A 70,590-nucleotide genomic window follows, 5' to 3' on the forward strand; every position below is an offset into this window, starting at 1 on the left:
CCAGGTAACAGTGCTTTGTATTCAGTAAACACAGAAGCTATTCTAAATTAGGCCCATTCTATCACGAAAGCTTTTAATTCCTCACCAAACTTAACCCTGGGGAGGAACAGGTGTGAAATCACAGCAATGTTTCAGTGGTCCTGACGTCAAACACAAGCCTCTGATAAAACCACATTAATGCTAATATCTCCACCTAGTGGTGGAATAAGGGCATACAACTTTAGGCTGTCATTTCCTGTGTAAGACTAAACCAGTTAAAAAGACTATCTGCCCCCATGTAGTCATGCTGCTGTACTGTATCACCGATGTGCACATTTCTTATCTTTCAGCAGATAAATATCTGGCTATATAATGAGTGCTATGGGATAATGAGGGTATGTTTTCCTCAGGGTAACACACAGTCCGTAAAGACACCGGCTTGTGCCTGTATGATGTCTGCAAATGGCCGGAGATGCACCATGAGCTTTTAAATCCCAATTTGGAAATGGAAATTCTCAGCAAGGGGGTGGCATGGTGTTGCAGTGGTTCACACCTGTGGGGGTTCGAGTATCTGCCTGGGTTCTGTGTGTGGAGTTTGCATGTTCTCCTTGTGTCATTGTGGGGTTTCCTCCAGGTACCCCCCCCCCACAGTCCAAGAACATGCAGAGGCTTACTAGAGTTCCTAATCTGTGATTGGTGTGTGAGTGCACTCTGTGATGGGCTGGTGCCCCATTTTGGGTTGTTCCCTGCCTTACGCCCATAGGCAACAGACCCCCCACAACCCTGACTAGGATACGTGGCTTTAGAAAACGGATGGAAATCCTCAGCAAGAATATCCTGTATCCTGCCTTGCAGCTGTCCCAGTGCCTTCCTGCCACAGTGTGGTGTTGTGTAACATAACAGCGTCATCTGTCCATTTTGCCAAACCCCTTTTTTAATTGCAGACATCTCAGTATCATTTAACATATTAAAATATACACTTCTAATTTTAAAAATAAACTTCAATGATGTGAAATTGTTAAGAGAACAGAGGAGGCTTCGTTACAGTAACGCACAAAGTAACACACTGGACAGAGACGCTCCTCTGATACTTGACCACTGCACACTAAACTGGCTGCTAAAAGACACTTTCATGTAGCCTTAAGTACTCACTGCATGCCTACTGGCTAATACATTGTGCTGTTTTTTTTTACACGGTCATTAAATCTAAGTGGGTTTCGGTATCCTGGCTAAGGAGCACTGGAATGGTTAAAATGTAAGCCATGAAAATACAGGTCTCTGTTCTGTCCCCTTGCTGTTCGGTGGACATTGCCATGCCCAGTTTCTCGGGTGTGACGGTGCGGCCGGGAGCCAGCTGGTGGATGGGGGGGCTCTGCTTTGTCTCTGACCACTAGCAGCAGGGCCCCTTCCACCGCCAGCCAGGTCAGGTCGGGTCAGGTCCAGGCGGCGGCAGTGGTGTGGTGGGGTCAGTCTAGCTGGCTTCGGAGAGGACAGCCAGCACCGTGTCAGCCTGGGTGGCCAGCTTGGAGCTGGTGTGGTTTGAGAGCTTACTCAAGCTCTCCTTCAGGTTCAGAGACTCCATCTCTTCCTTCAGCAAGCCTGGGAGAGAGAACCACTGCACTGAAACCACTGCGGCGGGGTCACCGTCTGTCCAGTATATAATCAATAAGGTTTTGCAGTAAATGAATGAATGGTCCAGTGCCCAGGCTGAGTACTGACTGGAGTTGGTCAGGCTGCAGATAAGCCCAATGGTGCTAAACTTGACCTCCACGGCCCCCACAGGGTCATCCAGCATCTTCTGCAGGGTGGGCACCAGGCCGGCATCCTGGAAGGGTCCCTCCATGGTCTCTGCAAACAGGACACACACATTGCATTGCAGTATTATTCGTAAATCTCTCTCTATTTGCAGGAAGAACACTAAAACAAAAGGATGGAAATGTTCTTATTTAGCTCACTTTCAAACCTATAGCAGGCCGCAGTATTATTTATGCCTGACGTTTCGCATTGACTGCTGCACACAGGTTTGCATCTGTAATTCTGGAGGAATTTTAGGCCTCACCAATGTCGATAGCCGAAGCAATCGCCAAGGCGATCAGAGCTTCATTTTGCATGATGACATGCTCACTGGTTGCCATGGAGATGAGGTGTCGTATGCCATCTGCTTTGGTAACAGCGTGGATCACGTCCTGTCAGGAAATCAGGGGGGCAGGAGACTTAGCTAGTAGGAGAGCACCATTCCAGCTGTCCATCTTCCCGTATTAGCATCACCTTCAGGAATCTGGGTGTCTAATTTTCATGCCACAATAGCTTATGTTGGCTTGTTCCGTCTTTAACAGTGACTGAAATATTTTTGAAATTCTTGTTACCGTGTTATGATGTCACATACTGATTACAGACAACCTCAAAATAATCTACGTGTATGTCTGTCTGCATGTGTGCGTGTGGATGTCGGGGGCGGGGGGGATCTCACCAGGGCCCGGCTGTGTCTGATGAAAGCAGCCAGGAGGCGGTTGGCCTCCCCCCTGACCCCCGCATGCTCCCGGGCTTCACACCACTGTATAACCCGAGCAAGCAGGCCTTCATCTTTCCCCAGCAGTGTGGCCGCTTCCTCTGACGGAGAGTAAGAGGAGGACAGCATTGCCCCCTCTCCCACACTGCCATTTTAGCACCTCTCTGCTGTTACATAACAAAGTGAAAATGCACAGTGCGAGACAAAGAGAGCAGACAATTGAAAAGACAATGGAGGGCGGGACTGAAGGGCATGCTGGGAATGTCACAGGGCCATACCCACCTCCACAGTGTGCACTTATCTGCAATCTGTACCTAGTCGTTTGGTGTGACAGAACAATGGGGGCTTCATGGCCTGCAATCTGCAGCTTATTGTTCGTTCCTCAGAAGCTCGCGGAGGAAGAGCCACAGTAATGACACTGGAAAGAGACTCGACGGGAAGGCAGGGCTCCGCTGGAGGTACGAGGCCTTATGGAGTTTTTCCACTGCCATCGAGAATCAAGCCGTACTCAAGCCGTCCAGCAAACTGACAGTTTTCCTTTATAAATGATGGGCACTGCACCTGAGTTGTACCCACACTGACATGGCCTTGCTTACTAGCAGGGACAAAAGCATGACCAAACTGAGCTGGTGACTTCACCACCCTCCGGTTGGTCAAATTATCTGAAGGGAAACTGGGCTTATTCTATATATTATTCTATATATTTATTATTAGTAGAATCGCATATCATGATATATTGATGCATTCCTAATAACTCAGAGTTTGAAACTACCTACTTAAACAACTACTATAAAACAGCTATTTGTAATGGGAATTCACAAAAGTGAATGCTAATTCTGGTAGCTTTGGATGCTAAGATAAGTTGTTGATTTTCACAGACTTGGCAACAGAAATTAGCACATAGTAAATCATAATGTAAACCATGCGAACAGTAAATAAGCGTCTCCAAACCCTTCTGCAGTGGTAAACCAATACAAGCAGGAACCGCGCTGTAACTAGTCTCTCTTTGTGGTATGGCCTGGGTAAGGCTTGAGTACGGCCCGGGTATGGCTCAGTTACGGCCTGAGTACGGCTCCGGTACGGCCGGGTACGGCTCGGTTACGGCCCAGGCACGGCTCCGGTACGGCCGGGTACGGCTCGGTTACGGCCCAGGCACGGCTCCGGTACGGCCGGGTACGGCTCGGTTACGGCTCCAGTACGGCCGGGTACGGCTCGGTTACGGCTCCGGTACGGCCGGGTACGGCTCGGTTACGGCCCAGGCACGGCTCCGGTACGGCCGGGTACGGCTCGGTTATGGCCCAGGCACGGCTCCGGTACGGCCGGGTACGGCTCAGTTACGGCCCAGGCACGGCTCCGGTACGGCCGGGTACGGCTCAGTTACGGCCCAGGCACGGCTCCAGTCAAGGCCAGTAATTAAAAGTTTTTGCATGAGCGATTCCTCAAACGTGGCACCTGAGATGGTAGGCTGAGTGTCTTTTGTAAAGTGAAGTGTCTGAGGTCTACAAATTAACTGCAGTCTTCATCCGTCAATCTCAAAGACTCCTATCCCATCATCACAGGGTCGCCCAAGATAGGCTGCTGGTCCACTGCACAACATGCACATACACCTAGCTACACACTCTGGGCAATTTAGTAAACTGCCCATACTGGATGCATGTGTTTATATTGTGAAAGACTGTTTTGTAATATAATCTTTATACAATTCTTGTTTGCTGATGATTACTGTCCTTGTATTGATATCTTTCACGTGAAATTGATTAGTAAACATGGGTTTTCAGCATCTAGTGTTTAATGCGGAAAGGTGGCATCCTATCAGATATGACTGCAGCCATTCTCTTACCCTGACCATCCACCATCATGCGGAGAGTCCCAAGCAGTTTGAACTGCACGGGGGGCATGTCGGACCGCAGCAGGGCCCTAATCCGCTCCACCACGGCATCCTCCAGCATCCGCACCTTGTTGGTGGCTGTAATGGTGCCCACACACTCAATGGTCACTGCATGGAGCCTCAGTGCTGCAGATGCAGAATCGGTAGCTTGGAGCATTTCTGGCACCTGGGATGGCGAGGTTCCTCAGGGCGCTCAGAGCGGCGTGCTGGACGGACACGTCGCCCTGGTCCACGTGCCGCTCTAGCAGGTCTAGGATGTGATGGACCACCCCGAGATCCAGCATCTTCACACAGTTGCTATCTGAGCAGGGAAATAAAATATGTGCATTGTTTGCCATTTGTACAGTTTGCACTTGTTTGGTTTTCACGTACTTCATCTTGTACTCCATGAGAGACACGCCTTTTGGGTCAGCCAGGGTGTAGCACCCCCTGGAGCATTTGGCATTTAGTCTTGCTCAAGGATACTCAGATTGTCTGAGAAGAACAGCAAGATCAGTCCTTTCTCCTTCAGCTAAGTGTGTCAGTGCAGTGGTTCTCAGCTGGTTTAGGCACAACACCCACATTACTCCTCAGGCATTACGTCACCACCCTAAGTTTTTTGTTTGCGTTTATTTTTTTGTTCGTTTGTTTCATTGAAAATCACAAATTTTTTTCTAAATAATTTTTCTTAACCACGCAATCCATGACCCAGTGAAAATGGTTTTGGGTCACAACCCACTGGTTGAGAAGCACTGTTTTAGTGTGTGGAGTGAGATGTGCTGTGGTCCGTGTTCATATTCAGGCCAGATACTGGCAACAGGGTAAAGCACTTAAACTGAATCACTAAGGTGTAAACAGCGTCGGTGAGTTAGGCTGTGATGCGATTCCAGCCATCTGCTTTCTGGCCCCAGGTGTGTGACACCTCGCAGGGTGAGCTTTTGGAGTGTGTACTCTTGCAGTTCTGTCAAGGTTACTTCTTACATATCTTGGCCAAAAGGCATTTAATGATCCCCGTCATCCTGCTCCATGCAATGCCTGTGGAGGAGATTTGACCATGTTACTGCCATTTTGGGTCACCGGCCATCTGATGGCGTGTAGCTAGTGTTTGATGACATGTTCTCTCCTTGTGCCAGTTTGTAAGCGTCTGGCCTTCCTGTGAGAGTTGACTTTTAATCCACATTGCACATAACACATGCAGACATAAACTGCACAGTGAGCTGCCTCACCGTTCCGGGCGAAATTGGCGATCGCCAACGCCCCCGCCTGCTGCAGCTGCATGTTGGAAGACTGCAGCCAGGACAGAACATCCCGGTACACGGGGCCCTTCCCCTCACCGAAACACTTCTGCATGGATTCATCTGTGATACAGGTAATACAAGAGACCACTAGGACCCGGACAACCACCAGAGGAGCTCAGGAAGACCTTAGAAAATCTTCAGACTGAAAACCAGATCGGTAAAGCAAATAGGGTTGCTTTTCAAGGAAGAGATTAGCCACAAAGCCGCAAGGCTGGATGTCACAATTATGTAACAGTTATGATTTAATGGTTATTAAGACACAAGCCTTTTCCGTTGCCATGTGTTTTCTCAGTATGGATGGAGACGGACATGTAGAGTGACATGGAGCATCAAGTTGGAAAAGACCCACCTCCCAGCAGAAGGGACACGATAAGGTTAGAAGCAATTTTGATGCTGCAGAGGTCGTGCGAGTCGGCGCCCCCATGCATTCCTCGGATCATTTCGGATAGGGCCTGCGGGACACCTGACTCCACAAACTGCAGTTTCAGCATATCTGAAAACATGGGGAGAACGCCAAATAGAGGATGAGCACCTCTCTCTGCACTCCCTTCAGCAAGATGACAGAGGCAGCTGAAGTCACTGTCGCTGCAGATGACACACTTCACAGACGGATTGTGCGTCACACTATTTGGAAATGCAGTGGGAAGCTTTCATTTGGGTTCAGATGCATCTTAATCATCTCTTTGACTATGCTGCTCATGAGAAGTCTTTGAATCCTTTGTTAATACGAAGCAAATCACATTATACTTCTGCTGATCCAGGCCTGACAGATTACCGGCTATAAATATAGACCTTGGACTGGTATTATTTAAGCCTTAAATGCATTAATTAACAAGCATGACTGGAATTTCCCACGTCTGCATTCAGCTGACAGTTTCTTAGCATTATGGTTTATTAGGCTAAAGTCCTCGTTTCTTCCTCATCTCTATACACCAGAAAATAAGTTTGTTCCCCCCCCACAACCTCTCACCGCTCTCGCCCAGCGATCCCAGCACCTCCAGGACGATGTGGCGACGCTCGGCATCCGCGGCACGGTGCAGCTGGCAGGTCAGCGCCTCGGCCACGCCCACTTCCGCCAGGGCTTCCCGCGCAGATTCTGAAAGTGGCCAGGGGGAGGGGCCACATCAGACATGGATTCACACGGCTCCCAGCTAGGCCTGGCTAACGGCACGTCAGGTGTGGGCTAAAGCTACGTTAAACAGTGTTGGAATAGAGTAAATAATCCACTGTTGGCGGTATTCCTGTTGTTGCCTGTGGTTTCATTCTCAGCTAATCATCCCGGAAGTGCCGGTAACCGTAACTTTAGTACCATTTGGTGCAATTTATTCTCCTCATTACTGTGCCCTGCTGCTCATTTTAACATAAATTAAGGGTCTCTTAAGGGTGCTACAGCCTCGCCTGCCATCCTGTCTGTATATCTGGCTATTCCCATATCCCCCACACCACCGTGTCTATTTTCAGGCTAATGCAGAGGATCCCTTTACAGACCATTCCTTTTTCACAGTTAAGTTAATTGTCTATTTGAGCGGTTAACATGATTCATGAGGCTTTAGTGGGACGTCTTCCCGCATTGCAGGGGGAAGTCTCCCTCCAGGCATTATTCGTGGGTTTTACTCATGAAAATGCACTCGTGCTTAGCGGTAAACAAATTAGCAATAGCTGATCAAAAAGAAGCCCTTAATCTGCACATAAAAGAGATATATAATTTCATTATAATTTTCTGTAATATCCACAATCATATATTCTTTGTGATGGCTTTTGTAGTGCCCGGGGGGTGATGTCAGGAGTCCCCCTTCTATTTCTGGGCTAGGGGGCGTCTCGCTGCTCACCCATCTCGGCGAGGTTACAGAGAGCCAGCAGACACACGTTAACCAGCGGATCGTTTTCGGGGTAGTCCTGCATAATGGCCACCAGCCGGGGAATGACTCCATTCTGCACCAGGTAATCCTGCTGAACCACTGAGAGGGGGAGAAGCAGAGGACAGACACTGCGGCCTCACGCCACAATAGTGAATCCTCAGACCACACCACCATGTACACATATACAGCTTAGACGGACTGATCACTGATAATCTGACACGCTCTCCAGATGGTAGCGTACTCCTGTGGCCATTTACTGTAATCTTTAGCTTGTCTCATGCCTTCATATGTAATCTTGCCCACAAACGGTTCTCTGCCTTTGGGGCTCCCTTTCCTGCTAACAATTTTTGCTAATGCTTTACATTAACTGCATAATGCATTTATAAAGCATTCATAGAACATTCATAAGCAGCATGTAAGTATCCCTTGACATCATAACTTGCCTTAAGAGCTTTAATATTCATTACTAAAAACATTATATGATTATACAATCATAATGTTTGTTATTAATACATTTTATAACTATTAAGGCATGTTGGAATGTTTAAGTATTAAAGTATTACATGCTGCATATGAGTGTTCTATGGATGCATTATGAAGGTGTACTTAATGTAAACTTAATTTTTCATTCTAGAAATTTTATCGAACGTAACAAATAAGGCATGGAAACATTCAAAGTGTCCAATTTTTCCTGATATTCCCAGAACGTTATCCCACTACTAAAACTAAGACACAAAAATGAAGGGTGGGGCAGTGGTAGCACTGTTGCCTTACCTCTCAAAGGTTGGGGGCTTCAAGGCTACATTTGAAGTGCATTTGAAGTATACGCATATAGCACATAAATAAAATAAATATTATTTTACAACCCTCTTTCCAAGTTGGGACCCTGGGTAAAATGTAAAGACATAATGAATGGTTTGCAAATCATATAATCACACATTTAATTGAAAATAGAACATAGCAAATGAGAAATTTTATAGCTTTATGATAAATATTTGCTCAGTTTAAATTTGATGCACCAACACATTTCAAAAGTTGGACAGAGGCAACAAAAGCCTGTAAAAGTCGTGTGATGCTAAAACAAAAAAATACGGTTGAATATCTCACAACTAATTCGGTTAATTGGCAACAGGGCAGAAATATGACTGGGCATAAAAACAGCCTCCCAGGGAAGCAGAGTCTCTGTACAATGAAGGTGGGTGAGAGGTTCACCACTCTGTGAACAAAATTGCAAAGAATTTGGGAATTTCATCTTCTAGGGTACATACTAACATTAAAGGTTTCAGAGAATCCTCTGAAATCTCTGTATGCAAGGGTCAAAAACCAATATTGGATAGCTGTGATCTTTGGGTCCTCAGGCGGCACTGCATTATAAACTGTACTCACTGCAAATCACTGTAAATCACATTGTAAATCACTGCGGGCATCAAATTCAAACTGAGCACATATCTGTCATAAAACAATAAGATTTCTCAGTTTCAACGTTTGATATGTTGTTTTTGTTCTATTTACAATTAAATATGGGTTTATATGTTTTGTAAATCATTGCATTTCTCTTTTTATTTATATTTTGCACGGCGTCCCAACCTTTTCGGAAATGAGGTTGTATTATCAAACTATATTTTTCAACATTAATCGTATTAAAAGGATGTTGATGTAATCATGCTAACATGCTGACAGAGACAGGACTGCTGTTAAAATGTAAAACGTGGAAATAACGTTCTATTCATGTTACAGTACGAACGTTTTGGGACCTTCGCATAACATTGGTTAAAGTTTTGGGAATGTTCCCTGTTAGCTGGGTTGCTCCCGAGACCTTGGTGTGATCAAATGAGTCATCATCCTCGGGCCGACTCACTGTTATCGAAGCAGATCCTGCCGATGGCGCGTCCTGTGTGCAGTAGCAGCTCCTGGTCCGAGCTCTTCAGCAGGGGCAGTAGGGCGGTCACGAGGCCAGCCTCAATGCATCGCTCCCGTACCGTGGCTGAATGGGCCAGAAAAATGTCCAGAGGTCCCTCAGTGTGTCACGATCGGGGGCGAGCAGAGCGGCGATCGTGCGGGCTGGTGGTCAAGAACTAGGCATACAGGCAGGAATCAGGGCAAACTGGGGATTTACTGGGGGAACAAGGACCAGAGCTGACAAACCACACCATAACCACAATGACGGACAAGGGAGACAAGCAAGACTAGGACTTAAATAGGACAGGACCAATCAAAATAAGCGGACACCGATGGAGACGATCAGGGAAGCACACGTGGGTGACACACGAGGAGCGGACGAGCCGGGCATGACACAGTGGTCCAAACCTCAGTAGTGTCCCTCACTGCTGGCTGACTGGCACAGCTCCCTCCGTCGTATCACGGATTGCACAAGCTAGAAACCTCTCATGTTATTTAATGCTGTGCTGCTGGAAAATGCAGGTCACATTCACCGCTCTGTGATACCCGCCAAGGCCATACAGCTACCTTGCCAGTCAATCACTGTCAGTGATGTGATTTTCTGTTTCAGAGCAATTTGAGATCTTTGTCACCAGGGAAAGCTGTTGACATGTCATGGATTGGTGACAGGCAGAGTAAGTGCCTTTTTTAAATAACAAAATGTATTTTATAGAGCAGATTCTATGAATGTATTATGAACGCATTAGTCAAACTACTCTACCATCCAACTTCTAAAAGTCCGTCCATTTCATAAGCGCTTATGCGGATCAGAATTAAGTTTGTTATTATACTATGTTTTCCTGCATCTATATCTGCATAAGTAAGCAATTTAAGACTTGTGGTTAAAATCTAACTGCATTACCCTTATTTGTAGCCTCAATAGAACTTATTTGTAAAAATATTCAAATAATTCATCAATATTTGCTAAACAAACCCGAAGGACTATAAAATTTTGTTTCATGTCACACTGTTGCTTTTCAGTTATCAATAAGTCACCCATGAAAGAGGATTATCTGTACAGTCAAAAGTGGAAAACTCTCCACCCCACAAACATAGAGGGATAATAGTGAGTTTGTTCATTGTCCTTTTGTCTGACGCCTGCGAGAGATGTGGAGCAAAACAGGATTAATGTACAATGCTGACACAAGCGAAAGGCAAAAGAAAAGCAAGCTGGTATGAATATTAAACCAGTACTATCTCTTTTGTTTGACAGGCCCTGGACCTCCTCGACCCTGCACAGGAGAAGCGGGCATGAAAAACAGACGGGTGCATGGATGGATGGATGATAGATCTCATTTGTTTTGTGCAAATGGTCTAGCACGTTTTTTTTGCTAAGTTTGAATGACAGGGTTTATTTCAGGTCTTGTTCCACAGACCAGTCAGAGTGGTGCTACCTTACATGAGATGTCAGAGACTTTATGGGTAATCCTGTGCACCTGCCACCCCACGTACCCTGTCGGTGATGCCCTCACCTTCCCTGGCCAACTCGGCCACCACCAGGGTCACCTGTGATGTGAGGAGGCTCTTCTTACTCAAGGTCTGCGCCAGTGATGGAAGAATCCCACTGGCAGCTATCTCCTCTGGGGCTCCCTTTCCTGTAAAATACAGAGGACCGCTTGGCTGCCTTTGTATTTGCCTCCTTAAGAGAAAAATGAGTGTCACACAGTCATGGGAAGTAAGGCTGCTCATCCCCCCCCTCCCAGATCGGTAGTTAAGCAGGTATGCAGCCATGAGATGAATGCCGATGAAGCATCTGCCAGCATCGCTACTTTGAACCGAGACGATCAAAAGGCCAACCCTCTATCGACCTGCGGCAAATTTTCCAGCCAGCTGCTGACATTGTCTCCTCATCTGACTTTCTTCTGGTGTGTGGGATGCAGAGAGGAGACACTGCTGCTCCCTTTCTCAGCAGCTGGCCTAGCACTGGCTGTCCTGGACATGAGGGGCCCAAAATAAAGGAGAACAGGCCGGGGCGGGACTTTCAAGGGAGCTCAGCGAGTAGGGGGACAGTGGCAGATGGCAACCGTGACACTGGGCCAAAGGGAATGCTGACGTTATGGAAGTTTCTCTTAGAATTGTCATCCAGCACTGAGGGGGCAGCTAAAGCTGTCAGCGGAGGCATCGTTGCCATGACAACGCCCCCTTACTCAGGAATGAGGGACGTCGAGCGGCTCGTGGCACTTCAGGATGACATTGACGTTGGCCTGTCCGCATTGAGAGGGGGACTAATTAACACACTTAATGAAATGAAAGCCATTACAGGCAAACGTGTAATTTCACGCTTAAGGCTTCCCCGGCTTCCTGGTTATTTATACTCCTCAGCATCTGCTCTGATGGTGGTGTGTGTTTTAAGTATTTCATCCCTACGTCATTTTGGAAGCAATGCAGGGCTCATAACAGGCCGGACTGCAAAAAAAATGCTTCGTAACTATTCTGTCTTTTTCCCAAATACAGATTCACAGGCTTGCGCAGTGAGTGACAGCTCTTTATATATGCATGTTCGCAGGTCAATGCGATTGAGCTAAACCCTTATTGGAACATAACAGCCTCGCTACCTAAGCTGCCTCTTACTGGAGTCATCTTGTCTTCATTGGCTTCTGGGTACATTTTCGTTTTCAGGTCTGTTATCCCAAAAAAATGAGAATGTTAACTTCAGCAGAAGCAGAAGTGACAGTCATCAAACCACACGGGCCAAGATAATGCACCTACCCGCCACCCTGATCCCATGCCTTGTGTCCTGCTGGTAAAGCTTGTCCCACCCCAGAATTATGGATTTCCAAGCCACAGCACCGAATATCACATCAGTGTGTCCGTGTGTATCTGCGTGTGGGTGCCTGTGTATGTGAAACTGCATCGCCCATACTGAGGCTAATCCGTCCGGGCACTCACAGCATATACTCGAGACAGACGTGAAATCGGATTACTGTCTCTGTCCTCCCAATCCACTGCCTGGCTGCTGTTCTGGCTGCTCACTTCCAGTCCGTATTTCCTCCAAATTCTAATCAGGATACAGTGGCCCCACTGGAACGTTCCCAGAAAAGTGCTGTCTTACTCAAAAAGCTACACTGAGCAGCAGGGCCCCGGGTGAGTGTATCTCATGGGAGGGGTAGGAGGTGGGCGTGTGTTTAACGTGACCCGTGACCTCCTCGCAGGACACTCACGCTTTTCCTGCAGCGCAGTAAGCAGGATGTCCAGATGAGGCTTGAGCTCCTCGTCTATGAGTTCGGTGCTGACAGAGATGGCTTTGAGGGCGTCAGTCAGGGAGTCTGCAACAGAGAGAGAGAAGCTTCAGATCAGCCTGTTACGGATCCCAGCCTAGGATTCCACTTCTGCTTATCTACACAAGAAGCTATCGGGGGACCAATAACTCAGAAGTCTAAGGAAAATTAGCGGATAGGCGGCAGGGCTAATACCAACATCACAGGGACTTGTGCCAGTGGCATTAGTGGGCTGGTAAAGCGAAAGCCATCTGACTGTTCTCTGTAGAACATTCTGGCAGTTCAGCCCCAGCCTGAGGGCTAATCTATCTTGACAAAAATGGCATTACAGCCATTATAATCTTAATCCCAAATGTCTCATTTAGTTGCTCTATACATTTTGCATAGTGCCTGGAATATTAAACAAATACATACATAAGTGACTCGCAGACTAGATTGATTCTAGCGCTTCAGGGGAGGCAGATTGGCAAGACATTGAGATCAGACCTGGGCTCTGGGCCATAATGCTGGCACTGAGCATGCTCAGTGACAGGCCTGGGCCCTGTGCCATAGTGCTGGCATTGAGCATGCTCAGTGACAGACCTGGGCCCTGGGCCATATGCTGCATTCCATTTATGTCGGAGGTCAGATCTCTGAAACTGGGAGTGACACACGTGTTAACAGCGTTTCAGTAAAGCAAATCGAAAGTAATTTCGCGATACCAGGGACCTGTTTCAAAAAGCAAGATTTCTTGCTTTCCCGGATAACTTGTTGGATTTCATTTACCCCAGTTTAAATGGCCTTTATCTTTGTTGACTTACATTTAGCCCAGACTACCTTAAATCCGACCGGTTATCCAGCTAAGCAAGAAATCCTGCTTTCTGAAACAGGCCCCAGTTCTAGCCTGGTTAACTGTCGTTGGCAATATCAGTGGATAACAACACATTACGTGGTATTTTGCGCATAAAAACACCACAGCAACACGTCCACAGACAGCGGTTGGACAGTACTGTGTGTACGACCGACTTCATGAGGCACAAACAAGACATAAGTGCGAAAAAACAGTATATACCTACAGCTTTCATTTCTGCTAAAAAGGACTGCAGCCATCTTGAATTCTGAGGTCGGGGTTCTGTATTTTCTTTTGAATTCATTGGAATTACGATTTCAGGGGGCATTCCAGCTGAAATTTCCGACTAGGACCTCAGAATGCTGGTATTGAGCATGCTCAGTGACAGGCCTGTGCCCTGTGCTATAGTGCTGGCATTGAGCATGCTCAGTGACAGGCCTGTGCCCTGTGCTATAGTGCTGGCATTGAGCATGCTCAGTGACAGGCCTGTAGCTGTCATGTAAAAGTACTTTTTCACTTTGGCCCTTTAGTACCTGCTGCAAATGAGGCAGACTAAGTGACAAGGGCTCTGAATAGTGTAAAACATACCATGTTGACCCAAATATAAGACGGGATTTTTTTTCCCTCAAAATACACCTGAAAAAGTGGTGTCATCTTATATTCGGGGCCAAGACAAAAAAAGGAATTTATGGTGCCAAATACGATATTTCGTACCGAATGTTTTCACTCACCATAATATCGATTTTCCATAAGATTTCTTGCATGAGCGTAAGAGTCTAAAAGTGTGAGTGTCACGCCAGATGTGTGAGCTGGCAGCCCTGACAATTTGCAGCTCATTGGGGAAGCTGGGAAAGTGTCACACCTTAATTAAAGTGCAAATTTTACAGTACTTCACACATTATAGCTGAGAAAAACAATGGATTTGAAGTAACTCTAAGAGAATCATTTCACTTCATTAACAGAATAATGTGTTGATCAACATTTTAAATATTACATACTAGATTACTCACGTAGTTGAATGCTTTAACCCTAATTGCATGAAAGGTACACCACAATAATTCAGATATTGAAAAAGAACATCACAGGGAACAGGAAAATGGGGCGAGGATTTCTCATCTGCATTTACTACTTACAAATAAAACCTAAACAAGGTTTTCCGTGCGGGTGGGTGCATTTTACGATCTCCCTGAGATACAACAACAGACGCACAAAGATGCTTTGAAAACATTACATGGCAGCTGGCCATTTCTTCATGGATTGTTGAAATACGCAGCAACTGTAGAAATAGGATCTGACTGAATCCCATTCTGTGGCCAAGACCTTATCTATCTCTAACAGATCAAACTGCCTGCAATGTAGAAAGCTCTCTGATGATCCCTTATGCCAGTGTTTCCCCATCTGGTCCTTGGGGACCCTACAGACAGTCCATGTCTTTTCTCCCTCCCAGCCCACAATTTTGCTGCCTACCAGCTCCTGTCAGAGCATAAACATGCACTGTATGTGGGTCCCGGAGCAAAGGGATTGGAGAACACTAGTTAATAGACAGTCCTACAACGTTCTCTTCTTGGGCCTCTTCTCTTCCAAGAAAAAGCACAGCATTCTCAGCTAAGTTCACCTGCAATTACTAATAACACCTAACATCTCAAAGAATAATGCCAGCTACCATAAAGGCTTAGAAAGGCACTGAGGTTAGCAGATGCAGACCACAACCTGACTACAGTATGTGGGATGCTGTTAAATGTTAAATAATAATAATAAACAATAATTAATGTCTAATAACCACTTATATTGAGGTTATTATAAGGCAGATGTAGATCATTATATGATAGGGTGTACATTGGACCTCAGTTGCATGTGTATGAATTTGGGGAACCGTATCGCCATTATCACCCTTTGGCAGGATTGGATGTTGAAGGTCAAGAGATTTACTTACGTTTCCGTTAGAATGACGCACAGCTGATTGTGACTTTAGTTAAGCCCCTAATTGCAGCCTACAAGCCTTAAGTTTCATACAACAGCCCTAGTGTGTGAGGGTTCTGCAACCATGATCTGAGCCACGAAATGAGCCGCCTCTGCATCTTCATGCTGATTCCGGCCTTTTTCCTCCGTCTGATTGTGCCCCGTTTACCCCGTAGGTTGTAAAGGCTTATTTACAGACTCGTCTTTCTGTTCGCTGTCCCTGTTTATGTTTCCCGCACAATCACTTTCTTTTTTGTCACTGGTTCCCCTTCCTAGGTTCCTGGGTTGTAAAAGATGCAGAACCTGCACATGGTAGGACCTGGGAGCAGCAGATCACGGGACCCGGAAGGAGCAGGCCAAGGACCCAGAGACAGAACATCAGCCAACACTTGTATGTGAAAACATGTCAGGCTCATTTAGAATCAATTTAGAGAACCTTAAATATAATGTATCATTTAATATTAATAATGATAATCACGACCTCCTGTCGTCAGTGGCAGTGGAATGAACAATACAAGCATGAATAAAACAAGCCTTAGAAGGAATAAAATAAATAGCGTCATCAGCAGTCACAGACATCACAGTAATAACCATTCCGACAGAAAGATTACAAACCTATAAATGAGGGGCCGGTCTCCCATTGTCACCCCGGTGCCCAGTAGACCAGAGCTGGAGGTTTCAGACTCCCTGACTTTTGTGCGGATAAGCAGGGGTCAGGGAACAGTCAGAAATTTCAAACCCGAAACTGCATTTTCAGTCCCATACACTAATTTCTAAACAACTAAAGGCATTTTAAAGGGGAAAAACATTTTTCTTGCATTGCTCGTTCCTTTCTCGTACTTTTGCCCCTGGCATCTTCCTCCATCACCCTCCGACTCGCGGGGCTAGAGAGCGAAAGCATCCTTCTCGGAGTGAGGCAGAGCCCCGGTAAAGGACACAGAGCACGGACAGGCGGCAGGGGTAATCCGCAATAAGCAGTAAGGAAATAGACTGTAGGGGCGGGTCAGCAGGTTCCCCTCACACCCCCTGTGCTTCCCAGCTGAGTGCTGACTGCCCCTTGCAGGATCCCCACATCCCACACCATTGAAGACAAGTTTGGTTTTTTTAGTAGCTCCTGTGTGAGTCACACTCGGCTCCCCGCTCAGCCTCAGCCTGATGGTGGGACTCCAGTTGTAACCTTTATCCCTATGAAGTTCCTCAGATTGACCTTTAAATACCGGAAAAGCTTCGGTTCCTCCAGCATCCATCCCAGTCCCAGCACATGCCTCCACGTCCGGCAGCCTCTCCCCGCCTGGCATTGCCCAGACATCCCAGAACAGACACAAGACCAGACACAAAGGGTCTGGAGAAAGCACCCTACTCACCCATGATGCAACCACCTCCTGTCCCTCGGTGAGAGTGCTCCCGGCGCGTGTGTCCTGGTGTTTGTTGGCTCTTGTTGCTTGTATGCGTGTGTGTGTGTATATGTGTGTGTTTGAGAGAGTCCCAGCAGAGGCAGTGGGCAGCCTTCAGGCCAAGTATGCTATCTCTCCCGGATCCACTCCTGCCAACTGAACTGTCAGCATCTGCTGCTGTCGTGCTGTTATGCTCGTCGTCTACCGGCTCTGCCTGGCCCTCTCTCTCTCTCTCTCTCTCTCTCCCTGTTTTCTGTGCCCCTGTCTTCCCGCTTTTAAGTGCCTGTCTGTCTCTCCGTTTCCCACTTTCACTGGTCTCGCTCTCTCCCTCTCTAACTGTTTCTATCAACTCTTGCTCACCCATCCCAGCTTTATCTCTCTCTCTCTCCTTCTCTCTCTCCCCCTTCTTGCTCTGCACCATCACACTCTAAATCCCAAATCTCCCTAAAGCTCCTCAGCTTCAGCAATCAGACTCTTGAAAACAGAGATTGAAACGCAGCACCTGTCAGAGAACATCAGTGACCAGATGGGCGTACATGGTGGTGCCCTTTCCTCTACGTATCTGGTGTTGAATCAGGACCCTGCAGCTATTTCCTGCTGGATGGATCCAGGGTAATGAGGCTTATGCTTCCAAATATGAAGTTTTAACTCTGGGTGAGAAACCATCATCTATGAGGCCTGCTGTTGAGGCTAGAAACTGTAGCCAAATCTAGCAGGATGGCTCAGTGGGTTTGGTCGCTGTCTCACACATCCAGGGCTGCCAGTTTGAACACCCTCAGTGATGTCTGTTCAGTTTTTAGGTTTCTTTTTTTCCAAGATGCTCTGCTTTCCTCCCACGGTACAGAAATAGGAAACGTTGGTGAGCTGGCTGTTAGCGTGTGGGTACCTTATGATAGCATATGGACAGAGTACCTGCTATATGACCTTAATTGGAGAAGTGGCTTTTGTTATTTTAAAAATTACTGACATCCACCTTGCAGCCCTTAAAATAATGCAAATTCTGATGTCAGATTTTAAATGACGTGCTTACTTAACTGGCTTTATATCCATATGGACAATTTTGATGGGTATATTTAGAAGCTGCAGTGTTTCATGTAATTAAAACCAGATGGCAACCAGGTGGCTGCATTTTTAACTCAAGGGTTACCTGCAGAGTTTATAATACACACTACCTGTGTGTAATATTATGTATGTTCCGTATATAACTATATCGTTAGCTACTGCATAGCATAAATATTACCCAGAACGTAGCATTTCTAATTTGACCACAGTTTGGGAATATGACAAAATACATTCGTGTACGAAAGTTTCATATGCTAAACCTCTTAATTACTGTGGTATGTATACCCAAGCCTATATGTTTACGCAACACGGAGTCACGAATTGACTATTTCAGCGCATTCCTGTAATCGTTCCCTACATGCAGTTTATTTTATTCATAAGGGTATCGAGATTATTTACATGGAATAAATAATCTCAATCACATTTCCTTTTCCAATTTTGCAGTAGCCTAAATGATTGCGCGTTATATATGAAATTTAATACAGAAATTCCCAAGCTCCTACTTTTGAATCTGTACGGTTGCTGTACTTTCGGAGTGATTTAAGGATAATTGGTGCCACCTAGTGGCCAGTTCCTACCATTGCAGGTTAACAGGCTGAATCTGCGCATGCGTACCCAAGCTGCATTCTGACCTTTTACCACGTGTTCTTTCCCGCGACCAGGAATGCGCGCTGTTGTTGGACCTGCATCCCTTCAGGGGAGGTGGATGTGGTAGAAGCGTGAAGCAGCGACCCGCTTTGCAGATTTCACAATGTCTAAACAAAGCAGCATTTTCAACTTTTTCACCAAGTCTCCACCCTTGGTTAGTAAAGTAAAACCCAGCCCGTCTCCTACAGAAGCGGACCTGCCGTCTTCCGTACCCAAGTCTAACAGTTCTCCGAAAGAGGATGCGAAGCAGGCGCCTTTACAGAACACTAAAAAACCCCAGCAAAAACTGGGCAAAACGCCGGCTAAGGGAGGCCTCAGTGGTTTCCTCTCTGAGAAAAAGTCTTCAGATAAAGAAAGGTAATGGGTGGGATTGACACGATGCTTAATTCTTGTTTGGGGTTTCAAATTGACAATATATCTGTAATATGGATATATTTGTAATATCTGATGCTTTGCAAGTTTTGTTTTGTACTTTTGATAGACTGCCTTATTGTAACTTTTTTTAATGATATTTATCGATGCCATATTTAAACAGAATATTTCGCCTTAAACATAAATGTGCATCATGTTTTGTGTATCTGTGGACTCATCCCGGCTGCCGTATTTGTATCGAGTGAAGTTGAAGTTAAAGAGCCGCTGTGGTCCTGCTGACATATCGGTACAGTGTTCCTCACCATGATAATGCTGTGCAGCCTGCGTTCAGTGGCTTGGCGAGGGTTGCGCTTGCGCGGTAGTGTGGCGGGAAGCCGTGATACCTGACACCGGCTCGCGCGAGGGTCGGCGCCCCCACCGGTCTGGATTCTCTTTTGTACCGTTGGATAGTCGTTGGTTACTTGGAAGTGACTCTATCCTCGGCGAGTCTTGTTTGTTTCGTGCGGCAAAAAAATTATTACTTTGTCAGAAAATGTGCTTGTGAGACATCAATACACTGACAATTAATAAAACGTGGAACAGCAGTATAATTCTCTGGACCCCGTATTGTTAGCAATATACATAACGTGCGACCTGTGTGCTCCGCTCCTGCCATTCTATGCCAGTCATTAACAAAGGTGCCCATAACCCCTCCCACAGCTCAGCATGCACATTCACTGCCGGTAACCTGGTTTGGACCAAGCTGGAAGGGCACCCCTGGTGGCCATGCATGGTGGTGCCCCAGCCTCTCACGGGGCAGCAGATGCGGGGCCGTGGTCGTGATCAGCGCCTGCACGTCCATTTCTTCGATGAACCTCCTACTCGGGGGTGGGTCAGTGTTAAATATGTCAGGGATTACCAAGGTGAGTATTGGGGTTAGGGTCAGGGATGGTGTACTTGTAGGGGGGATGATTAAATTTTTTAAATGAGTGTCAGAAATATATAAGAATCTCTTCTGAGTGTTAATGTGGTTTTGATTTAATAATTTGTATAGAGTGCTGTGCAAAATGTCGTCAATGCAGCTGTCGCCTTGCCCTCACATCAGTGTCCCCTGTCCGTAGGTTCGGATAGTGCTGATGCGAAGAGCGGGGGCCTGTTCTTCAGCGGGAAACCGATGATTCGCCAGGCGATGGAGCTGGCGGACCTTGCTCTGGCTGACAGTCCGCAGAAGCGACTAAAGATGGCCATCTGCATGGATCCTTCTGAAGATGAGGATGAAGAGGAAGATATGGAGGTTAGCTGCTCAATTGAGTAGATCTGAAGTTTTAGGTGTTTGTGTGTATTGTGGGACTTTATACAATCTATTCACAAAGCAGTATATGGGAGGTTTATTCATAACAAGTTGGAAGTCATGGTAGTTCTTGGTATGTTAATGTGGACTAATTTGTATAATTTCCTCTAAAGCTAGACAAGTCAATTCCGACTGATGCAGACATGACTTTGGGGGAGGAAGAGGAGGAGGAAGTAGTGAAGGCAAAATCCAGCCACCGCTCTTCCAAAAGTAGAGGAGGCGTGCAGCAGAAACCCAAGCGTCGGCGAATTATTGTAGCATCAGATAGTGATGGTTCTGATGAAGAATTCAAGCCAGAGCCCACAGGGAGCAGCAGTGAGGAAGATGAAGAGGCTAGCAGCGGAGTAGAGGAAGGAGAGGAGAATGAACCAGAACCAGAGTCAGAACCAGACAGCCCTGTTAAGCCCATCAAACGGAAGCGCCCTGCAGAGAAACCGACTAAAAGCAACCCCCCTTCCATGGGATGCCCCAGAAAAACCCTTGGGTCTCCATCCTTTGTCACAGCTGAGACCAAGTCAAGGCTGTCAGCCTTCTCAGCTCCGGAGACCTTTGAGAGCCAGAACAGTGGTGCAGGTGGGGGTGCCGGTGAGGGAAGCACCATATGGGACCATGAGAAGCTGGACTGGCTGCAGGATGGCAAGAGGAAGGATGCCAGGAGGCGCCGTCAAATAGTAGAGGACTATGACCCGACTACCTTGTATGTTCCTGAGGACTTCCTGAACAAATGCACCCCTGGCATGCGACGCTGGTGGCAGCTGAAGTCTGAGATGTTTGACACTGTTATCTTCTACAAGGTGGGAAAGTTCTACGAGCTCTACCACATGGATGCCGTCACTGCGGTCAACGAGCTGGGTATCACCTTCATGAAGGGCACGTGGGCACACTCTGGCTTCCCCGAAATCGGCTTCGCCCGCTTCTCAGATGTCCTGGTGCAGAAAGGCTACAAGGTGGCCCGTGTGGAGCAGACTGAGACACCCGAGATGATGGAGGCACGCTGCAAAACCATGGCTCGGCCGACTAAGTTTGACCGTGTGGTTCGCAGGGAGGTGTGCCGAATCATCACCCGGGGCACTCAGACATACAGTGTGCTTGATGGTGCACCTTCAGAGGCCCAGAGCAAGTTTCTGCTGAGCGTGAAGGAGAAGGCAGAGGAGGAGACCTCGGGCTGTCAGCGCACGTACGGAGTTAGTTTTGTCGACACGTCAGTGGGCCGCTTCCACGTGGGCCAGTTCAGAGATGACCGGCACTGTTCCCGTTTCCGCACATTGGTGGCGCACTTCCCCCCTGCACAGGTGCTATTTGAAAAGGGCAACCTGTCAGCAGAAACACGCAAGCTCATGAAGTCTTCTCTGGCCTCTGCCATGCAGGAGGGCCTCACAGCAGGGACTCAGTTCTGGGATGCCTCCAAGACCCTCAAGTTGCTTTCTGAGGAGAATTATTTTAAAGAGACTGGAACACAGGGCGAAGATGATAATGTTCTCCCTGCAGTGCTCAAGGCCATGACCTCTGAGAGCGACTCACTAAGCCTCACCCCAGGGGAAGGGTACGAGCTGGCCCTTTCTGCTCTGGGTGCCTGCATCTTCTACTTAAAGAAGTGCTTGGTGGACCAGGAGCTGCTGTCTCTGGCCGACTTTGAGGAGTACATCCCTGTGGATGTGGAAATGGAGCAGTCGGACAGCCCGTCCAGCTTCTTCGCACGGACTCGCCAGCGCATGGTTCTTGATGGGGTGACTCTAGTCAACCTGGAGATTCTTCAGAATAGCTCCACAGGTGGCTTGGAGGGGACCCTGCTAGACCTCCTGGACTCTTGCTGCACTCCCTTTGGAAAGCGCCTTCTGAAGCAGTGGTTGTGTGCTCCACTCTGTAACCCCTCCTCCATTGAAGACCGACTTAACGCTTTGGAGGATCTGATGGGTATGCCGGCTGAAGCCAGCGAGGCTGAGGAGCTGCTGAAGAAGCTCCCGGACATGGAGAGGCTACTGAGTAAGATCCACAGCATGGGGACACCCCTGAAGAGCAAGGACCACCCTGACAGCCGAGCAGTCCTCTATGAGGAGATCACCTACAGCAAGCGAAAGATTGCTGACTTTCTGTCAGCCCTGGAGGGCTTTAAGACCATGCAGCAGATTGTGTCTGCCATGGAGCCAGTGGCAGAGGCTTTCCGATCCAAGCTGCTCCGCCAGGTGATGATCCAGAAAGCCAAAAATGAGGAGGGCCTCTTTCCTGACCTCTCGGCAGAACTGAGGCGCTGGGACACGGCCTTCGATCACCAGAAGGCCCGTAACACTGGTGTCATCAGCCCCAAGAGTGGCTTTGACCCAGATTATGACCAAGCACTGACTGGCATCAAGGACTGTGAGCGGGTTCTGCAGGAATACCTGGACCGGCAGAAGAAGCGACTGGGATGCAAGAGCCTGACGTACTGGGGCACAGGGAGGAACCGGTACCAATTAGAGGTGCCTGACAGTGTGCAAGAACGGAACATTCCTGAGGAGTATGAGGTCAAGTCTACTAAGAAGGGCTGGAAGCGGTACTGGACCCCAGAGATCGAGCGGCAGTTCTCAGAGCTACAGAGCTGGGAGGACCAAAGGGATTCTGCCCTTAAGGACTGCATGCGCAAACTCTTCTACAACTTCGACAAGAACTGCAGAGACTGGAAGATGGCTGTGGAGTGCATGGCAGTGCTGGGTAAGAGGAAACAAGCATCAGTGCTTACAGGCCGGATTTCTCCTTCATAGCTTAGATGTGCGTTTCGACACTGACCCAAATACGACTACTGACAGCAGGTGGAAAGTCACGTGATCACACGCATGCAGTTTTGCACCAGATGACTAAGACAACTGCAGGCAGTCGCTATTTACAGTGAATACATTTTGAGCAATTTATCCCTGAAGATCTGTTTTCTGTTCTCCACATTCGCTGTAAGAAACATTCTTCAGCATGTAGATTAGGTTAAAGATGTACTTCTTGAGTTATGTCTTTTTTGTGGTATCATTCAGTTCGGTTTATTTTTATATAGTGCCTCTCACAGCGGGCGTCCCAAGGTGCTTTACATGGATGTGTTGTGATACATTACAACATCATTAGTAATACAGAACAGGAAAAAGGAAGGAAAGAAATGAGAGCCAGATGACGACAAACCCACTGAACATAATGACTATATCACATCTCTTCATTATCACTTCCTTTTGTAGTTTTTTCCACAGTTGATTAAATGATTTGGTTTTTATTGTAAAAGCTTGGACTCAATTCAGGGTTCTTTTTTGCTTGAATCGAACCTGCAACTGTTGGGCCACAATTTAATTTTCTTAGCTACAGTGGTGTTGTGTTTTGTGAGCTGGTGATAAAATGCAAGTTTCTTGTGGCTTTAATTGGTAATTAATCCCCCCACAGATGTGTTGCTGAGCATGACTCGATACAGCCAAGGTGGAGATGGGCCTATGAGCCGGCCCGAGGTTCTGCTCCCATCAGAAGGCATACAGTCTGCGCCTTTCTTGGATCTGAGAGGCTCCCGTCATCCCTGTGTAACAAAGACCTTCTTTGGTGACGACTTCATCCCCAATGATGTCTGTATCGGTTGCCCTGGTGATGATCCAGAGGGGAGCAATGCAACCTGTGTTCTTGTTACTGGGCCCAACATGGGGGGCAAGTCTACCCTAATGAGACAGGTATGCCCCCCCCCCCTCCAATTGAATCATGGCCATATTGTATTGACAGTGAATTATCACTGTGTGATTTGTTTCCTGCGCAGTGTGGCCTGGTGGTCATCCTGGCCCAGCTAGGTTGCTATGTGCCTGCGGAGAGCCTTCGCATGAGTCCCGTTGACAGGATCTTCACCCGACTGGGTGCCTCTGACCGCATCATGGCCGGTGAGCTTCAGTGAACGGCTGGGATGTCAGGGGTGTGCAGAGCACTGGAGTTTATACCTGCTTTGTGCTCCAGGGGAGAGCACCTTCTTTGTGGAGCTGAGTGAGACTGCGAGTATCCTGCATCATGGGACCAGCCATTCTTTGGTGCTCCTGGATGAACTGGGTAAATTGATGTTTCTTTAATTTTCTCGGGATACAGGTATTTGAACAAATGTTTATGCTAAATCCTTCAGCGTCCAGTAGATGAAAGCCTGACTCATGCGCTCCCTTGCCTTCTGTTGGCAGGAAGGGGCACCGCCACATACGATGGCACAGCAATCGCCAGCGCAGTGGTGAAGGAGCTGGCAGAGCAAATCTGCTGTCGCACACTTTTCTCCACCCACTACCATTCTCTGGTCGAAGACCATTCCCAGAATCCTGCTGTGAAACTAGGCCACATGGTGAGGCTGATCCACAGTATTATCACCATAGACCGCTTATACTGATCCCTGTAATTCAGCATGTAAATCGGTCGCCCCAAAGGCTCTTGTGATTGTAGCGCATAACCTGTACTCCCTTCCTTCCGTCAGGCGTGCATGGTGGAGAACGAATGTGAAGACCCCAGTCAGGAAACCATCACTTTCCTCTACAAGTTCATCGCGGGGGCATGCCCTAAGAGCTACGGCTTCAACGCTGCCCGGCTGGCCAACATCCCGGAGGAGGTGATTCAGCTGGGGCATAAGAAGGCCTGCGAGTTTGAGAGAAACACAGTGTCCCTCCGAGTTTTCAAGTACGTGCTGATATTCCTTTCTATTCGTAGCGGGGTTCTGTCTGTTCAGCTGACAGTCCCGTTTGGTAGGGGTGGCATTTTCATACAGGTATAGTTTGGAGGACTAACTACTATTCGTATACCATCATCTCAGAGACCAGATATGTGATGCAGGTAAACGAGGTTACCCAGTGGGCACAGTGCTCCTTCAGCGTCAGAAATTGACGACCGGCAAAGGGCTAAAACACCCCAAGAAATCTCAGAATGCCCCTAAAGACTGTGATCAAAGGGCAACATTTCAGATAAAAGAAATAATTTACCAGTTTAGGCCAATATCCTAATCCTACATTAAGCCATTTTTTTTAATTCATTCCACAATTTCCATTTTTATCTCCAACACGCAGTCATGCAAACAGCCCTGTAGGTTACACTTTGTATGTATATAACCTTATGTTAAGAAAAAACAAATGGCCGTAAGCTATTTCATTTGAAAGACCGACGTAATTTTCATTCATAAACGAATGTATGATACATATACAAAGGCCATTAATAGCTAGATAGCACCGTCTCCTGCTTTCCTCGCATACAGATAGTATTCTACATACATACAGATGATTGCATCTCTCTCTGAAACAGCAGTATGATTATTTAGTCATGTTGGCAAATGCAGTGATTATCGTATGCATTAATCACTATTACTTTTAAAAAGTCTCCCATTTTTTGGACAGTGGGCCATTATATATTAGTCTGAGCTGGGAAGCAGTGAGAGTGCTTCATTCCTACGGAGACGTGTCACTTCTTGCTCACCCTTGTTTTCACCAGGGAGCTCTGGCTCTTTGCAGACAACCCCAACGCCGCCCCTGGCCGCTTCTCCACTTTGCTGCGGATGATCGGTGACCATTAGGGAGCGCGAGGGTTTGTGTATCACTTGGCTCCCCCTCCCCCCACCACCCCACCCCCACAGAAATATTCACTACTGAAATGATCTAATAAAATTTTATTTTTAAAAATGACCAGTTTCCTTTTACTTTCTAGGAAATTAAACCTTTTTAATTCATACTAGCATCTACATAATGGTTATTGAATACTCCACAATATATTAAGTCTAGATGTTATGGTACATGCATACAATCCAGGCTGTATGAGAACCCACAATCACCAATACACATGAATGAAAAAAGCTATGAAACTGTGTACAGCTGTATAGATACTTGTCTCAGCTTCAATATAGCAAGAAGCTCATTTTATATAATCTCTAGCAATGTATTTACATTTGTGGAAACCCCTCCCCCACCCCGAGGATTTGAAACACTGCGCTTCAAACGCGAACATTTTCATAAGACTGATCTGGCTTTTGCGTTCCTTCCAAAGCGGTTCTGGCATCAAACCAACTTGCAGCTGAGGGAAGCTTGTACATTGCAAAAAGAATGTCTAGTCAAAACCAGTCTCATGAAAACAGTTAAACCATGTTTTTATTTTCTTTGACAGTTAAAATCAGTAACATTGCCGGAAGAAATTAGTGTTGCTTTTTGTTTTTTTTTTTGCCTTTTTTTTTTCCTGTTATCATCCAAACTGTGTTATTCTCTTTCACAGAAAGAACTTAGATACTGGGACACGAGTACAATTACAGCAAGTCTAAGGGTGTGCTACTCAAAACAAACAAAAAAAAAAACTTTATAAGAGACATTCAAGTACAGTAAGATTTGCTTAGAAATACAAAACTACATGAGAAAGCATTAAAATCATTTTTTTCCCATTTTCGTTTTTCTTTTTTAAAAAGCAGAAGTGCTAGGTCACATTTTAGCATACATATACCAGCCCAGCGGTTGCCAGGGTAGCAGTCTGGCTGCATCTGCTTCCTGTTCAGGAACACCCCTGGTGGGGGACTATGGCTCCGCTTGTTTCTGTACAAAGCTGCAGTTTCACTTTTCCCATCTCGTCACCCCTGCTGGATTTAGGGGGGAGGAGGGGGGGGGGGGGTCTCAGAGGCAGTTCCCCTCTCCAAAAAGAAAAAGCCACCTTCCTGCGTTTTTCCAAATCCTGAGTCAACGTGTTAGTACTACTCTCTGCCGTTTGCCTGTTAACCCTTTGTCCGAATGTTGCAGGAACAGAAAAGAAAGCACCGTGTCCACCGACAGCTGAGCAGTGTTTTTTCTTAAATAGATAAAGGGGTCTCCATTCAGCTTGGGAGCAACTTGAATTGTCCAAGTTTTTTTCTCTCCTTTTATTTATTTATTTTTTTTTAGTCTAAACGTTTATTTCTAGTTTTCCTCCACATTTCTTACTCGTGGAGTCTCTGGGTTCGGGGAGGCAGCAGCTCAGTTATGCTGAAGCGTGTTGGACTCTATAGGAGGGGCAGAGTCGTACAGAGTGTCCGTATCATGAGTCGGCTCTCCCGCCAGCGTGCAAGGGTTTGACAACGTCCCAGCGCCGCAGTCACAGAAAAACCTAGGGGAGGGGGGCAGCATGTTACACATGTACTCTACGAACTCAAAGAATGGGTAATGTAACTCCTGCTGTAATGACGCATCATCCTGTCCTATCCAGGCACCCCCCCACACACCCCTGTACGAACCTGTCATGCCGTATGAACTCTACATCATGCCCCTGGTGGCACTTCTTGATGCAGTTCACACAGATGGCATTTCGGTCTGTGGTGTTACAGGTGTGACACCTGTGGAAGACGTTAGCGAAAGGTCAGGGTCGTGTTTGTCGAAGCGCTGATGCGCGAGGCCTGTAGTGGTGACCGTTACCTGTAGAAATCGTGCATTGGGTAGCTGGTATAACTGGAAATCTTGTACAGGCATTGACCTCTGCTTACAGCCTTTTCAATGGCATCTTGATTGTTAAGTATTTTGTTATCTGGGGAGTGATTAGAGCAGACTATAAACATACGGAAACGGCTTGCGGTCCTTCCTCAGTGCTAAGATGCCAGCCATGTGGATTCACACAGTGGCTTTTGCTCATTCGTCTCTCTACCTTTCATCGTAACATTGACGCCAGATGCCAGAAACAGCCCTCCAAAGCGGTTGTTGAAGATCTGATTGCCTTCTAGGGTCGCTGTGGCATGATTCGTGATCTCGATTCCTGAGTCAGAAAAGATTAATGTACGTTTGAGATTGCATCACACTATTATTTTCTTACATATTATACACGCATGACCTCTACAAAGGGACACCTTGCATCAGTGACAGTCTCTCCCTCCTCTCCATTTTCTTCATCTCTACTCACCTGCGGCAAAGCCATCAAATATTCGGTTCTTGCGCAGTACTGGGTGGCTGTTGGTACTAATGAGAACGCCCGCCTGGGCATTCCTGAAAATGTCGTTCTCTTCCAACAGCCCTACAGACAAACAACACAGCAGGGTTGTTGTCACTGTTCAGCTCCAGCAGATGGCGCCCTGTTGAGCCATTAGTGCTAGGACAGTGTTTTCTCCCTCTACCAGTTCTGCCAAGCTGATGTAATCCAATATTGCAGCTTTATTTTTGCTTTTACAATTCAACTCACCAGCATTATACTCTGATGCTTAATGTTTTTCTGTGTTTGACAAAACCAAGGTAAAAGGATAGGAAATAGTAAGCTCTTCCAAAACTAGAAATTTCACATTGTGCTGACAGGTAAACAAGTAAACACCATTTTTAATGGGGACAAATTATGGGAGGGTGCACCCTTGCAGTTCTTAGAGAATGCTGGCAAAATGTCTGGAATTGCTATCAAACTGCACTCATGTTTATCCATTTTGTTGACTGAGAGATCACAGTTCTATGAAAACTGGCAAGTTCAGATAATGAGCTTTAAAAAGAACCAATCTTGTTGGTGTTGCACCACGAAGAAGACTGGATGTCTGGAATGAGACCTGGAGATCCATATTTAAAACTATGGGGGGTTTTGCATGCCATCTACAGAATCATTTCTTCTAAATGGCGAGTCCGCATGTACCTCGTCCTCCATTGAATATACAGATCCCACCATCTCTGCCATCGTGAATTTTGTTCCTGCGTAGTGTGGGGTTGCTGTCGGTCTTTATCCACACTCCTGCCATGGCATTGTCAAAGATCTCATTGTCCTCAATGAAGCCCAATCCTGTGAGAGAAGTGCCAGACAGATTAGATAGTTCCTTTATTTTTTAGCTACAGTGTAGCTTGTGAGACACTTTGGACAGTCACCATAAGGAGGCACTGTGGAGCACGATGCTGGACAACAGGGCTCTTACAACCCATTTGTTAAGCCAGTAAATGGCAATTGTGGTTTCACACAATAGGACCTTCTTTGTTCTCCGTAAGTCTCCTGTTATGCAAATAAGCTACAGGATGTGAGATGCAGTCCAGGGTCATGGACAAACTCCTTACCAGAGTTGTATACCAAGATGCCTCCATTCTGCCCCCCCCAGATCTTGTTCCTTCTGATCTTGGGGTTGCTACCAGTCCTATATAAAACCAAAGGACCAATAAGCTCCATGCAGGAAATAACTTGAGAATATATTGTTTGCAGGTATTTACAGTTCATCTCAGTTTGCTGTCCCACATACACGGCTGGGTAGACCTAATAAAAGCATACATTCCTTACTTTGCAAAACATAGAAAGAATGTGTGTGTTGTCTTTTATCTGGGGGCTAGCCAATCAAAGCGCGTTCAGAATGGGGATTCCTCCTATCAGACACTGCCGGTGCTCTGCCTGATGCTACAGTGTTTGGTGCTGGTGCCGAGTCTGACTCCAAACTGATAGCTGACTCACCTTATCTGGACTCCAGAGTACATGTGATTGTAGATGTCATTATCCTCTAGAACTCCATGACCGTTGTCATAGAAATACACCCCAACCTGTTTAACAGATTCAGCTACAGTTTCCATGGGACAATATACTTTATACATTTACATTCAGACTATCAGGGTAAATCATGGCACTAATGGTAGCGTTGAGAGTCTTCGCCTTCACACCTGTTTGCCGCTGTGGATCCGGTTCCTCCTCAGGACGGGCGTGCTTCCTGTCGTTACCCACACCCCCGCCAGGGTGTTGCTGTACACCTCATTTTCCTCAATCACCCCCTGGCCCTTTTCATGCTGGATGGGGTGAGGAAAACTAGTTAGCTTTCTGTCCACATTCAGTCCCCTGATTTTTTGCTAGTCACCCTCTTTGACAGCTTTGACAAGTTTTTTTCTCTGTGATCCAAGTGTTTGCCATATGGGAGACTGCTCCAAGCCACCTACAAGGGGGTGTATGTGTGTGTGTGTGTGTATGTGTCTCTCTGTCTGTGTGTCGGTCTGTCTGTCTGTTCACTTAGGGTATACAGTATCATTGCAAGTACATTGCAAAAAAACTGCCCTCCTATAATTTTATGTTTTTCTGTTGGTTGGGAGTGGAATTAAGATTAATTTACTATATTAAAAGGCATTATCTGCAGAGTGTGTGTGTGTGTGTGTGTGTGTGTGTGTGTGTGTGTGTCAAACATCCCCACAATGTGATAAAACCTGTTGCTTTTTGGCTTGTAGGGACATTTTTAGGTCAATGTAATATAAAACTCAGTTTCATAAAAAAAAATCTGTGAGTGCAATCAAAGAATTAAAATAGCCAAGTCTTGTATTTGATTGGTTACCTATGGTTAAGGTCAGGGCTGGGTTAAGGATAGGGTTATCATACTTAGGGTTAGGGTTATGCCCATAGAAATGAATGGAAAGTCCCCACAATAACGGGAATATATAAACTGCGCATGTGTATGTGTGTGGGTGTGAGAGAGAGCAAGAGAGAGGCCGGCTTGCTCACCACATAGATTCCCCCATGCTGTCCATCATGGATCTTGTTGTGGCGGACGATGGGGCAGCTGTTGGTCCGGATCTGGATGCCCGCCAGGGCATTGCCGTATATATCATTGCTTTCAATGAGACCCCTTCCATCACCAAATATGTACACACCGCCTTGGTTGCCGTTGAAGATGGCATTTCCTCTGAATTTGGGAAATGGATGAGAGACACTGAAGCTCAAGCTGACATTGCACAGGAGGTAAAAATAAACATACTAAAAAAAAACATAAAAACATCACTCGTATGCACACTTAAGATATGTGAATTTCTTACAGAACTGCGTTCAACAGTCATTTAAACTTGATATTAAGTGATGCCACAACACCGCAAGCCAGATGAATAACAAGGTGCAAATCTGCCAACAGTACAGATTTTTTAGGATACCAGCAATGTTGCAAGCAAGAAGGCCGCGTATTTCAGAAAAGCTGCGCCCTGTTCTGCCACATCTACCAACCTAATGGTGGGGTCGCTGTTGGACGTGATCCACACGCCAGCAAAATTGTTTGCATAGATCTTGTTTTCGATGAACTGGCCACGGCCCTTCTCGTGCACGTAAATGCCCCCCGTCTGGCCATGGTGGATCTCGCAGCGCACCACCGTCGGGTTGGCATACGCCTTAACCTCGAAACCTGCTATGCGGTTCCTGTGGATGTTGCAGCTTTCAAAATAGCCCTGTGGGGGGAGACAGAGAGCCATATTTTAAAAGAAAGGCGTCGTATGCAAATGGCAATGCAGATAATACATACAGCGACAGTTTAAAAATACAACCTTTACATGGTACCACTCTTAATACAACAGGGACAGCTGTACAAGTTTGCTCAGACAAAATTTTAGAGGAAAAAGACGAGCTGAACTGTAAACCCACTACTGGCACTGTTGTGCAGTGAAGAAACGCAGCCTGCCCTTACACATTCCGAAACAGTAGGAGAAATCTGTTTAAAGGAGTTTACCATGCCATGGTCAAAGGTGAAAACCCCCACATCTCTGCCGTGGTGGATGTGATTCCGTCTGATGATGGGGTTGCCATGGTTTTTCACCCAGATGCCAGCTAGTGCATTGTTGGAGATCTCATTGTCTTCATATATGCCCTGAAAACGGTGGAACAAAGGAGACACCAGGGTTCAAGCAAAGCATCAAACAGAGAATACTGTTTGCATGTTCAAACAGGGCCCTACACCGGTACAGGATATGGTCATAACCCTTAGCTTTTGCACTGGTTCTCTCCAGGGGTTAAAACAGATATTTACCTGCGCATGGTCCGTAATGTACAGGCCCACGTTTTCACAGTCGCTGATGTTGCAATGCTTGATAGTTGGGCACGCCCCTTGACCGCTAACACAGACCGCTGAACCCACTGCAGTGGCAGGACAAAGCATGACCAATCAGGTGCTGTGACACATCCCAGAGAAAGGCGAAACGGGACCAGTAACATGGCGGGCACCAATCAGGGCTCGCAAAGCCAGAGGCTCACCTGTGCAGGTGCTGCGGATGATGCAGTGGTCAATGATAGGGCTGCAGTTCACTGTGATCTCCAGGCAGTGGTGGGCATTGTGGTGCTGGGCAGACTTGTCATCCGGGTTGAACTAAAGAGGAAGGTCATTAGTGTCAGAGTTGTGACAGCAACCAGGTTACATGTAAATAGTTAAAGGTACTGATGTAACAGGGTTACAAAGATGGTTCTTCCTGTTTTCCAGTAATTGAGGCTAAAGGCCTGTGCACACCAAGTCCAAACTTTTCGTATGCTTTAAAAAAAAAAAAAACCTGTCATCTGATAAAAATGGTTGCGCACAAAAACCTCGCAGATGTGTTTTATTATTCTATTACTGCGAAAATTCGCAATATGAGACAAATAGTCTCGTCAAGCAGTGAGGATGATTTCGTTGTCCTTTCTCTTCATCTGAACTGGGAAAAAGAGAGAAAATATGGGGTCCATCCAATACTGAGAATCAGTAAAGAGCAGGGAGAATTAAATCTGCTGATAAGAAAACTACGGAATTATCCCGATCGTTTTAAGCTGCATTTCAAAATGTCAGTGGAAAGAGACATAATTAGTGGGGCAAAGACTGAACAGACGAAATTATTTTTGTACCTCAAATACATTTCATGCAGCACATGAATAAATTTTTTTTGCTTGCGTTTCCATATTTCTGCATCGGATAGTTTGATTGATAATCAATATACTTTTGTCCGATATTGCCGGTGTGCTGGGGAAACTTAGCCGAATACATTACATTGTTTTTTTATTCTGTGAAACCGAAAGATTGATCTCCTGGCCACATTTAATAATGAAATTTGTCGCATGTCCCATTTTGATTGCAATCCCCCTGATAACTAACAAACTTGTCCATCCTCTGTTGTTTTGGGGTGGCGGTGTAGACTCCAATTACATGTGACAGTCCATGAACTTGTAACCAGGAACAGAATACAGAGAAGTTGTTCAGAAATTTTCGGTGTGAAACTGCTAACAATATTGGAGCCACAGTCAGGTGACACAGGTCACCAACGTCCACAATCCAGTTCTGTACGTGATCGGCAGATATATTCAGATATTCAGCCTCAAAAGGTTGCAATTATATATACAAGATCATGATCAACAGATTTTGACGGATGCGGAAAAGCACAGAAAATCGAACTTGTTCCAAACAACTTTGAAGGAGTTTGTGTAAACATGATTGACATGAAGGGAGTATTTATAAGTGTGAAAATTTTGGATGAAAAATACAGACTTGGCGTGCAATGGCCTTTAGCCTGGGTAGGGGGTGGGGGTTACAGGAGCCTAGGATCATACCCTGATGGTCATGTATCCCACATAAGCATCCTCTGATCCTTCCATGAACACAAATGTGGAGTCCCTCGTGTTCTCGATGATCACTTTGTCTGCCACCTTCCCCGGCGCTGTGTAAGACAGATAGCTGGAAGTTAGGGCAGTGCCGCCATTTGTAAAAATGAAGCTGAGTACAGGAGCTGCTGGCATGTGGGAGGTATTCAGCCGGTCAGTGGGGGGGGGGGGGCACACTTACCTGCACCAATCATCGTAATTGGCGATTCAATGTAGATCCACTCGTCAGTGTAGATGTGTGCGGTGTGGACAAAAATTAGACCATCGAAGTGGGCCTCTTGGACTCCACTCAGGGCGTCTTCAATGGTATCATAGTACTGGAGGAGGGGGGGGTTTAGTACACAAAAGGCATTTATTTAAAACATACACAATACAGACCTTTAACTCTAGCAACAATCACTGGAAAAAATTTTGACTAATGGCATTTTTCCCATGGCATACATGAACTAAGCCGTACCAAGGCTGTAATGCCAAGAGAGACTAGTTACAGCGAGGCTCCAGCTCACTTTGGTTTTAAAATGCACAAGGATCAGATCGCTAAAGGCATTGTTGGGTATGGAGAGCGACAGCGACATAAAGCCGAAGAGACGCTTATTTTCTGTTTACACAGAGTATATCATGATTCACTACATGCATTTTCTTTTACTGTGTGCTAAATAACGCTAGCAGGTCTATGAGCAACGGCATCTTACAGTAGCATCAAACAGTATCAGAATTAGCATTCGCTTGCGGGAATTCGCATTTAGCTCATCAGCCGTTCTATAGTGCTGTTTAAAATACTGTCACTTCTGCTACGATGTGGCTAAATGCGTTCATGGAAAACCTTGCGTTCCCTATAATCCCGTACTAAAACACACATATCCAGAAATGAGGTTAGAGGAATGCAATTGCAAAAAGTTAGTAACTTAGGCCAAACTAAATGAATTAAATACCAGTGGCCAATAACGTAATTATCCATCCATCCATTTTCCAAACTGCTTATCCTACTGGGTCGCGGGGGGTCCGGAGCCTATCCTGGAAGCAATGGGCACGAGGTAGGGAACAACCCAGGATGGGGAGCCAGCCCATCGCAGGTCACACTCACACACCATTCACTCTCACATGCACACCTACGGGCAATTTAGCAACTCCAATTAGCCTCAGCATGTTTTTGGACTGTGGGGGGAAACCGGAGTACCCAGAGGAAACCCCAGGACGACATGGGGAGAACAAAAAATTATACATTAATTATTTCATAAATATATCTCCTATGGGTCTTAGGAGTCTCGTAAGAATTGCCTAGTAACTTGAACTGAACATGCTGAACCTGCTGACTTGTCAATTGCCGAGAGTCGAGAGTAATGAGTCACAGCCACCATGCGGCCAGGTATGCATGCAGCTCTCGTACAGCGGATTATGTTATGGGTGGGGGGGGGGGTGGGGGTACCATGCGCCAGGCATGCATGCAGCACTCGTACAGCGGATTATGTTATGGGTGGGGGGGTACCATGCGCCAGGTATGCATGCAGCGCTCGTACAGCGGGTTATGGTATGTGGGGGGGCACTGAAGGCAACAAGGCTACAGACAGTCTATGAAACACAAACATAAGTGACTTAAAAAAGGTTGCTGTGTGTTTTTATATGATGATTTGCCAAATAGTTTCAGATTTTTTTGAATCTTAATACTTTAACCTGTCAAATGCATGGATGTACAGAAAGTTCAGTTCTTTTACGTTCGAAAACCAGTGTGACTGATTCACTGAAAAAGAACTTTGTTCATCACTACTGTTCACTTGAATAGCTGTTCTTGTGTGTAAGTCGTGTTTCTAGCTAAGACCATGTCGTGTTGGAGTTTGCGTGGTGCTTTTCTCTCAGACTGAAAACTGCGCAAATACAAATGCGATTCAACATTGTATTGGACTTGGGTACTAATATATCAATTTGCAAACCCCACATTCTATTTACAAGGTAATTAAATTGTTACATACATGTTAATGCATGTGTGTGAGAGTACAGACTTTGAAACTGGAAATTCAAAGTTCGCAACCCTGTGACTTGGCTCTCTGAATTTGTAAAACAAAGGGAAAGGGACACACACCTCTCTGCTGTGGTACGTCGCAACACATGCGCGTGTGCAAAGTATGTGACTTTGCCGGGGAAGTACTAACGTTTCTGCATGCGCAGAGTGGATATGCAAGTGTTGCGTTTGTGCAGAGAAGTATGAACCAGCCTTTACTGTGTGATATCACGCATTGCAGCAGGACTGACTGCATATGCATTTTAAATCAGAAATTATTATAATGTAATTTATTAATGCATCATAAACATCTCCTATAGGTCTTAAGAGTCTCACAAGTATTGCCTAATAACCGTGTCGACCAAACATGCAGAATTTGCTGACTTGTCGATTGCTGAGTTTGGAGCCAGCGAGTCACAGCCACCATGCGGCCGTGCATGCACAACGGATTATAGCATGCATGGGGGCACTGAAAGCAACATGGCTACAATTAGTAAACAGGGCCATGTCAGCATGGGGTACGGCTCACATAGCTAACAATGTAAAGCCATTGGTTTGTGGTTCGGCTTGGGTACGGCTCGGTTCTTAATGGCAGTGGAAAAGCACCACAAGTCTCTTAATGGAAACAACATTACAAAGCATAAAATTATTTGTATACTTTGCTCAGTATCCTGCAAAAAGAGACATGAAGAATGCATCGTTTTACCAGCATGTTCTCCCTTCCTTTGTATCTGGCAGGATTACTGTAGAAATGCTCTGCAAACCCAGGCTTCACATGTGCTCCCTTGTACTGCAAGTGATACAAAATCCAAATCAGGAGACGCAAGCAGGATCCAGTTTTACAGACATATACAGCGGAGGAATAGAAGATTTGGATGCCAGTAGAGAGCCACCAGCTAACCACATCATCAAGTGGAAGATCAGTTTAGCTTATGCACACTTACTAGCTGCTGGAAACTCTCCTTCCATGGATTTGGTTGCTCATACTCCTCGGGATTGATCTGGTAGAACTTCCCAGGCTCAGGGTGCATCATGGGATGTGTGTACTCAAATACTTCCATGTAAAGCCTCTTCCTGCAGAGTCACACAGGGATGGTTTGTGATCAAACTGTATGAATCACCCTGGGAAACACTTCTCGCCTTCTCTTTCAAGAATTCCTTCAAGGGTTCTTAATCTCTGAAGAATAATCTTGTAAGATTAGAGGTAAGGGGGAACTTGCGCTCTCAAAGCAGATCACACTGCAAAGTGGTGGGGGGTCTTACCAGAGGATAGGGTCATTGGCGAGCTCGCTGAAGCGCTTGCACACACAGGCAGCACGGCAGAGATCCTGCTCTAGCAAGTAGGAGAAGATCTTCAGCACCACCTCGTCTGGAAGCTTCTCCTGGAGGTATTGTTCAGCTGGGGCAGCTGGATGGAAGAGAGGGAGACTTCCTATTCATTCCCACACCAATTTAGACTTTTTTTTTTTAAACAGAACAACTTACAATTTTTCCAGATTATATGCAGAAGCTCCCCAGGTTACGATGGTCCTGTCACGATATTTAGACTTTATGATATGTATTCCCATTCTATTCTGTTTTCACTTTCAGTACATTTTTCAATAAATTAGATGAGATATTCACCACTTTATTATAAAATACGCCTTGTGTTAATGATTTTGCCCAATTGTAGGCTAATATAAGTTTAAGGTAGCATGTGTAAGGTAGACTAGGCTAGGCTATGATGTTCGTTAGGTTGGGTGTACTGTATTAAAATGCATTTTCCCCTTACAATATTTTCACCCTACGATAAATTTATCGGAATGTAACTCCACTGTAACTCGGGGAACATCTATAGTTGCATTTTTTTTCCAACAGAGGTAACTCCCACTGTCTTATTCAAGATTCCACACCCACATCTCAACCCTTTGGTTAAGACCCATTTACCTGGCAGGTCTTGGGATTTCCCTGATACTCTGGCACGTTTGGCACGATGGCCGAAGTTTTCTGTTGCGGACGTGGAGGCTCCCTGTAGAGGGTATCCCAGAGGCCACATTTATAGAAATGAACACCGTGCAGTCATGACAGCCGCTAAAGCTAACAATCGACTGAGCTTTAGGTCAGCCGCTGGCCACACACTGGCAAAAGTAATATTTCAGCATGTGTTTGCAAGATGAATCGCACCGTATTTAACACATTTCATGAAGTCTTTAAAGTAATATATTCATTATGGGCAAGAGTAACGTGACCATTACAAGTAGGCGCCCAAAAAGTCATTGATAAAAACGGCTGCGGAAATCATGCTGACCGGATAGCTCAGGTGTAGCTAGCTACCCAGATATGAGCTGTGATTTACAGAGGCAGAGTAGGGGCTACCGGGAGACTGAAGGTCCCATCCACTCCATCCACCCAGAAGTGGGACAGGAGGGCATTAAAGGTGGATGCCAGCAGAGTTGATGCAAAAGACCGTTCGTTATCAATCATTACAGCTACACCAATCGAAATAGCAGACGCAGGAATCGGCATGTAAGTATGAACTGCTGCATCAAAGCCCTGCAAGTCTGTTTCGTGTGCCACTCTTACCTCCATGCTGGTCTTGGTTGGACACGCGGTTCTCTTGGGTAACAGAGACTTTCTGCGGAGTTGGTATGGACTGTTCTGAGCTCCTGGGCCTGATTCTTCTGCAACCATATCTGCAGGAACATCCTCATCTGGGGAGGGTAAAACATATATATTATACATCACATAGAGAGGCCATGATAAGAGATATATGATAAGTGATATATGAGGTCAACATGATATGCTCGTTTCTTGGTGAACATCCCCGTTTTTCCTTAGGTCATGCTAAATTTTGCCTCCCTCTAGCTGTCATTGTCATATTTACAAAGACCAAGCACCCCCTACCCCAAGGCTGCACACCCCTAATCATCTACTTAACCCTACACTATATAGTTAAACCCCAACCAAAGCTAGACACTAGGGGGCGCGCTGACGTGATGAGGCTGAACGTTGTCTGAACTCAGCCACTTTAATAGGTCTACAATGGCAGGATTTTTCCTTCGCCGTGGTTGATACTAAGAGTGGACTTGACAGTTTAGCTTCTTGCCAAGCATCACCATGACCCTACATTGGATAAGCAGCTATAGAGAATGGAAGGAGGGGTACCAGTTCCGAGGTCTGCTAGGACTGAGGCAAATCCAGACTGCCGTGCACATTTCAAAAGGTTTTTGCGCCAGAGAAATACAAGCCATTAGTCTAAATTAAACTGTTTACAGCATTGCAGCATTTAAGACTCTCGAGGTAGTTTTAAAAATGACACAGTCTTGGCTGACTTCTTCCTCAGATCTGACGTGGGGGGAGGCTGTTTTTGGTCAGTACTGCAAACCGAACCAATGTGGCAAATCTATTACGGCTGTGGTTCCTTCATGTCTGGATTGGACACTGATCTTCTAAGCATGTCTCCTCCACTTGAGTGTATACTACTCATATATATGCGTGCGCACACACACACACACACACAGTCCTTTTACAGCACTTAATGAAAAACATTGTTCTGTATGCCTCTCACTGACAAACACAATGTCAGAAGAGTCCTGTGGAAGACATTCTCGCCTTTCACTTAGTCATGGTTTATCAGGCCTTAATAAGACAATCATCCTAAATCTAACCATTCAGAGCACAGCTCGTTATACATCAACAGTGGAAAAGACGAGTCTAGTTTTTGTTTTTTTTTAACTGTTACTTGAAAATAACTTTCATTCAAATCTGCAGATCTCACACAGTAGCCTGAGAGGGATGACAGTCTATGCAATGAGCCAAAGAACAAGCGGGTTAAGGAGGGTTGTGGGCAGGCAGAGGCTGCGTGAGACACTCTGGGTGTGACACTCAAACCGTCCCACTACCACAAAGTGCCCTTGCCAAAACACATGATGACATTAGTGCTGGTCAAAATCTCTCATTCCACTGCAATATCGGGGCCCTGTGATCAGTTTACCTGTGATGTAACTACTGTACAGTCCATGCACTGAGCCAAAGAACAAGCGGCTTAGAGAAGGCTGTGTAAGGTTCTCCGTTAAATGTGCCTGGTGCCATTAAACTGATGAGTGTAGGTCTGCTCGGTTAGGAAGGAATCATTTTAAATAGGCCAAACCCATTCTGCTTCCTTCTACATTTAAAGAGACTGTGTGCTTCTCGCCTACCTGGATCCAGCACATGGTAGGGCCCCCGCATTGATGTTTTGCTAGCTGAGGCTACCTGCCATCCACAGTCAGGTATCACACATTCCTGGATTTTATAATCAAGGTGCTCTAGTGTGACAGCTGAACAAAAGAATGTTTGCAGCATCTCAACGGATTTGCCTGGTGTTTCCCAACGTGGTCCTCCAGGACCCAGGGTTGGTCCCTGTTTTTGCTCCTTCCAGGCAACCTGCCAGACAATCCACATTTCTGCTCCCTCCCAGCACCCGGTAGAGCAAAAAACGTGGGCTGTCTGTGAGTCCCCAAGGACCAGATTGGGAAACACTGCATTAGACATCTTGTAGTTCGAAGAGTGAGCAATCACTGAGCGTATCATGTATAAGGTGCGGGGAGAATTTAATTCCAAATTGTGGCTGGGAGTCTCGGCATGGAGTGTGAGCGCTGCAATGTACACTCGGCTACAGCCGTGGGAGCTAACAGCAGGCGGAATCAGCCGTCATGCGGACCTGTGACAGCATGCGGACGCAGCCAGAGCCGAGAGCCCCCTGTCAAACGGCCGTGTTTCATAGCCCTTGCAGACGGGCGAAGAGCACCTGAAGTTAAACATGGTGACAGGCTCCGTCACCCTTATTAACATTCTTGTAAATGTTGGCTTAACTCCTCTTTGCTGTTCTAGATGGGTAGGATTTTTTTTAAATGACAAGAACTGAGCAATGCTTCAGTCTGGTTTAAAGACAGATGGCAAATTTATTTATTTATTTTCACAGTGACAGTATTTATACCTAGAAAATTATGGTAAATAAAATCTTGTCAAAATGCCCAGATAGTTGGCCAGCATGTGTTTTTTTCTGTATTTATGCAGTAAAAGTGCCAGCCAGGCTATATAAAAAAAAAAGTGCTCAAGGGGCTAGCTAGCCAGAAGATATTACTAGCTCTTTTCCTCTGGCCTGACTGAGGTGCATGACAGGGCCGCTACCTAACAACTGGTCAGTGTTCTTACACTTTGCAGGGCATTTCTAAAGCCAAACTCTCATTCCGTACACTCCACAGAAACTAAATAAAATATCGTCGTGAGATATCCGCCTTTGTGTTTCCATTTCCGTATCTCAAGCGGCGCTAAATGACAGAATTCGGAAGGTGCCCCACATTTGGCGGCATGGCCCCGCTGACGCTAAGCAGACTCCTCCATGCGACTTGTTTGCTTAACAGACACCTCTATCCAGGGCAGCTACAACTGCTCACAGTTCTACATTTTGAAATGTCTGTAGCCCATTTAATCAACTACAGCTGAAGAGATCGAGAGTAAGGGCCAGTGGTGTGCAGAAACGACTATGCCACTACTGCCTCCGCACTAGACAGCACCTCACCCATTAACAATATGGACTGACAGCATCCAAATTACTACAGGTCCTCTACAGCTACGCATCGTGTGGCCGACCTCATTCATTCACTCCTGGATTAGTGATTTGCACCAAGATGACGACATACTGGATGAAGTTATCAAGATGACAACATAAATGCAACGGTCTGGGAAAGAGACGATCTTTGCGGCAGCAGTTTGGTTTCAAAATCCATATTTCCTGCATGGATGAGCGGTAGCTACTTGCACACTAGAGCCTGCCAGCCACGCATCTGTGTGGAGGAGCTGGACAGGCTGAGTGCATTACTTTAACAGTCCCAGGCAGCATCGCGCTGCGTGGACAGTTCAGATGTCAGCCGGCTCCCTTTCAAGATGGCATGCAGAAAAATTGTAAACATACTGTAAGGCCGTGCTGCAAAAGGAAAGCAAGCAGACAGCACCTCGATCAAAGGGACGCGCGTGTGTAGGCTGGCCATAAGCGGAGCCAGGGAGGTTGGCATGCAGCCCAACACGACCCGCTGCCGTTCTGGCTCACTGGCACTGCCGGCGGCCACATGAAACCCACCCACCCCCAACCATCACCACCATTACCAGCTCCCGCCCTGAAAACTGACATGCCGCCCACGTGTCCAAACGTGGCCAGCTGGAGGCCGGACATCCTCAGCTTTGAAAGAACACACCTTGTTGACACAAAGGCCACAATGAACACACCTGTGTGATGCAACAGATCCAAGGAACAATGGCGAGAGCAAACAGATTCCATTCAGCGCTATACCGTCGTCATCGTTCAGTCACGGATAGGTGAGGCCTTTAATGCCGCTAATTACTTGTCAGGCAGACAAGTTTATAATTCAGTCTGCCGCTTTGCGGAACAGTCTCAGACAGGCATGAGACGCCCTGTGTTGTTAACATATTACGCTCTTCGGTCCAAACAGATGCGCTCCAGGGACCCAGCACACACTCTCACTACATTTTGGCGATTTACCTCGACATTAAGTTAGCTGGAGGAGGCTAGTTTAAGCCTGTCTGACACTCTCCTCTTTGATACTCACAGTCGTCGTTATTCGCACTTATGTGCAGCACATTTCTCCCTCTGACATTTATTGCTTTGGTTGTGTTTGTGCTCGAGTTCCTAAAGAGCGTAAACACATGGTATTCCAGGGAACGAAATGAACACAGAAGGGGATCTGGGATAGTTTAGCGGTGGGGTGGGGTTGGAGGAGGGGGGGTGGATCAAGATACTGGGCAGAGATTTAAAGCTGCAACACATCTGGACCTAATAACGTCTGGCAAGTGCAGCAGTACTGAGAAGCCACAAGCTGTTAGATGTTCTAATTATCTCGTCGGCACAGGAGTAAAGAGCTGCGGCAGGGTCGATACACATTGGATCGGTGCAGAACAGGAGAATCTATCAGGAAACAAAGATCTCTTGTGCCAAATGTTCCACAGAACAGGCTCATCCAGAACAGGGAAATTTGGCCATAATATATAATGGCATTTCTCAGTCCTGTAATAACACTGCGTTTGATATCAGGGGAATCACCATTTGAGTGTGTGTGTGTGGTCCGAAACCATTTGCAATTCTTTAATATTTCAACATTTTGAAAAATTGAAAAGTTAACTGAAGCTGAATTCTGAGAAAGCAAACATTTTGTAGTAGAAACGTGTAAAGAGGATGTTTGGAAGAGGGCCACCGCGAACGGCTTAATCAGATCCCAAACTGCATGCCGGGGGAAAATTCAGTGTATCTGTAACAGATTCTGAGGGTGATGGATTTTTACGTCTGCTGCAGAACGGCGAGCCAAGCCTCAAAAAGAGAAACCGAGGGAAATCCCACAGGCTACATTTACAAGTCCAGCCGCGATATGAGAAAACCTCAATCCCATCATCCTTTGCTGGTTCAAAGCGCATCAACATTAAAGGACACCTACAGTTGCTCTTGAAAATAAAAAAAATGACCAAAGGAGAGGGAAAAAAAAACATTTCCATAACAGACTTAAATAAGAAAAGGATAGATGGTGCAATTTCAATATTTTATGTAATGTATATATCAATAAATAATAGTAGCTAGATATTCTAACAGCAGCATGCCGCTTGAATCCAAAAGCGTGTCGCCGAGTCTTTGGACGGGAGATGCCGTTATGTACTTAGACCAGGGTACTTAGAGAGATTAACTCCAGTAATAAAACCACTCTGCTGTGAAAATGATAAATTATACAAGTTGTTCTCAGATAAAAACATGCAACTAAACAACAGCAGACTCGCCTTAACCAGAAAGCGTGGTGGCGAATCAGAGCGACGAGATACCATGGATGGCTATTGGTGGATAATGTCCTGCTAACTGCCACAGCTGTTTGCTTGCTGCCGTTCTAACTTACATGGGACACTCGTGTGCTCGCAGGAAATGCCACGGGTTGTGCCGGACACCGCCACACACACACACACACACACGCACCTGATACCGTGCACTGGCATGGAGGCCAGCGGTAAACTCGGGAGCTGAGAGAGGAGCGATCGACATCATTAAGCCTTATAACCCAATCGATGAGCACTCTGGATGTTGCAAATTACACGTGCATTTATAAACGGGCACTGTTTGGGAATCTAGCCCACAGACTTTACAAGCACTGACAAATCGCCGCTCAGATTCCCTCGGGTTTACAGTTGGGTCACACGACACAGCCTTCAGTTTGCATCACATGAGAAATCAACCAGCAACCTTAGGCGTTCAGGCGGGACTCCAGCGGCACATGCAAGCAGCAATGCGGAGGCACTGCGTCAGCACATGGGCAACACTGGTCGCTTGCATTCATGGCCCAATGGCCCGGCGATGGCGAGCCTGCAGCTTGTTGCACATTCTACGTCTCCATATATCCATACACTTACTACTGAAGCCCTTTAACCAGAATATCTAGATGTGGCAGCCCAGATTTCAACTCCGCTGCCGTGGAAACGCATGTTACAAGCAAAAAACCTGCTGGCACCTCTAACAGTGATACTTCCAATATTAAAGCTTGTTGATTCAGCTGGGACAGCCCCCCCTCCTCCAGTGCTGCTGGCATCCTTCAGTTTTGTCTTTTGTTAACAGTGAAATCTCAGCTTTGTATGAATTATATTTCATTTTCCCCAAACCATTTGCAGCATCATATGCGGTGTAGCGCTTTAAAAATAAAGCACTGTGTTCACCATCGTCATATGGGCATATTAGACAATGAAATTAAAGTGAGACTTTCCAATCTGTCTGTTGGCTTTTACCCAAGTGACTAATACCGAACAGATTTTTTTTTTTTTAAATTTAGTCCTGACCACATTGCCTGTAGTAAAACCTTTGTGTAATGAGAGTAATTTGGATCTATGTTTGTATTCTTCTTTACCAGTGCTTTTACACAAAGCTGCTCGAAATTTTACCCTTTTTTTAAAGGATTCTTCAGTATCTTGCTCAAGGCGACAGTACCAGAGTATGTTGTGTAACTCAGGCAGGCAGCGCCAAGGGTAAAAAGCCTGCAGTTAACCACAGTGCTGTCTGCTGCTTCAGCTGCTCCTGCGTCCTACCTGTCTTTCAGGTGCTATTTTTACAAGTGTTACTGCCGTCTTTATCGTCTTCGCCGTTAACGCCGTACTTCTGAAATAGCTTTAAATGCAGCCCTAATAACTTAGCGGTGGTGTAGCTCTGGTGTATACTGATCGGTGCCATGAAGTCGAGACAGGCCTCACGTCGCATCACGTTTTGAAATTTCTTCAAGTCAAAACAGTGACGCTACACGTTATATAATAATTATGTAATAATTCTAAAGGTTACCTAGGTATGAGAAAGAACAAGGGATGAAAATATAAATGCGGTGTTTTCTTCCATTACAGCTAAGAGAAACTGTAAATGCTCGAAGAGGCATAATTCTTCATCTAGCTACAAAAGGGAGGCTGCCCTCCCCAGAGGCAGGGCAGAATTAACGGCAAAGACAGTGGAGTTTAGGTGGCAAGCCCTTTCAGACTCAGATTACAGTGGACAGTAGAGATGCACGTTTTACCTGGGAGGTGGTGCGAGCCCGTGGTGGCTGGTCTGCAACCGCACTGTGTGCCTGCGGTATCTCGGCAGCGGCTGTGCCTCGCCAATGGGCTGTTGCTCTGGTAGCCGGGGACTCCCCCAGGCTACCGGGCCTGTAACCACCACAAACACTGGGGATACCTGGCCAACTGCTGCAAAGCCAGGGCATCCTACTGCAGGCTGCCCTTGCACGAAACCCACCTGAGCTTATAGCAATTACTGCAAGCTTTTGCAATCCTGAGTACAGTACATTTTCCAAAGAGTTTTATACATGGATTAAATACAAGCCCGTAAACAGAGAAAGCCTACTATATGAACTGCTATAAGAGCAGGAACCTAACAGCACAAACCATCCAATATAAAGTACAGGATGCACTAGCCCATAATACATAATTGCCAAAATACAGGCAACTTCAGTACCTCAGATCAGCTCTGCAATATACAGCTCATGGCTGGGGTCTGTTACACAGCCTCACGCCCCCATAGGGGTCAGTGGGGCTAAGCAGTCATCTTCTCCATCGTAACAGCCAGCAGCAGAAGCATTCATACTTGCTCTGAGGAGGAGGACGTAGATCTACTTTTGGACGAGGGGCTCCGGCCCATTTAACGGTCCGTTTAAAGTGAAAGGTCTGGGTACGATGCGGGGAGACTTTCCACTTCTCTGTCAGGATCACAGCCCGCACTACATCAGCACACTTCAAAACAAACACAGGAGGAATATGAAGAAGTACAGAAGAAAACGACAGGAGTAAAGAGCAAGTATAAGATAAATTGACCACTCCAGCCTTCATTCTTCTTCTGGAGTTGAGGCCAACGGAGTGCAGGAAGAATGAGCGTTCCCTTCCCGGCAAAAAAGAAAAAACTGCAGCCTACACAAAATAGTATTTTAGGTGAGATCATCTGATCTGTTTTGTTTTAAAAACCTTCCTAATGTTTAAAGAGAAGCTGACTATACACATCACCCTTGAAAACTGGGCATTGTCCTGAATGTCCAACACAGCCTGTGAAATACACATTTCAATAAACAAGGCAAGCTACTTCTGAAATTGAGTCAAAGGCAAGATTCGTCTCAATAAACGCTTTACTTATTGCTCTGTTGGTTTCATTCAATCACAGCCAACCCTGAACTAGACAGTAATGGAGTCTCAGGGAAACAAATGGCATATTACTAGTGAATGGAGCACTTCCTTTCACAGCTCAGACTGCTTAGCTTCTCAGTGAGGAATATGTGTAGTACGGTGCACAGATTCCAGTACATCCCCATACGTTTGAGAATCAGGGCCCCTAACGTCTGCATCACAGAGACAAGACGTGACCTAGCCACTGACAAAGCAGAGAGAACCAAACATAGGCGTGCCAATGTTTCAAAATTTATTTCAACCAGTCCACTGTCTTATTCTAAAAAGCATGTTCCTGTGTCGGCGACAAGTGAGAAATGAGAGGTTTGAAGAAGAGACACTGATGAGACTGGGGGAAAAAATTAAAGCAAGAGAAGAAGCAGACATGCATACTAACAAGAGGGAGGAAGAGATAAGTGAGAGTGTTGGTGTCATGTTGCAAAATATCACAGTCATGTCATTTGTGAAGCTCTGGGGTCACAGGGTAAGGATGTGGACATCCAGTAGAAGCAGGAGATGTAGCAAATGGACCATCAACAGGTCCTGCACTTGACGCCTACTTCAGTTGCTTCCGAATCTCTATGCCGTTCAAGATGTTGGAGCCATTCAGCGACTCCACGACCGGCACTTTGACAAATCGATCAATCCAAGTCTCTTTAGAGCAGCGTTACTGCAGTGTTAAACTGCATGGAGGCTTAGGATCACCCTTGCGCCACAATACCCAAACCGGGTACACCATGAGTCCCTACTGCACAGAGGTGCATGCTGACGGTTAGCTACTCACTAAAACAAGCCTAATTTTCATGCAAATCAGCCTTGGGAAAAAACACGCAATCCAGGGCTCATTTGCATGGTACTCCAGAGCAGCTCAAACAGCTGTGTGTACTTGGCACCGTAGATCACACCACAGCTTCACCTGGATCACAGGAAGCTTGTTTACCTGCCACTGGCTGGCACAGCCTGCCTCGCTTCCTGGTCCCTTGGGTTCCACAAGTTTCCCTACATAGAGATCTGATTCAGCAAGACTGAACACATGATTTCCTAAATCAAAAGTCCAAGCATGCCTCAATGGCACAGAGCAAGACTCAACGTCCCTGTTTCCAATCCTGTGCATATCCCAAAAGCTATCCTAGGTGAGGTACACATCTGTTCCCAAAACGGACACACAAAAAAAACACCGACTACAGCTCTCCCCAATCAACTGGTGACTAAACCAAGCAATGCAACCCATCCATCCTAAATAATAAACAGACTAAGTCCCAAAGAAACATTTCTTTGAATGTTGTTGAAGTATCTTACAAAGGCTCATCGACAATGAGAATCGCTGCTCGTTCAACATGCACTGCATCTGAAGAATGCTTTAGACAGTGTCTCGAGTGAATGGAACCCCACACATCGCCACTGGAACACCAGCAGATGAAAGAGTGGATCACCGAGCACAACAGTACTTTGAAATTGTAAAATATGCAAACTTGAGCAAATGAGTCACTGCATCATGAGTCTGCTGATGAAAAGGCAGAAAAACCTTGCTCTCACCAAGAAACAAAAAAAATACTGACACTTTGCAAAGTTTTCTGCTGGCGGGATGGTTCATGTTTTATAGCTTTATGCAAACCGCCATATAGCTAGAAATTCTTACTGTACGTTGCGCCTCACCGAATGACACACATCAGAGCCATTCCAATAACTGCTCCTACGCTACCTTCTTTCCTTAATAATTCGCTATATGAAACCTGTGAAATGTATGTGGCCTGTCAGTCAAATAGAGATGCTTAGGTCGTTTGTTTTCTTCTTCCATAGCCCAGGAATCTGAATTGGTCCATCTAGTACATTCTGACCCAATCAATTTAGCAGGTGATCAATGTCATTGATAAAGTTCATGCACATGGGATCTGACAAACAGCATGAGCTGCAACACGAGTGCCCCACAGTTACGATCATGTTCTACTTTTGACAGTTCCCCTGTCCCAAAGATGGAATCATCTAGCAGGGTGTCTATTAGCTCACAGCTGCAGCTGATCTTGCCGTTGCTTTCAATTCATGACACACTGGTTGTGCAGAAAATAAGGCAAGACGGGCTGTGTGAGGGCCACCTGACTCACCACCTTCACATTGCTAACAGACATATCTGTTCAGCAGCCAGGAGTTTAGATGACATTGACCCCTCAGACCAGCACCACATGGTATGATGTGTGTACATGGTGCTGGGACAGTTTTTTTCCCCCAACAAAATGGCTTTAGTTACACTAAGGTTTTCCCCAGGCACCGTTAACCATGATGGCAGAAGAAACCTTCTTAACAGATGACAAAGATCTGAGGCTCCGAGTTGTGGGCACTGCTGGATTCATTTCACCTTTTAACTTCAAATAAAAACTTAATGCTGTCACTCCAATGATACCATTGTCCCAGCAATACCAACTAAGTCCAGCAGAGAGCCTAGTTTATAAAGTACTGGAGGAGGCTGTACATTGTACTGTGGCAGACAGTGTGAATATTTTAACAGCTTAAGAGTTTGAGAGTCCAGCATTGAATGCTCCTCAAATCATCCTTAATCAAGTCATTGTACATCAAATATTTTTAATTGGTACCATTGAAAACCGGAGGAGAAACCCAATAAACATAAAGGCTGATTCCTGGACCAAAATTACACTGAAAATTTCAGTGTGTGAATCAGTCGTCGGTTCCAGATTTTGGGTTTTACCAGAAGCTTTCAGGCAGACCCAACATAACTATGCTGATAATCACACAGTAGGTCCAGGCTTCCAGAAGTGAAGTCACATGAACAAGGGAGACCTTTTGTGGTGCTTCTCACACCATGCCAGATGAAAGGTCCTCTCATTGCCCCCACTGACAGAGGGGTGCAGGTTATTGCCCCCAATTTAAATTCCTGCCAACATTAAAGTGATTCATATGAAACATAACAGGGATATCTAAAGTGGCTCTTTCAGGACAGCAGTTCAATATTCCTCATTCAGTTTCTTCTTCACTAATGAACCTTACCATACACTACTGCTAAGTTACCCACTGCTACCCATTATTGTAATGTAAATAACTAATAATAAAATCCACAGCCCCCCATCATTCATTATGCATGACCATTCTATCTTATTTTCTTTGAGAGGACAACAGTCATACCTTAGGAAGACAAGACATAAAGTGCACAGCTAAAACCACATATTTGAAAGTCTAAATGTAAAATTACGTTTTGCTTAATTCCCATAACTGTATGCTTCATTTCTGAACTGGCAGACGCGGGTGCTCTTGTCTGGTAAGCAGCCATAAATCCACGCAACCCTGTCTCGGTGCCACTAGCCCAAGCATGGCCTCTGCCGTCAATAAACAAATCAATAATACACCACCTAGCAAGACAAAAGGTCCAAGCGATAGACCCTCTCCTCTCTCTGCCCTTCCCATATAAACAGGAGCATGTTCAAAGTCTACTCACAATTCAATAGGCAAAAATGTCTAATTCTCCACATGGGACCTTTCTAATCCACATGTAAATTAAAGCCGAATGCTTTAATGTACATTATCGAAAAGAAACGATAGTGGAGGTGATGGTCCATGGACTCAAACCTAGATATTCGCAAGCACCCATGCAAAATAATATTCAGCTGATAAGCGGGGGTGGCCTGAGCGACAACAACCCACCCTAAACTATAGAACCTGACAGCGATTATCAAATCAAACTCATTATATAACCCGTGTATAAGGAAAGGGTTTACCTTTGCTATAAACATGGTGTCACCAGGCCATCGCCTTAACTGCAGAGGGTTTAATCTGACAGGTCACTGCACTTTTCTGCACTGGGAACACCAGTGCAACAAGCACATTCCTGGAGATAAGGTTCCCCTCTAAACGTAACCTTAGCAAAATTGTCATAGCTCACATACAGCTGCAAGGCAAAATACTGTCAGACGTCCTTAATGTAAGTTCCTTAATGTGGCTCCAAAGCCACAACCCCTTTCATTTCCAAGCAAATAGTTCAAAAATAGAATAGCCAAAGCCTTAAAATTGGTTTCTTAAGATATTACATACTGATGATTTTTCCTTAACCAGTTTGGACAGACGAATTCAAGTATTTTCTTTAGATCGGAGTCACCTCCGACACGAAAAACGTGTTTCCTTTTTACACGTTTCCAAAAACAATCACAGATTTATGACTCAAATCAGCCCAGATGCTTCCTTAATTACGCCCCACTCACAGCTGATTACCAGCTTACAGTGACTGCCCAGGACACCTGTAACTCGGCACAAAGCATGTTTTAGTTGGAAACGGGGGGGGGAGGGTTCCGGGTTACAGAGTACCTCTAAATACCTTTGTGTTTAATTTAAGGGGGACCGAATGAACAAAGCTGTCAAGGGGCTGATCACCTGGGCCCCACCATAATAAACTGTTCGTTCGTTTTTTCATTTGGCATTATATAAAACTGCTACGGTGCTATGGCCGTCCCCTCGCATTTTCTGCGCTGCTTTGGGGGACAAAGGTGCCAGATTGACCACCGCAGATGCCGATCGGCGGCTGGGCGAAGGCCCGGCGCAGCACAGTTTCACCGCAGCGGCCCCGGGGCACACGTACGCGTACACGTAGGAACACAAGCCCACTCTCACGGACAACGCATTCACTGCTCACTGGTTATTTAAAGGGCCCGATTCCTCATTTTTATACCTAGATATTTTAAATACAGACTTCTCCACGCCTAATACAGCTGGAGGCTTAACTGCGTAGCCAGGCGAACTGGCTCGAGTGAGAAATCTGTTTAAAGGCAAGATCTGCCCATTTGGCGCAACTGCAAACCGGTGTATTTTGTATATATCTATATACCCAATGTAGCTGTCATTTAAAATGCGTCAACGTCCCGGAAAATGTCTCCTAAACACCCGAAAGGTTAGCTTGTTGGCCAGCTACCCCACAGTCATTAGCTCCTATCCTGAAAATGGCAGCCTGGTGAGCAGAAAAAAACACAACGTAGCCTAGCTAAACAGCCAGCCTGCTACGCTACTTAACCCTTACCGCGGAGCTAGCTGGCTAATAATCGCAAATCGCTATATAGGCAGATGGATCAATCTGTCTGAATAGTATGCTTGTTTATGAAAGACACAGTTTATCACCATGTAACAAATCCTCCCCCCACCCAAAAGAAGTCTCGTTCGGCGGGGATTAGGGAAGCAAAGCGGGCGGAACAAAGCGCGGCCTGCCCGTCCGGCTAGTCGACGGGAAGCCGCGGCGTTTCCTAGGATACCAAAGCCGATCGTGGGAGCGGATCGCTGGACGCGTTCAAACCAGGGCTGCCATCAGTGGCACTCCCTACGCAGACAATCGAGACGTCCCGGAGCTTTCTAAAAGGCATTTTTATGTCTCACGCGCGTTATAATTGCATTTCTTACCTCTCTCTTGGTTGTTCCTCTCTGGCTGCACCGGGCGCGGCCTCGACACTCGCCTGGGTCTTCTGTTGGTTGCTCTGACGGAGTTCATTTGGGGAGTTTATTACCTAAAAGAAAATACCGAACCCTTCCCTCTAATACAGACCGAGTTGTAACATTCAGATCAAAACGAGAAATCCATTAATGTCCTACTGTACAACGCTCTTGGCGAGGCGGCTACGGATGATATATATATGTATATATATATTTAATCGGTTTTTATTTATATTTTTTCTTAATGTTCCCCCCCAGTTCTCCGCTCTTTCAGCTCCGTCTCTCTAGCAGGAGGAGCCATTTACTCACAGGGACACACACAAAAAAAGACACACGGAAAACCCCCCAACCAATCACCTTCTCCGTCTCATACCTTTTAGTCGCGGTACCAAATAGAAATGTCCGTATTAAACGACGTCCCAGTCTTGACTTGCATGCCGGAGAGTGGAAATAAAAAAAAAGGAAAAAAAAAATATATATATATATATATATATATTAACATACAAAAGGGGAAAATGAGAGAAGTACTGTAAGCTCGATTTTTACGGTTGCAGTCTTGGGTATGTGAACCTGAAATGTTGTTCTCGTTGTCACTGACAACATTACGTGGACGCGCCTGCCTGTGACACCAGAACGAATCCACTGGTGCATCATGGAATAACAATGGGCACATTATTGCCCCTCTCTGTCAGGCATGCTGAAGAGGTTTTCAAATATGTATTTTGAATTTGCTGGAAAATGGACTAGTAGTACCTCGCAAAAATGAAAGAACTTGCCACATACGTTAAGTGGTTTTTCAGGTCTTACAGTGAAAATTAAACAATGTGTTATTTTTAGAAATATCTATTTAAAAACGAATTATTATCACATACAGTAATACAGATGGGTGTTTCTTAAAAGAATAATTACGAAAGTATTATTAATTTGGTGTGATATCAGTCGGTTTTATTTTAATGATTACACTAAAGAGAATTGGTCCTTCTGTGGTTTGCACAATATATCGTGGGAAATCGTCACTTTAAAGCACAAAACATAAAACCGTTGACTTAATAAAGAAAAGAATTCCCATTGTTTTCTTTTTTGCCCGTTTATAATTTAAGACATAATAATAAAAATATAATTAAGACAAAAGGAAAACATACTGCTTTTAGTTATTACTTAGATCACAATATTCAGAGCTGTCTTGTGGTCTTATTTTAGTTCCTCTGTGGGTTAATCCCTTGCAGTATCTTACTATCTGTATTGTTCTCTAAGAGGCTCCCCAAAGCCCAGTTGGGGACTGTAAGATTAAGATTCCACAGATGGTGAGGAGCTGTTTCAGGCAGTGTAATCCCTATTCAGTACCAAATACTGTGTACAGCACATTAATTCACTTTAATAAGTGACTCCAGGGTGTTGTCAAAGACTCCAGCGTGTGCTGGGTTTAAGTTTCCAACAAAAAACAGCATTTGTGATTGCAAGTTGGGGTGGGTTCAGCCTTGTTAGTCAGACAGTCCCTTTTCTGACAATGCAAAGGATTGGCTTTTGTGAAGCACCCACTTTTCCAACTAAACTTTCAAAACCTTTGACCAGTGTAAAATATGGGATGAGGGGACTGACAGTGAAGACTGCATCACTGTACTCACTGCGTTGTTTGTCTGAATGTTTATGGTTTTGAAAAGTGTGCAGTGTGACCTTTGACTTGTTACTATAGGCAGCACTGAGCTCAAGCTGTGGCCTGATAGCACAGGACTGTCACATGTGGGACCTTGCAGCCCAGGCGCCCCCCAGCAGAGTATCTGGGCTGTGCGAAGGGCTGTCTGCACGTGTAAAATCCCCTTGAAATAGAATACATGTTACTGAGTAGGTGTAACGCTCACGAAAACGCACAGTGCCAACGGCCATACTGTCCTGTCACGCTTGCTTGCCCGGAAGCTGACGCTAAATACGGTGGGGCTTGTGTACGCTTTGCTGGGATTTGGACCTCTAGGGCAACCCAGGTTGCTGCAGGAAGTGGCAGTGCCAAGCCAATAGGGGGGAGCCCTTCCCACCGGACAAGAGAAAATCCTGCTGCCCTGGTGCAGTGAAGGAGCCACTGCATTCTTTGTGTAGGTTGCCAAATGGAGGGCCTATTGGCTGCAGTGATTGAGAGATCCCACAGCGCTTATTGACGGAATGGTACATTAACCTCGATTCCCCAGCTAAAACGACAGAGCCTTGTTTGGAAAATCAAAGCAATACAGTCATCTCACCATCAGACCATTCAGGAGTTGACTATTGGGTTGGTGATTCGGTAAATAGTGATAGTCAAACTGGCAGCATAATTAAACAGATTTGTTGCTGTAGTATTTAATATAAGTAGCAGAACCTTCCATCCCCGGATCCGGGGTTCCATTTGTGCCGCCGCTGTGTGTGTAGAGACTTGGTGGTGCCTAAAGTCAAGGAACAGCAACCACAATATGTTTTTTTTGGGGGTGGGGTTGTATGGCCTCCCCATATTGTTAGTTTGCTTCGGGTACTCTTTCAGACCAAAGATATACAGTCAAGCTAACTGGTGCCCCTATGCTGTCCGTAATGTGTTATTGTGTATGTATGTGCCCTGCGATGGACTGCAATCATGTCCAGGTTTCATGCCCTTTCATTCCATTGTGCGCTATGCTACCTCAGGCTCCAGATTTCCCGCGACGATGGATGGATGGATGCAAGTGTGGGATGGATGGAATGTGGAATGGATGGATGGAAGGTGTAGAATAATTCTGACTGTAGAACTAGTGTTAGATATTCAGCTCTGGAATGACTTACTCCCACTTGATGGATCTCGAGTGGCTTTGAGATAAATGGCCGGATTTGTGTTCCTAATGCTCACTTAATTTACTTTCACAGTAGAAAGTGACAATCGCTGTTCCCAAAGAGGAAATTTCATAAGTAGTGTTGTGCAAATGAATCTGTACGACATCTCACGGCTGTATGACACCACAGCAGCTAAGCAGTTTGTGGACGTGGCCTGGCTGGCGGCAGGCTACTGGATTCACAGTATCTGGTGACTGTCGATGCTGTAAGCATCACAGTTTGTCACAGGTTGCACTGTGAAGAGCAGTAAAGGAAAACCAGCCCTTTGTGGGATGGTTCAGTACAGCCCGGCTCAGAAAAAACGACATCTTGTTTTGTGTCCGCCATCTTTTAGAAGGTCTGAACCGATTACATTCCAATTGTAGAGATGATGAGATTTGTTTTTAGTCAAATTAGTGTCTTATCAACTCAGTCAGACTGCATGTCTTTCAATGCAAATTTGTTTGCAGGAAATAACATAGTTACTTAGAAGGGTTTGACCACATACAACCTTGATGATTTGTTTCCTGTGAATGGGGTCAGGGATCGTCATGGCTTAAGCGCTAATGAGAAAATGTGCTTTTCTTGCCTAACATTCTGGAAACACACTGGCCCCCATGGTCCTGAAATGGCTCCTCACCTGCTCCTCTCGAAAGCATCCTCAAAGACTTTGGGAGTTTACAGCATCCGCTTGGTATCCATGGAAACTATTCATCCTTTTCTTTCACACAAGCGATTATTCATGCATAATTGTTTATGTATCCACACCGGTGAATCCTTTCTTTTTGCTGGTCCTTCTGAGGTCAAGCTGTTTTGGGCTGAATTAATTAGCGACTGGAAATAGTCACTTATGTAATTTCAAAGACGTACTGTGAGACAGCCATAAAAAATAGTGGTGTTGGGGGGAAAATACTGTAACATTGCCCTCAATTAAAATCTATAAAACTCAAAGGGGTCATCCTAGTTGGGGAAAGGAGACGCTAATCTGGGTGGAGTTTTTATCTACATGATTTATGTCACTTTAATTCCAGAGATGTTCTCAGATTATTACTATCTTGTAAAACTCGGTGCTTTCTGGCATTTATATGACAAGCTTAGCGTGACGCCTCAGCTCCAGTAGACTTTGAGAACCTTTCTCTGAAACCCTTCTCGGTGCAAGCAGAGCCCACATAGCAACTGAAGGCACTTGTTAAACAGGGCCGTTTTCCTGCACAATCCGGTCTGAAGCACCGATGTGGAATATTTGACAGCTGTCATATTCATATGGGTCATTTCATAGGTTTATCCATCACTTTTACTTACATGTGTTGTAAAATTGCCAATTATAGGAACTCTGGATGTTTATAGAGTGCAGTGCAGTGCAGTGCAGAGAGTTCCGTTCACCCACCGAAAAACCATGATTTGTTTATTTTCATCATTTTCTTGTTTATCTGAGTGCCACGGCACCCATCACATCATATACATCACACGACAACAGCCCCCCTAACCCTTCAAAGTAACCAAAGCCCCATCCTTGACATCTCCTTGGGTTTTACTGGCCAGTGTCGAATTAAACGATTATGCCTTATTGATCCCTGTATGGAAATTCTCTTGTCGCCTACCCCATTTTGCTCTCTATAGGTGAGAGCAAGCTGGGTAGTATAGGGCAGCATCCTGCTGTGGCACCCGTGGCACTGGGGGTTAAGGGTCTCGCTCAAAGGCACAGCAGACGTGCCAAGGCTGGGCTTGAACGGGCGACCTTCCGACCATGAACCCCAATAAAGGCAATAATAAACCCCAATAAATACACCATATGGCCAAACGTATGTAAACATCAGCTTCCAACATCTTATCACGAAACCAAGGGTATCAATGTGAGGATGGTCCCCTCCCATGTATCTATGATGGCTAAATGAGGAACATTTGCTGTCAGTCAGGTTGGGTATTGATGTTGGCTGATCGGATCCCTCTCTGTGAGCTTGTGTGGCCGAACACGTCACGGCTGAAGATTCTGGCAGACGTTTCCCCTTCGCAGTCACTCCTCTTTCGGTTGCCCAGGGAAGCTGTAGTAAGGTAGAAATCTGGTGAGCTGACTCGTTGAAAAGATGTTATTGTATGATGGTGCAGAGTGGAAAATCACTAACCTCTACTGAACAACCACACATTCTGCCGGTACTTATTGGGAGGAGGACACTATCTCATCTTGAGTTATACTCATCTTAATTGCTTGGGGAAAAAAAACTCTTAATGATTTTCTAGTTTTTTTTAGGGACAATAACCAATACTGTTTAACCGTATAGGTTAATACGATGACCAAAGTTATGTATGGTTATCTTTTGCATATTTAGCAGATGCACGCCGCTTTGGATAAAAGCATGTGAGGCGAATCGCACATTACAAACATGCTGTCAAGGAGTCAGCTGGGCATAAGTGTGGCTAGGCTGGGCTCCGCACAAATGCCCAGATTCAAATGTAAGCAGGATTGGACCCAACAACTGATGACAAAGCAAGAAGAGAATAAGACTTTTTAATGAGCAGAAGGGCATCATATGGACATTCAGGGAAGGTAAAGAGGCATCAGGCTTGTGTCGTGTACATGGACGTGGGTGAATGATCCCCCCGAGAGATGAATGATTCTGTGCTGTTAGTATAGTGAAACGTCCTTCTTTCTATTGCATCTTTCTTAGCCATTATATGAAGCATTAATTGTCAGTTATGTTTTTTGTTGCTCGAACCCCCCCACACACACACACACACAAACACGTCATATGTGCCTGACTTAGTCTCGTTAGTCTGCCTCAGTTCGCCCGCTAGTGATCATTTGCACAGCTGACAAAAATGGGGACATAAATATAGCCGTGTCACTGCAGATGGTGAAACTCGTACTGATTGAATTTTGTACGTAGTATTATATGGTTTTATATGTATTTATAGAGGGAGTCAGCAGGTGCCTCGTCTGACTGTGCCTTTTCTTACGTATCAGTGGCTGGTATTGTGTTTGCTTGGCTTTTGGTCAAGATTGTTTGCATGCATGCATGCTACCGCGTCACGCGACAGTGCCATCATCTGTTCGGTTTGGGAACTACACATAAATTCCCATCGGTTATCTCCATCTAATTGAAAGGGAAATGAACTCCTTATTTTCTCATATCATTGAGCAGTTGATGAACTGCATGACTAAACGTATTTGTGTGCCCTAAGTTTGTAAAAAAAAGACACTTTCTGTGAATTTTCCCCCTTTTACCCATTATGGGGCTGGTTAATTCCCATCATCATTCTCAGAGGAAGTGAAGACGAGCTCTGGCCTCCGCTTCATTAAGCATTACCCATAGAGCCCTGTAGGCCCACAAATGTCCTCTCAAGGGGGCGGGGGGGGGGGCGAGTAAGCTGTCTAAACCCAAACCTGGGGCAGGACAAACCTATTGCTGTGATGCTGTTGGACACAATCTCTTACAGTCTTGTGTCGACTAACTTTAAACTGTTTAAAAACTTACCCCATCCTTTACTCATTGGCAAAGTTGTATTAGTTTTCTTAAAGTGATTACACTTCATATCTATTAATTCGTAGCCTCCTGTACCATGTGTCGTAAAGAAAAATAGCAGTAATTTCTGTGATGCTTTTTTGGGAGATTGTAAAAAAAAAGTTAAACTAATTGAACCAATAGCAGTAGTTCATTTATTCATTGAGGATTAAATATTTAACTTGCCCTCCTCTCCCCCAAAACCCATACAGTTCCTGCTATGCCTTCCCCTTAGGGCATCAATTTTGCTGAGGAATTACTTTTTCAGGATCTCTGTAGCTATATGTACAAAAACCATTGTCGGAAGCCATTGTCATGTGGTCTCTCTATTCACTTATCCCAGAGCTCCACCCGTCATTAGGGAGCTAGGCAGCCCCCTGGCTGGGAGGAGCCTGCAGCACCTAAGCTGCACTGCAGAAGCAAGTAAATATGCAGTGGGATCCCTGTGCACTGCATAAAACTGGGAGGCAGGCCAATTGCTCTGCCTGACAAATGTGTGCCAGGCAAATATACTAAAGCTAAGAGCAGCATCATTCTCCATTGACTGCTTCTCTATGGTAGAAGTTTATTTTACAGTTTCATAATTTTGTTGGAGATTTTGTTGCTGCCTGAAAGCCATGGGGCTGTGCTGTGAAATGCGTTTGTCACTGTATGGGGGACTGTGAGTTGCTGCAGAATAAGCTTTAAGTGTGCCTGGCAGGGTGGGGGCTCCTGGGATACTCAGCAGCACTGTGACCCCCCCCCCCCCCCCCCAACGAGCAGCTTTAAGCCAGGAGCCCCCTGCTCCACACAGTACAATGTGGCTGACTGTGATCGATGGCCCCTTTGAGCCCCGAAACAGCTCCTGAGCTCAACGTTGAGGGATGACGGCCAGAGCCTCCATCTTGCTGAAAATACCTCAATGATCTCCATCTATGGCGGCGCAGCAGCAGTGTGCATGGAGCTGTGCTCTACAGTCATACTGCCTGAAAAAACTCTGCTTTAAGAGAGTGAAATACATCTTTGCAGCCATGGAGCTGGGGGGGGGCGAAGGACCTTGCTGAAGGGTCCACATAGACTCTGCTGAGGCTGGGTTTGAAGAAGCGACCTTCTGATCACAGGAGCAGAAGTTAAAAAAGAAGAATGTCATTTTTATTGACATTGTTCTGGAGGCAAGTATGACAAAATTAAGTCTCTGCAGATCCCATCCTCTGCTCCTAGGAGATATGCACATATATAGCAGCACAAAGGTCAGGGTCAGGGTCCTGGGTCAGCCTTTTCCGCAGCGTTCCTGCAGCAGTTTTTAGCGTTAAGAGCTTCACTCAAGGGCCCAGAAGTGGTTAGTTTTCCAGCCATAGAACTTGAACAGGCAACCTTCTGAACACAGGCACCTGCAGAGTCACAGAAATCCCAGTCTTATAAATCTGACAGTTTCATTTGACAGTCTTGAAGTATTCTTTGAACCCATGAGCGTAAATTGTTTCGTTAGGCTTTAAGTAGTCGATACAAGAACTTCTTAAAATTCCCACAAGGTGGTGCTGTTTTACAATAGTTCAGCAGCCACCAAACAGCGCGCAGGGGATAAGTTCAGTTGAATATACTTTAAAAGTGTTGTCTCTCAAGCCTTGCCCTCTTTTAGGGAATTCATATCCATAAAAAGTAAATGATACGCTTGTGTTTCTCTACGTGGTGAAGAATTAATTACGTGTGAGAGTTAAAAAGTAGGGATCCTGAGCCATTGTATCTGTAAACGTCAAAGTGGTACACATCTGATCTTACAGTCTGCTCAGTGAAATAGAGAGTGTATAAAGGCATACGAAACCCAGGGTATCCGCCATGGGCCAGGCAGAGCTGTCATTTTGACAATAAATATGGAACAAAATGTTCCGCCATAAAATGTCACCCTGTGACACTTTACTTTCGCTTTGAACTGTAAGGGGAAATTCGGTAAGTCTGCAAGAGACGCAGGAAGACAGAGGCTGAGGGTGTGTTAGGGTGGGGAGGAGTATCAGAGTTTACCAGCAGGAATGGCTTCAGGTGGGGGAGGGGGGACAAGAATATGTGTGCATGTGATACAGGGGAAGAATGTCAAACAGTGTCGTTGAGCTCATCATTGGGGACAAAATTGTGGTGGTGTAACTGAAAACTGAAGCACTCAAAAGCATGGAATATACTGGGCCGATCACATGATGACAGGCAAGCCGCTGTGAACGTGAGAAGGAGAAGAATTGCACAGTTAAATGAGCAGTATCTTTGGGAAGTTTGACGTGTTTGTCCTTCAACACCTCTGTCAACTACGTCTCCAGCATTTTTCTAGATTTCCTCTACGACTATAAAACTGGTTCGGATTAAGCAGTGCTTAATAATCATTCCTGTACCTCCGCTTCACCATTAATTTAAAGACTACTTGAAACTAGACACAGTTCATAAGGAATGACAAGTTGTTATCTAGTGTAAGTTTGTCTGTGGCAGCCTGAGGGTCTGGGACTAGGCTGGGGGATCAGGCGCTAATGCTCTGTTAGCACCATTTTGCATTTTATATAAATGTATCCATTAGTGTCTAACAGCCCCTAATTAGTGTGGCTGAGGATATAAACTAGGACACAAGTTGACATGTGTAGACTGGGTCATCAGTTATGACTGGGGTATTAGGGGAAAGGATGAGAATCAAGTTATGCTAATTACTTAGCAAATAAGGAACATCTGCTGGTCATTCAGTAAGGGGGTTGTACATCTGTAGAAGTGAAAAGCAAAGGATTACGACCAAAGTCTTTCCTCTGTGCCCCCCCCTTTACTTTTGTATATTTTTTACATAATATAATATGCCAATATAAATTAATAATCATGCTCCACCAGCAGCTATTTGAGTTCAAGTAAACAAGGAACAATCATGAAGCCCCCCCCCACCCTGTTTTATGTGTTCTCCCAGCTGTAGCTGTACAGAGCCCCCTCTTATCCCCCCCCCCCCCCAACAAAGCCTCTGACCCAGTTGACCCAAGGTTTTTGGGTGCTGTTATTTTTCACCTCCGTAGCACACCTCTTCCCCCAAGCCCAGATGGAGAAGCACTCAGCAGCCCAAACCAGACCCCTAACTTTCCTCTCATGCACCACGGCCGCTGACCCGTGACTGATGCCGCTGCCATGACAACGGTGCCATGCGACAGGCTGCGTGCGCTCTCTCGGGGGGGCGTATGAGGGAAACGCTGTTCGCGTGTATGGCCACACAACCTCCCCCCCTCGTGTTTGGAAATAGTGTGGCTCCCCCCACCAGAGACCCCATCCCTCAGCGCATGGGGCACCTGGGGTGAAGGAGGGGGCAACACGAGGAATTTGAAATATTTGAGGTAACCTCAGGTCAGATTCGGCAGACATTTCTTTTGTTGTTTGTTCTGTACATTTCCCTATTGTCTTCTCACTGAATCGTATGTCCCCTTTCTCTTGTTATTTGACAGAAAGAGTGTGTGAGAGAGAGAGAGAGAGAGAGAGAAAGAGAGATTGAGAGAGAGAACCGTGTACCGTGTGTGAAAAAGAGAGGATGGCCCGTGTCTGACATCCACAGAGCCAGGTTCTTCCGTATGGGCGGGGGCATCGCCTGTGGGTGCGTTCCCTGTGAGCAGCGGCCCCGCCCCGAGTTGGAACTTCTCCACCGCTCCAGTCTCCCAGGGCAACCAGGGCTGCGGAGAGCTCTGACTGGCTGCTGCTGGAGCGTTTCTTACGCTGTCACATAATCTCTGCGATTCTCAGCGCTGGCAGAAACCCGATGCTCCTTTAATAAATCCATTCTAAGGGTGGTATACATTTATTTCCACATTAATTTCACTTCATGTTAAGCGGCATTTTCCTTCAATCAGGATGGACCATCATAAGAACAGACCTAGGAGGTGATGGTGCCGTGGGGGGGGGGCGCGTGCACGTCTGCATCAGCTGCCCCGCTGCGTCTCCAGAGTTTGCCCTCGTTCCCGACCAATATTGACGGGTAATAGTGATGTGAACAAGCGGCTGGTCTCGGGACATGGATGTGTCGCTAACATGGAGTCCAAGGGCTCACTGTCCATTCACGTTGATGGAAAAAGTATGGAAACGTCGTGGTGTCCAAGTTGCCGAAAAGTTGCACGTGGGAACCAAAGCCAGGCCTTTTATATGTGGCAGCTATCACAGGGTGGGGAGGGGCAGACCCCTCCTTGCTCACGCTCTCCCTCTGGGGCTCTCGTCCCCTGAGCCATAAATTTACAGAGGAAACAGAGTGGAACGCCCCTGTTCTTTGTGCCGGGTCTCCCCCCCCCCACCCCTCCCAGACTCCTACCTCGCCCAGCCGGGCGGCAGACTCGCTCCAGATGGCTAATTACCATAAACAGGGACAGAGGGGCGAGTGGTGCGGTGCCGAACCAAGCCGTGGGACATCCTCGCTGTAACCAAGGAAGTACAACGCTGTCGCTAGGTGCAGTGAAGAAGCCGGCCAAGCCCCCACCCACCGCTCCTGCAGGCCTGCTCACTCCCTGCCCCAGAAGTCAGTGCCGGACTCAGATGATCGGGGACAGATGGCCCACGGTCCCCACAGACCCGGCAGCTGGACCCGTTGTGGCCGGCGCAGGGGGGGCCTGGCAGGGTGATTTAACACCTCTGTGACAGTCCCTGGAAGGGGCGGCGGCATCTCGCTATGCTCTAAGAATAGATGGCCACTTGTTGCCTGATTGTTTTTTACCCAGACCCTCTCTCACATGCTCAGCTACCCCCCCCCCCCCCCCATGCACTCAGATACCACGCTCCACAAAAAACCCCATGTTAAGAAAGGCTGCTCTCTACCCCCAGTGTCAAGGCCCCGAGTCCCACCGCTGCCCTGCGCCCTTGCAGTTAGCACATTCTCCCCAAGTTACACAGGGTTTCCCTAACATACAGTTAGTGTTTCCCCACTGTCTGCTGTATGTTTGTGTGCCTGTATGCGCCCTGCAACTGACCGGCATGCAATTTAGGGTGTATCTGTGGCCCAAGCACAGCGTTCCCTGCAACTCTGCACTCCCCACGCAGAGAAGGGATGTAAAAATACCATCTAGCTGCATCACTGGGAATAAGTGTCACATAAGCAAGGAAAAGAAATGGTGTATTTTTGCATTTCTGTAATTTAAGACATTATTTGTAATCGAGGCCTGTGTGGAGTGCGCAGTACTTTAAAGTCTGCAGGGCACATGGTTGACCTTGCTTGTAATTCTGCTTTGATTCTGCTCTGTCAAACTCCAAAATGTCCAAATTTAATGACATCCAGATTTCCCAATATCCAGATTATTTTTTTGGCTGTGCTCATACTTATTCATGAGTGGGCTTGCCTGGAATGAATTTTGAAGGTAATCCCCAGCATATTGACAAGCAATTAAAATGAGAAGCGAACAAGTAACAGCTCACTGCTCATGAATATTTATGGCCAACGGACACCAGGCACCATTTGGGCTCTGTGATGCAGGGACAGATTTTTAATGTGTGAGGTGGCCCCTGTCTTGTTTTCACTGATAAAGGTATTTTAGTTATCTTGTCCTGCCTAATATAGTGTCCTTAAGGATTAGTCACCTGACAGTAGAATACTGTCAGCCTGTATTCTTGGTGGAGATTTGCATTCTAATTTAAGCACCGAGATTCTGATTCAATCTCAGCCAATGCTGAATAGTTGCTTTTAATTAGTGGAGCCGTCCGCTGGCCCTGTTGCTATACTTAGGATGCAACATTGGCGTCTGGCTCCAGGGAGCAGCTCTCGGGTGACAAAGAAGGCAGGTTAAGTTCCACGAACGTCCGGTGAAAGCATCTGTCCCTTCGGTAAACGGGGACACATCTGTCGGGGCCAAGGAGCTGAAGCCGAGGGACCCGGGAGGCAGGAGGGGGAGCAGATTAGCGGGTATGGTGACAAATCAGTACTGTGGTGGTGGGGGGGGGGGGTGTGTGTGTGTAATTCAGCCACTGCGCTTTCACGAGGAAGTATTTTAGGGCTAAGGAAACCCCAATCTCATCAGAAGGAGCCCTGAACAAATGTATTCTGATTATGAGGTTAGAGAGAGGACACAGAAGCGCGGGATTTACTTCCGAATTGTAATCTAAAAACTATAATCAACTATAATCCAGAAAATGGAAATCCAAATTGTAATCCTGAATCTGTATCCCAAACTGAGCAGGAGCGCCGCCGGGCTAAAACATACGACTTGCTGAAAAATCATCAAAATCCAAGACACGATATGGAAACAGAAAACCAATAGGTTAGGGTAGAGTCATACCCAAGAACCGGATAGTTACGGAACAAAGGCTCCATGTGATGCAAAAAGGCAACACCTCACAGGGAGGTGACTGCAAACTAGGTCCTATATAACACAACCTGTCAGACGGGTTCACGAGTCACAGGTGTGCTGGTGATCCGGGGAGGCGGAGCCTGGCCAGAATGGGCGTGGCTGCGTGCATCACATTGTTTGGCATGCCTCTCTGCGCGCAGGGAGGTAGACGAGTCACGTCTCTTATATATTATTATCCAAAGCAATATTCAATGTCTGATTGGTTTACCTCAAGAATTCAATTTAAGAGTCCCATTCAATGGTACAGCAGCAGGTACCCTCCTGGGATTTAGGATGGCAGCCTTGAGGCTGCAGGGTCATCAATCGCTGCTGCTTCTCCTTGTATGTAGAAGCACAAGCTGTCAGAAACGCACTTTGGGGATCCCCTGTGGCACGTATGCAGGATAGATAGGAAATCGAGAAGGAGGTGGGTGGCCAGTTGGGTAGGTGCCCCCGGGCAGCGTGCTCCGTCCAAAACACTCCACTAATGAATATGGCTGAAAAAAAGGATGCAAAGGGGTCAGCTGAGCAATGACCTAACAAGAAAGGGAGAGGTTCCCAGGGAAGTGACAGAGGAAGGGGAGGAGCTAGGAGGGGTGGTCCGGGATATGTGACGATCCCCCACTTCCTCCTCTCTAGCGCACAGCATCATATCACCCCCACCTCGCATGATCCCTTCACAGGCATGGTGTGTAGCATTCGCTCTGCACTCCCAGCTGCCAGGGCCATCTCAATCTGCCCCACGGCCCTCAGGAGTTGGACCAGCATCCTGCTTCAGGCCACGTTGACAACGCTGCTCTAGATCCATCTGCAGTGCCACAGTAAATGCACGCATGCATTATTTACACACCTGGCAGATGGGCTCACCCAAAGACACTCAGCCTCATGTCGGGCTGCAGCGTATGGCTGGATAGTCCCAAAGCTGGAGCTCAGGTTAAGTCCCTGGTGGAAAGCTACACAGCCATAGCCATGGCATTCCGGGGATCCGACTGATGGGCCAGCCAGTCAGGCCACAGCGTTTAAATGTGAATGCCGGGTAAGAGCACAGCAGCAGGATCCCATCCAGTACCAGCACTGGAGCTGGAGATCAGCTAAGTTTCCACCCTATGTGTGTGACACTACACACTGTGTGATACTATGCCTTGTGCATCATGACACACTGCTTGACGTTGTGCAGCACGCGACACATGGCACTGCATGATACTATGTATTCCATCACACTGTGCACTGCATGACACTGTACACTGCATGACATTAGGCACTGTGTGATGAAATTACATACTGTGTAGCCCTATTCCCTGTGTGACACTCTATGCCACCGCACATCATGTAACACTCATGTAACATTGCTCACCACGTGACATTATGCCCTGTGTGAAACTATGTACTGTGTGACACTGTGCACTGCCTGACTATACATACTGCATGACACTAGGGACCACGTGAAATTACATACTGCGTGACACTATGTCCTGTGAGGCATTGCACACTGTGTGACACTGCACGTTGCATAACACTGTGCGATACATGACACTATGGACTGTATGACACTATAACCTGTGTAACACTGTGTACCATATGACACTTGGCACTTTGTGACACTACGCAACACATGACACTACACACTTGACATGGTGCACTCCGTAAAACACTATGCACTGTGTGACACTGAACACTGTATAACGATTGGCACTGCATGACGCTACGGCCTCTGTGACACTGTGCACCGTGTGACACTGCGTACTGTGTGACACTACAGCCTGTATGATACCATGTGACCCTACATGCTGTGTGATACTGTGCACTGCGTGATACTACACCCTGTATGACATTATGCCCTGTGTGACACTGCACACTGCATGACAACACACCCTGTATAACACTACGCACCATGTGACACTGTACTTGGCATTATGCACTGTCTGACACAACACCTTGTGTCATACTACACCCTGGGTAACACCATGCACTATATGACACTGCATGACATTGTGTGACATTGCGCCCTCCATGACACTGCATGATATTATGGACTGTGTGACACGGCACACTGCTTCATGGCTAAGTATGCCCACACACTCCCTCAAAGCCCCCAACAAGATGTCCCACATCCAGCTGAGTGTGAAGGCAAGTCAGTGTCAGGGCAGTCGGTAACCAGCCTTGCCCACCCCCTCTGCCATTCACACATGACCCCATTATGGATGCGAGGTGTTGTTTGGAAACAATAGCCTCCACCCGCATGTGCCATGGGCCTCTGTGCCAGACAACACCGGCAGGCACAACACCCCGATTGTAGCCCCTGACAAGGGTGTGCTTGTGGCCCTGGGGAGTCGGGGGGGGCGGCACTGGCCACACGGGGGGCCGGCCGCTCACAAAGTCCTCAGTGTTGATGCTGCAGAGTTCTCCGACATTCTTCTCGCGCCGCGTCGCCATGGAGACCTGTCTCACTTCCGCCGTATTTCTTCCCGAAGAGATTTCTGTACCACAGCCAAGTGGCCGACAAAAGGCACAGGTATAATAATTCAGGGGCAGACCCCCTCCCTCCAAAGGAGGAGGTGATGGACTCAGTTCCTGCTGGGCCTCTCTGTCAAGGACGTGATATTCTCTCCCTGCTTAACACTCCCTCACATTTCCCTCTTCCTATAAAGTACGATGTGGATTGGCCCCTCTTTCAGGTCTCTGGTCATTCACTCCTCAGTGTGTTCATTTGCCCATGCGTGGCAGTCTTTATGAGACTGGGCCATTCTTTGCAGGGGTGATGGAGAGCCATGGATCAATAGGCCAGGTAATTGCTCAGCATGGGGTGGAGTGTTTTACGGCCCTGTTTGTGGGACGTGTTCCACGGGAGTCCCCATGCCCAGAAGAGCTTACTGCACATTAACAAGAGCTAAATGCTTCCCGAGATCCTTCGCGGGCTGTAATGCCGTAAAACTTTCTGAAGTTCGCTCTCTGATATCATGAAAAGAAGGTCAAAAGCGGCAATAAAACAGCATGGATCTCAGGCTGTTGCTGCTGGGCACGTAGCTGGTGGGGAGGGGTGATCGAGGCTAGATTCCTGCATTCCATCACTTGCAAAATTTTTCATGAAATGACCGAGCAAAACCTGTGTTTTGGGTCCTCCCAGTCCCTCATGTCATCCCTTGAAGAAAGCTTTAGGTCTTCAAAGAGGACTATTGCCTTGTCTGCACCTGTACCAGCTGCAATTCAGACTAGGTAATCTGTCTGAAGTTAAGTAGGTTTGGACCTGGCCAGTATTTGGATGGGAGACCCACTAGGAAAGCTGGAAGAGGTGTTGGTGTGGCTAACAGCTTAGCCTATCATGTGGTCAGTGTGGATCCTATGTGCTATAAAAACGGTGTCGTCCTTTTGATGAGATGTAAAACTCAGGTCCTAACTCTCTGAGGTCTCTGAGCATGTTTTGAAATAACAGCGGTGGTACCCCAATGTCCTGGCTAAAATTGCCCACTGTGGCCCAATCAGATCAGGCCTCCTAACCCTTATTCTCTCCTGCTCCTTCACCATCTTAGCTATTGTGTGGTGAGTGTACTAGTGCAGAATGGGTGCCGTTGCATCATACAGGTGGGTGATATACAGAGGTGGTTGAAATGGCTCCCCATTGGTTCTGTAAATCACTTTGGGGGTCTTGAAAAGCGCTATATAAATGTAACATTCATTGATTCATGATAGCAGGTAATTCTGTGTATAATTTCTGCAGGTCAGACCTATCAGCTGTCTCTGTTTAAGGTCATGCCCCATTTCACTTCATCTTAACCACGCCCCTTTGTTTGTTAGCAGCTCAGCTCAAGTGTGACCTATACAGCAGTAGATCTGCACATGTCACAGAGCACCCTGCAAAGGAACCCAGGCAAGGGCCAGGAGCTGTGTCACTGCCCCGCCAATGCCCTGTGAATGGGTCAGAGCCCCCCCCCCCCCCAAAAAAAAAACAAAAAAAAAAACAGGAGGAATGTGGGACTGGAGATGCAGTAGGCAAATCCCAAACAAGCACAGGTACTTCAGCTGTTGTCTGGTTTGAGAGGGCCTATCAGAGATCTCTCTCTCTCTCTCTTTCCCGGGTGGTTGCCCCTTCTCCTGTCACCCTCCTCAGTAGAATTCCCACCTGACCCCACCTCCAGCCTCCAACCCTCTCTGCTGCACGCATGTGCACCTTGAATAAGCCCCATCGATCAGGGTCATGCTTTGCCGGCCTATATACAATTTTTAACCCGTCCAGCTGCCTGCACACCCCCTCCCCATTCCCCCCCCATTGGTGATGCATTGGGGACACCTCCGGATTGCTTCCCCCGTCATGGATCCACGCTGCCACTGCAGCTCCCCGCCCGCCTGCCGGCGTGCTTTCGCGGAGACCGTGCCCCAGGCAGTCAGCATTTACAAGCTCTCCCCTCCCAGGCTGCGCCGGGCAGAAATTGGATTTGGGATCCAGTGTTTCCAAGTGTCATCAAAAGGATTTTATTTTTCTGCCTCCTGAGAGCCGCGGCGCGAGCTTCCGTTATCGAGAGCTCCTTTCGGAAGGCGCCAGACCCTCGGCTTTTACAGTCCGAGCATAAGAGCCTGTTAAACACGGCCGATCAAAGCCTCGTTAAATCGTGCCGATTAACATTTGAATAAGCCGTGCTTCTTCTTCCTCAAGAACAAATCAGCAGCTCATAAAGATGAGTGTAGGTATATTTAAACAGGATAAATAGCCATCGAATCAATATAGACTGACCCTCTAATCGTTTGGCTCCTTCACAGGTCTCTACCCGTTTATTTTACCCTTTTTTCCTGCTGGTATATTTCACCGGACCCTCACTGAAGGAGGCTTTATCAGGGCACAGATAAGACACAATCGGGGCCTGTTGACTCAATTCATAAGGCCCTGCCAGGCACAATGGGCCAGTCAACACAAGCCTTCTATACGCAAACACTGCCGAACAAGGGTGCTTAATAGCGACTCTCCAGCCCGGGAGGCAGAGTCTGGGATTAAACGTGGCCAGGCTTCATACAGTCGAGCCAGCGACGAGTCGCTGCAGTCTACGACCATCAAGGTTTTATTTTTGATGATGTTCCACGTAAAGTTTATCTGCTTCAAAACACCATGGAGCAAGAGATATCCCTCAAAAGATTAAATCCTGGTGGACAATTGGTGGTGTTTTTTTGCAACTGAATTTATATTATGATAAGATCTATAATATTATTAGGTTTATTTGTAATGGAACTCACTTACAAATGCAGTTTATCCCTCATGTTACGTTGCGTAACAACAGAAGTTTCCTTTGTTTGACTTTCTTCTGTTTGCACTCCTCTTTTCCACAGGCAAACTTTGATCCTTCACCAGGGGGCCTAAGTGATAACTGCAGTGTGACCGGGCCACGCAGAGACTGCTCCTCTATCTCGGACAGAACCCGCAAAAGTACAGAAAAGAAAAGTACATTTTATCAGAGCTCGGGTCCAGTGGCCGTTTCGCAAACACGGGCCGATTGCATTCGGCTAAATGCAAATACGTCTTGTTGACACTGTCAGCTGGCCACGATTGCTTTCTTCAGCAGAAGCAGGACTTGCAGAGGCAGCGGAACACCAGCTGAAGAAATCTAAGCAGCTTTCACATATACGTGGGTCCTTGCTGTCTCCTGGGGGCAAAGAATCGGCCAAAAATGTTAAATTCGATGACGTTTTCTTTAATGCTGCTCAGAACACAAAGATGATCTTAAGACCTTATTGTACCTCATTCTATAAAACATTTACTAGACTACAGAAATTTAGGTCTCTCCCCCCCCCCCCCTCCCCCACTATCTCTGATAGTTCAGAAATGTGTGCAGCCTTTACAGCAAACCCAAGTGCAAGTTCTGGGACAAGAGCAGCACGGAGGTGGTCTGCTGGGAACTGCGGGCCCTCCTCAGGCTCCGGAGATGCTGGATAAGGATGTGAGCCCTCAGCTATGTGGAGACGGATAGGTAATGAGCCTAGAGGCCTTGTGGTTGTCAGCAGTCTCATGCAGCCTGGGAATGGGCTCCACCTCTTATCTGTTTAATTACACGGGGCCCCCCTGCAACTCTGCAGATACTAGGCAGAAAGAAAGGGAGCAGGCGGGAGGTGCTGGAGGAGGTGCTGTGCTTTTGTTGGAAGGCGGAGACACGGAGACATACGCGCACACACATGGCTGCTCGGATGTAGACGTAAACTCTCACCTGACACAAACACGGAGACATTGACTCATACCCTGACCTCTGCTCATATTACACCTAATAAGGTTTTTTCCATGACTGTTTAACAGTGATGCGCTCCTGTGCCTTCAAATCACTTTGGTCTGTGATTCCTAACCATCGAGCTTTTGCAAGGATCCATCCTCCACGACGTCGGCATCCGGTCATGCATC

The 70,590-nt window shown here is 46.4% G+C and overlaps 3 protein-coding genes and 1 long non-coding RNA gene across 8 annotated transcripts; 2 read left to right on the forward strand and 2 right to left on the reverse strand.

Annotated features, from left to right (window-relative positions):
- Positions 1-911: 911 nt before the first annotated feature.
- On the reverse strand, positions 912-17,317 carry si:dkey-191g9.5 (rap1 GTPase-GDP dissociation stimulator 1). 4 transcript variants are annotated; one of them, XM_049002817.1, is made up of 14 exons: positions 16,821-17,317; positions 12,612-12,716; positions 10,923-11,045; positions 9,371-9,496; positions 7,483-7,611; positions 6,624-6,749; positions 6,003-6,146; positions 5,582-5,713; positions 4,543-4,677; positions 4,329-4,454; positions 2,450-2,589; positions 2,039-2,165; positions 1,699-1,827; positions 912-1,578 (listed from the first exon to the last, which is right to left on the reverse strand). In XM_049002817.1, the coding sequence occupies exons 1-14, from the start codon at positions 17,269-17,271 to the stop codon at positions 1,451-1,453; spliced, it is 2,121 nt and encodes a 706-aa protein (XP_048858774.1). In that variant the 5' UTR covers positions 17,272-17,317; the 3' UTR covers positions 912-1,450. The 4 variants fall into 4 exon arrangements, with proteins under 4 accessions (XP_048858774.1, XP_048858775.1, XP_048858776.1 ...); XM_049002818.1 differs by lacking the exon at positions 16,821-17,317 and adding an exon at positions 13,720-13,855; XM_049002819.1 differs by lacking the exon at positions 16,821-17,317 and adding an exon at positions 13,724-13,849.
- Positions 2,794-11,040, forward strand: LOC125726432 (uncharacterized). The gene is made up of 3 exons (XR_007388180.1): positions 2,794-2,946; positions 10,022-10,085; positions 10,664-11,040. It is a non-coding gene; the product is annotated as an uncharacterized LOC125726432 (long non-coding RNA).
- Positions 17,318-18,541: 1,224 nt separating the features above from the next.
- msh6 (mutS homolog 6 (E. coli)) lies at positions 18,542-25,857 on the forward strand. 2 transcript variants are annotated; one of them, XM_049002739.1, is made up of 10 exons: positions 18,542-18,917; positions 19,632-19,834; positions 20,033-20,205; positions 20,376-22,950; positions 23,656-23,930; positions 24,014-24,131; positions 24,205-24,294; positions 24,417-24,571; positions 24,701-24,900; positions 25,702-25,857. In XM_049002739.1, the coding sequence occupies exons 1-10, from the start codon at positions 18,664-18,666 to the stop codon at positions 25,781-25,783; spliced, it is 4,125 nt and encodes a 1,374-aa protein (XP_048858696.1). In that variant the 5' UTR covers positions 18,542-18,663; the 3' UTR covers positions 25,784-25,857. The 2 variants fall into 2 exon arrangements, with proteins under 2 accessions (XP_048858696.1, XP_048858697.1); XM_049002740.1 differs by lacking the exon at positions 18,542-18,917 and adding an exon at positions 19,303-19,414.
- A 548-nt stretch (positions 25,858-26,405) lies between these two features.
- On the reverse strand, positions 26,406-51,935 carry LOC125726405 (F-box only protein 11). Its single transcript, XM_049002741.1, has 22 exons — positions 51,596-51,935; positions 38,075-38,202; positions 37,439-37,520; positions 36,776-36,920; positions 36,457-36,586; positions 36,219-36,302; positions 33,698-33,833; positions 33,466-33,572; positions 32,149-32,260; positions 31,925-32,031; positions 31,628-31,765; positions 31,132-31,349; positions 30,640-30,820; positions 29,817-29,939; positions 29,614-29,699; positions 29,229-29,305; positions 28,819-28,962; positions 28,111-28,221; positions 27,859-27,966; positions 27,633-27,741; positions 27,455-27,553; positions 26,406-27,327 (listed from the first exon to the last, which is right to left on the reverse strand). The coding sequence occupies exons 1-22, from the start codon at positions 51,681-51,683 to the stop codon at positions 27,198-27,200; spliced, it is 2,643 nt and encodes an 880-aa protein (XP_048858698.1). The 5' UTR covers positions 51,684-51,935; the 3' UTR covers positions 26,406-27,197.
- Positions 51,936-70,590: the final 18,655 nt, after the last annotated feature.

This window comes from Brienomyrus brachyistius, unplaced genomic scaffold, assembly GCF_023856365.1.
Source record: "Brienomyrus brachyistius isolate T26 unplaced genomic scaffold, BBRACH_0.4 scaffold71, whole genome shotgun sequence".
In the NCBI taxonomy this organism is placed as follows: Eukaryota; Metazoa; Chordata; class Actinopteri; order Osteoglossiformes; family Mormyridae; genus Brienomyrus; species Brienomyrus brachyistius.

What these genes read in the sequence shown, in the direction of transcription:
- si:dkey-191g9.5 (XM_049002817.1), bottom strand. Translation starts at nt 17,271, where the DNA reads ATGGTGCAGAGCAAGAAGGGGGAGAGAGAGAAGGAGAGAGAGAGAGAT. An exon ending in GGGATCGCTGGGCGAGAGCG is followed by an intron (nt 6,147 to 6,623) that starts GTGAGAGGTTGT and finishes CCATGTTTTCAG; the next exon opens with ATATGCTGAAACTGCAGTTT. An exon ending in CGTGTCCCTTCTGCTGGGAG is followed by an intron (nt 5,714 to 6,002) that starts GTGGGTCTTTTC and finishes CCTGTATCACAG; the next exon opens with ATGAATCCATGCAGAAGTGT.
- msh6 (XM_049002739.1), top strand. Translation starts at nt 18,664, where the DNA reads ATGTCTAAACAAAGCAGCATTTTCAACTTTTTCACCAAGTCTCCACCC. An exon ending in ATGAAGAGGAAGATATGGAG is followed by an intron (nt 20,206 to 20,375) that starts GTTAGCTGCTCA and finishes TTTCCTCTAAAG; the next exon opens with CTAGACAAGTCAATTCCGAC. An exon ending in CTGTGAAACTAGGCCACATG is followed by an intron (nt 24,572 to 24,700) that starts GTGAGGCTGATC and finishes TCCTTCCGTCAG; the next exon opens with GCGTGCATGGTGGAGAACGA.
- LOC125726405 (XM_049002741.1), bottom strand. Translation starts at nt 51,683, where the DNA reads ATGAACTCCGTCAGAGCAACCAACAGAAGACCCAGGCGAGTGTCGAGG. An exon ending in GAGGAACAACCAAGAGAGAG is followed by an intron (nt 38,203 to 51,595) that starts GTAAGAAATGCA and finishes TACCCTCCCCAG; the next exon opens with ATGAGGATGTTCCTGCAGAT. An exon ending in GAAATCCCAAGACCTGCCAG is followed by an intron (nt 36,921 to 37,438) that starts GTAAATGGGTCT and finishes TCTTCCATCCAG; the next exon opens with CTGCCCCAGCTGAACAATAC.